Raw genomic sequence first — 61939 nt, forward strand, 5'->3', positions numbered from 1 at the left:
TTGCCGCTGCTGCAATTGGTTCAAATACTCGCGGCTCCAGCGACTCCAAAAATGCTGACGGAGTTGCTCGACTCTCTGCCAGCGTATCAATCTATCTTGCTTAATATCGGTAAGGTCGGGACAAGGAAAATCATTCAATGCGCCACCAATCAAAAAATGCCCTGGCGTAAGATAGGCTAAATCATTCGGATCAGAACTCAGCGGTGTCAACGGACGCGAATTGAGTACGGTCTCTATTTCGCACAATACTGTTTGCAACTCTTCGAAAGTCAGGTGCGACCCGCCTACAATGCGCTGCAAGTTATATTTTGCGGACTTCACCGCCGATTCCCACAGCCCGCCAAAATGCGGGGCGCCAGGTGGGATAAAATGCCACGCTATCCGCGAACTACAGCAAAACTGTTTTATTTTGTCTTGTTTCTCAGCCGACCTATAACTTTCACAAAATTCTGACAACTGCCGCGATGCACCCTTAAAATTGGTGCCGTTATCAGAAAATATGGCGACCGGACATCCCCGACGCGAAATAAAACGCTTAAGAGCGGCTAAAAAAGCTTCAGTTGTTAAATCGCTGATTACTTCAAGGTGAATTGCTTTACTAGCGAAACATACGAATACACCTACATAAGCCTTACTGTTTTGAGCATTTCGTCGCTTGCTTTCTCTTATAACAAGAGGTCCAGCGTAATCGACTCCGCAGTTAGAAAAAGGCCAAGAAGGTGTTACTCGAGGTGCCGGTAACACCCCCATTTTCGCCTCTGACATAACCGGTTTGCATTTAAAACAGACGAGGCATTGTCTAATGATCTTTCGCGTGGTTGATCGAAGCGAAAGCGGCCAAAAGTTTTGTCTCACCGCGGCCATAGTGCTTTGTACTCCCGCGTGCAGACTGCGCGCGTGTTCCCGTTCTATTATGAGCTGAATAAGCCGATGGTTTTTTGGGAGCAAAATAGGATGACGAGCATTATATGACAACTGCGAATTCTCGAGTCTCCCCCCGACGCGAATCAAACCTTGATCATCTAAATAAGGCGACAAAGATATTAAAGCGCTAGCGGATGTAAGAGGATTTCCCTTCCTCAGCTGCTCGATTTCACTCGAAAAAACATTCCCCTGTACCAATTTACAAAGATTATTTAGCGCGACTGAAATTTCCTCATGCGAAACGCGAATGCCCAACCTCTCACCCGATTATCGGCGCGATGTGAGGAATCGTCTGCAATAGGCAACGATTCGGCATAGCTTATCTAATTTCGAACATTTGATGATGAGTTCTGCGAAAGGGTTTGCCATTGCGAGTAACAGCCGCAACTGTCCGTTGCGTCTCAGGCATCTCTCGACTCCGGAATACCCACACCGCTGCTTGGCCACGAGTCTTCGCTGTTCCTCAGGAACGCGGGACCACGCCACCATAACGCGGATTCTCCGATGTCATGCGGGGAAATGCCCCGAGACAGCAAATCTGCGGGATTTTCGGTTGTCGGAACGTGCCGCCAATCCGAACCGGAAGTTAACCGCTGTATTTCGCCGACGCGATTCGCTACAAAAATCGACCACTTCCTGGAGCACGAGGAAATCCACTGTAACGTTATTATCGAATCGGACCATAAAAAATGTCGCACGCTACTTATCTCGATAGACGCCCGCACCTTATCCCATAATCGAGCCAATAATAGCGCGGCACAGAGTTCAAGTCGAGGGATTGAAATAGCCTGGAGAGGAGCGACTCTCGTTTTTGAACACAATAAATCGACATGAAATTCACTGTCGTCGATTTGTCTCCGAATATACAAACAAGCGCCGTATGCTCGCTGACTGGTGTCACAAAAGGCATGTATTTGAAAGGCATGCCTACTCCGACCCCCAATATATCGCGGGATACTCAACCTATTTAATTCGCTTAGCTGTTTTCTAACGCGGACCATTTTTCGTGCATATCTAACGGAATGGACTCGTCCCAATGCATTTTTAACTGCCAAATCTCTTGCAACAACATTTTCGGAATGACAATAACCGGTCCGATTAATCCCAAAGGATCGAATAATTTTGAAATTTCTGATGGCATTATGCGCTTTGTTATTTCATGTGAGTCAGCCGGTAATTCAATCGCAATTTGAAACGTGTCTACAGGGTGTCCCATTTTAAGTGTCCACCCCAAATATCTCCCTCATTTTTGATTTTAGAGAAAAATGGTTCAGACATGTTTTGTATGGTTTCGAGGGGGCCATAAGATGGTATCATTGATTTGACATTGAAGAATCATTTGAAGGTCACGTGAAGGTCACTTCAATTTTTTTAAATGGAACACCCTATATATTTTTATATATTTTTGTAGCTCATCTCGAGGGCTTTCCAAAACACTATAATTAAGTTAGTTTTCATTAAGTACTTTTCGAGTTATGAAGCTTGAAATCATTTCTTAATTTTACATAAACCGTAAAATATCTTGTAAAACATTCATTTTTCGATTATCTTACCTTAATACTTTTATGCACAAAATAATGAGAGGAATCAATTGGTGTAAAGAAAACACATAGTTGTTTCGAAGAAAAAAAATGTAATTTGCAATTAACAATTACATTTTTTTTCTTCGAAACAACTATGTGTTTTCTTTACACCAATTGATTCCTCTCATTATTTTGTGCATAAAAGTATTAAGGTAAGATAATCGAAAAATGAATGTTTTACAAGATATTTTACGGTTTATGTAAAATTAAGAAATGATTTCAAGCTTCATAACTCGAAAAGTACTTAATGAAAACTAACTTAATTATAGTGTTTTGGAAAGCCCTCGAAATGAGCTACAAAAATGTGTAAAAACATATAGGGTGTTCCATTTAAAAAAATTGAAGTGACCTTCACGTGACCTTCAAATGACTCTTCAAGGTCAAATCAATGGTACCATCTTATGGCCCCCTCGAAACCATACAAAACATGTCTGAACCATTTTTCTCTAAAATAAAAAATGAGAGAGATATTTGGGGTGGACACTTAAAATGGAACACCCTGTATAGCCGGATTCCAAAGTATTCCTAGAATACGTGATACCGGATCTCTGTCAATTGGAACTTCAACATTATGCTTATTTTGAACGTCGCTTATCAATGCCTTATTATTTGAAGACCATTTGCTAAGTTGAAAACCTCCGCGTCTCAAAATCTCAATGACCTCGCTCTTTCATACCAATGCTTCCTCGATCGTGTCAGCGCCGGTAAGCAGATCGTCAATATAAAAATCACGCGTTATATGCTGCGATCCTAATGGATATTCAGTTGCGTATATTTCCGCCAGATATCGAAGAGTTCTAGTAGCTAAATAGGGAGCGGCCGCCGTGCCGTATGTCAATGTTACTAGTTCAAAAGTTTGCACGTCCGCGACGGCCTCGTCCCGCCAAAGAACGCGCTGCAGTCGCGTTTGTTTGGGATCAATCAGTATCTGGCGATACATTTTTGTGATATCCGCGGAGAACACAAATTGAAAAGTCCGAAATCTTAAAATGATAGAGAATAAATCCTGCTGTACCGTCGGGCCGACCATAAGAGTGTCATTCAATGAAATTCCGTTTGAACCCTTGCACGAAGCATCAAAAACCACCCTTAATTTGGTCGTCTCATTTAAAGGCCTTAATACGCAATGATGCGGCAGATAACATATTGGTAAATTTTTATTGTCATTTGTTTCATCAATCAATTTCATGCGTCCAAGTGACAGGTACTCGCGCATAAATGCTACGTATTGCGACTTCAAATTCAAGTCTCGATTCAAACGCCTTTCCAGACTATGAAATCGTCGCATTGCTGTATCTCGAGTTTCACCGAGCTCCTTTAACTTGTGTTCTATAATCGGAAGCGTAACTACCCACACAGAAAATAATATCTATTAGATATCTATTAGATATTCTCAATGAGCATTAGGGATATCCACGAATATATAGGAAACATTTATTAGACGTGCTTTAGATATCCAGATGTCCGCCATTCGAGATCTCATAAATATCCATAGGATATCTACATAAATATCCGCTAGATATTCATACAATATTTAGTGGATATATCTGTAGATATCCATTGCATGTATACTGGATATTCATCAGATTTCTGCGTGGATATTTATTCAATGTTCCATAAATATCTACAGGATATGTAAATCAATATCCTGTAAATATCTATACAATATTCAGTGGATATTTATTATATATAGATACATTTATTACGTATATATTGATATTTATTTTTGAATGGATATTGATTTAATGTTCTGTATATAGATACCATATATAACGGAATTTAAAAAAAAATTAACCGTCTGCGGTTAATTATATGGAGCTCTGGAGCTCCTCGCAAAAGCTAGAGGACATGCGGCTATAATAGTCTGCGCTCTTTGACCGATAAGCCGTGGGACCTGTGCTGCGGCCTTATATACTGTCTTAGATAGATCCCACTTTCGGGTTAGACGTTTTCCTTTTCGCCACCTAGCGGCGAGGCGTGAAGCTCGTGGAAGTATATGAATATCCATTGGATATCTTTGGTAGATTTTCAGTAGATATGGATATGTGGATTTTATATGGATGTCCAATGGATATCCTTGATAGATTTTCAGTGGACATGGATATGTAGACATTATATGGATGTCTAATGGATATCCTTGGTAGATGTTCAGTGGACATGGATATGTGGACAATATATGGATGTTCAATGGACATCTTTGGTAGATTTTCAGTAGATATGGATATGTGGATTTTATATGGATGTCCAGTGGATATCTTTGATAGATTTTCAGTAGATATGGATATAGGGATTTTATATGGATATTCAATGGATATCATTATTGGTTATTCAGGAGGTATAAACATTTAGACGTCTTTTAGATATCTATTGGTTATCCATAGTGAATATGGACATTAAATGGATATGTAGATATCCAGTAGATATCCATTAGATATTTTCTTCTGTGTGGGTATTACTCGACCTTCAAAATCTCTTCTGGTATTATCAACGAAATGCCGCTCGCAAAAACGCTCTTCGCTCGAATATAAATCGGCAGGACGGAAATTTTCCTCGATACGCCAAAATCTTGACAATTGATTCTGCAATTCTGCATCTGTTATTGTGACATGAAACACACCCGCTTCTCGCTCGCAGGCCCAATACGCGTCGTTATCTATTCGACCGGTAACAATCCAGCCAAAAAGCGTCTTTTGCAACGTGGGATGTGCCTTCGAGGATTTCAGCCTACCTATGCAAAGCAATTGCCAAAATAGTTCGGCGCCTATTAGTATGTCGATATCGGAACATCGATAAAATTCTGGATCGGCTAACTGAATGCTCGATGGTATACTATATGTATTTCTTCCCGTTTGATCGGCGAGGTAGGAATACGCTCCGTGATGCGTTCCGTTAAAATACATTCCAAGTTTGCAAAGAAACCGTTTAATCGCGACTGTAATTTTATTTTAACGATCTCATTTGCTTCGCTAGTCATGCCATTTATTCCTGAGACCCTAACCTTACCCGGCATAGTCTTTAAATTTAATCGTTCGACGCAAGCTCGCGTTATAAAATTTGCTTGAGAACCGTTATCTAATAGAATTCGGCAAGGTTGTCTTATTCCGTTAGCATCTACTACGTATACAATCGCCGTCGAAAGCAATACATGGGCATTATATGCGGCAGACAATTGAGTCATGACTGTGGCTTCCTTTGTTGTTGCCTGAGATGACTCATTTCTAGTTTTTGCGTTTTCAGAAAGTTCGCTAGATTTCGACTGAAAATGAAGTAATGAATTGTGCTTGACTCCGCATATTTTACATGCGCCCGCTTTACATTTCCCGGAAACATGATTATTCCCGCGCAAACAATTAGTGCGCAGTTTACGTTTCCGAATTTCCGCGAGCCGTCGAGCAACAGGCAATTTAATAAAATCTCGACAGTAATAAATAAGATGCTCTCCATTGCAATATCCACATGAGGGAGAAGTAGTCGCAACGTGAGTCGTCATGCTCTTCCCGACGGGTTGAATCATTGAATTATTTCAATTCTAGCAAATGGCATCTGTGCTTCAAAAATTCCGCGAATTGTTTAAAAGTGGGTAATTCTGCTCCGGTAAGCGACGCCATTCTCTCCTAGTGATCGGGTCAAATTTAGAAGAAATTAAATATATCAATATGCTATCCCAATGCTCAGTTGGCAGCGCAAAGCATTCAGCGCTTGTATGTGTTTTGTAGTATTATCCTCCATCCTACGCAATTCAACGGCGTTTTCCTTCGCAACGCTCGGCAGCTCGAACAAAGCACGCAAATTCGTTTGCACTATGGCCCGCTTATTGTCATACCGCTGCCTCAATAAGTTCCAGGCTACTAAATAATTTTGATCTGTCAATTCTAATGATTCACATTAGCTGTCTCGCCCGTTACAGATGCTCTTAAATATTGAAATTTTTGAAATGTACTCAACGACATATTACTATTTATAAACGAATTAAACATCTCATAAAATGGAAACCATTCCTCATATTTTCCTGCAAATTTCGGCAAATTTAATTTTGGCAATCGTATGCTACATGCGGAGGCGGCCATTTCGGCCGGGGATGCAATTGGTGACATCGCGGCACTAGTAGACGGTGTTTGACTAAAGTCCGAAATCCTGCAGCGCAATGCAGCGGTTAATTCATAGAACATCTCCTCAAATGAAGGGCGATCTTCTTCCTCGTCTTCAGAAAGAGCTTCCAACTCGGATTGCAAACTATTATATTCCGTCCAATAAGTCGCTAATCTTTCTTTTCTTTCCTCTAAATTCGCGATTGATTCAGGCGTCACATGCGTTACAGAATCTACATATGTCTTAATACGGGTACATGAGGCCTTTATTGATGTGCGCTTTCTTTTAAGTGCCGAGATCTGAGCCGAATGATCCATAATTTACGCAATATACGACGCGCGCAAACTATGTGATACTCGCAAACTATCTTGCGCAAATACTGAGATAGCGAATAGACAATTTGATTGGTAAAAGAATGATATTCCTACCGTGACCGCCGATTAACTGCTCCACGGATGCTTCCTTGACCCTTTACGGCTGCCAGTCCGCCGCCTCTTCAAAATGTGGAACCGCCGATTGACCGCTGCTATTGACTCTCCAGTGCCTCGCGGTTCAGCTCTTCTCGTCCTTATTGCTTTCCCTCGCATCCAAAGGAAGCTCGCGACCGTAAAATGTTGCAGTGGATCCAAATTCTCCCAACTTCTCGTCCAGGATCCGGCTCGAAGGACCAAAATGTGTAGTTTCTTGCGTGTAAATCCCGGGAGGTTCCACGGTCGACGCAAGTCGAGGCATAGGCCTCAAAATTTGTGTGGGTGTAGCCACGGCTCCTTGGAGGGTATTTATTAAAGAACTCTCTTTCGTTGGTGTGAATACTTTCTTTATTTTAATACTTATTTCTTGACTTGCCCTAACGTAATGTACAAGGCGGCAGTAAGATTAGCAAAGGCTCCTAACACCGGCTCCGAGAAGCTTATATATCGCGCATCTCCCGAATCTCGAATGTTCCGAGAATTTACGAGATCTCACGATCATCTCGTCTCTGTAAAGCGACCACGTTTCACAACAACCATCGACTCGAAGCCGGAGATAACATTATAATAACCTTCGACAACAGATATAAGCATATAAAATCAATAAGAATCTTCAATAGCTCGTTCTAGAGGCTTATAAGGATGATAAATACATGATGAAATATATGAAAGCAAATTGAAAATAATACGAAACAGATGTCTTGTTGCGTGGAATGTACGATCTGTATATAGAGTATGAAATCTCAATTAATATCGTAAGGGAATCTTTCGGAATTCCGTACACAAATGAAGATGAAGAAATAGAGTAAGTAGAAGAATATATGAAATATCAAAAACAAATTGTACATTTGTGCATTCTACGCTTACAATTATCTAAAATTAATAATTACCTAAAATATGTCATTAAAATACGGCAGGTAGTTAATCGCAACAGGTATCCCAGCGAAAAAACAGCAAATACTTCCATATTGGGACAAGCCAGAATTAAGAAGTACTTTTGTTATTTCCATACTGCATCATACAAAATACAAAGCTTTGTCAAATATGCCGATACGAGATAATATATTTATTCCCGATATTATGATGTGGACACGTTTTCACGAGACTCCTTTGATCTCCATAGATAGTGTAGCATTTCTGGTATCCGATTTTCATCCGATCATCCTCTCGGATGATGAAACAATTCGTTCATCCATATGGTTCAGACCACAATCGGAACCGCATTTAGAATTTGCGAAAACTGTTATTTCTTCCATTGGTGTATACATACGTAAATGGAATATTTTGAGGAAAAGAGTTGCGCGGACCTCTGTTTCATTTGAGAGCAAAGTGGATCATGTCGTAATCCCGGATTTACAAAATGATATGGAACAGACTTTGGGTTTCATTTTTTATCGGTAATATATATAGTTAAAAATATAAGTATATTTTAAAAGCTATTTTAATTACATATTATATTGTAATCCATTTACATAAGAAATTATATTAATATCATAAATTTTTCATACACATTAGTATTTATAATTATTTTTAGGGAAGCAGATATCACTTATAATGAAGAATTAGATCCTGTCGCATATAAAATGATAATTGTGCGCTTAATTGCACGTGGGATGGTACAAAAATATATTAGAAAACTGTTCAGACCAACTTACTTCTGGCCTCATACACGTTTAAACGAAGGATTTAATATATTTTATCAAGCATACATTAACGGCCAGGTTATTTTATTACTAACGCTATTTGAATACGCAGTCAAATGATTAATAATATAGCAATATAAATAATTGTTAAATATTTGTGCAAATATTCTGTTTTATTTCTTAAATATAAGAAATTATAAGAATCCAAGTCTCTAAAATTTCTAGAAATCCGGTGAAAGAAATTTAATAAGAACTAAATATGTATATGTTTTTGTATGGAAATTATCGCAGAAAAATTTACACACACAAACTTTATTCTTAACAATAGCATATAATAAGCTAATTTTGATATGTACTGTATGAAAACTTTTTCTCTTTGATTATTTATGATAAGTTATGATTATATCGAATTGATTTTAGGTTCTGCCAAATTCTCGAGAGATGGATCTGTTTGTAGTTCAAGTTCAACATGAATTACTCTATCTAAATACTTATGATGTTATAAATTCTACTATAGAATATAATAGTTATCCTGAAAATTATTTACAGTCTTCTCTTTCTCAAATCAAAGTTATGCGTAAAACACTGCATAATTAAACAATTAAATAATTATAAATTTCTGAATGTTAATTTCATAGAAAGAGAGAAAAGTCATATATAAACAAAAGACCGTGTACGATTCTTATGGAAATTGAATTTTGAAGTTTGGCGAAATTTGTAGAAACTCTGGAAATAAATAGTTTGCGACAAATCAAAAGTCACATTAACCGCGATATCGTTTGATAAAGCCATTTCTTCGCTACAAGCGTTCAAATGTCGAAATAAAACGTTATTTCATTACTACTGAGAGAAAATAAATAATGTATTATTGAGTAGAATCACACACAGTTGATTACTTTTATTAATACATAGATATTATATTTATGTGGTAAATATGTACATAAATGTATATATAGGGTGTCCATAAAATTCCCATACACTATATTTCAGAAGCGGTTCAAAAATTACGAAAAATCATGAAACAGGTGTTTAATTATTTTGAGAGGCTAGTCTTTTAAAGCAATTAGGGAAGTTGTATCCCTCTTCCATTCGAAGGGGGAGACTTAGGGGAAATTTATATAATAACTATACTTTCAACTAATTATATTTTCTCAAATATCAAATGGCATGTTATGGCGACGACAGCGGCGATGCTGCTACACACACATTTTTTCCATGTAAATAAATTAGTAAAATGTATTAATATAAATGATCAACTGTGTATGACATTCTAATATATTATTTATTTTATTTAATATATTATTTACTTTTCCTTAATAGTATTGAAATAACACCTTATTTCGATATTTGAATACTTGTAGTGACGAAACCACTTCATCAACCTTATCACATTTATTTTGACATTTTTTAAATTTTTATTGTGTTTTCACGTAAACTATTTATTTCCAAAATTCAGGAAATTCAATCAAAATTCAAATTTCTTCGAAATTCAATTTCCGTAGAAAGAACCGTGCAAGGCCCTTCATTTGTAAAATTTAATATATTTTTTCATAATATTTGCAATAACGTAATAATATCTAGCTTTAAAATTAAATTTTTATATAATTTTTGGATAATTTTCTAATGTGTAATTTTTTTTAAATTATAACTATACATGTTTATCTAAGATTTCAAAAAATCATAATAAAATATAAAATTAACTGATTCCTTATAATTGTCTAATTTATTATTTTTAACAAATTTTTAATCATTCACTATTTATCTATTATTACAAATTTTTTCGTTGAAATGTATTTATCAATTTTTATAGCTGCTTACTTAGATTTAATTACACAAACTTTGGGTGTAATATATTTAAATTTATTAATTACATATAAATTCACAAACCTTTATTGCACATTGCAGTAAAGACATTTTAAATATACTAAATTCTTTTTCTTTCAAACGTTATAGGATTCATTATATGGCGCATGTTAGAACGAACATTACCACTTCATATATTTTCAAAGGGATTCGTGAAATATTTGTATAATCAGTTAGTATAATGTATTGTAATGTAATAATATATACATCATAGAGGAAAAGGAAAGAAAAATTAAAGTATAAAATAGATTTAATAATACATTACCAGTTTTTTAATGTTTAAAAGACATAGATATTTAAAAGCTTAAATTTATACTGCTATTTTATATTTATGAATTTTTGTTAAGATTGAATTTCAACTTTTTTCTTAATAAATATATAATAGATATTCATATTTTCTAAATATCAAATAATTTAAATTGAATTATTTGGAGAATGTAGTTTTACAAACATAGAATATAAACACTCTAAAATCTCTGTAATATAAAAATTAATTTATTATTCATTCAGTCACGACGAATGCTAACATAATTATTAATAAATATATATTAATATATATTAAATCAAAATATATACATAAAATATAAATAAAATAGTTTTATTAAAAATATATACTAAAAAATATATATTACATATATGTATATATGTTTTCATTATTTTTGTATATATTATAAAAATAATATATATATATTTTCTTTATTTTTATAACATATAAAATCCATGAATCTATCGTGTATATAATCAATAATTGTATATTTTGTATATTATGTATTATATACACGATAGATTCGTAGATTTTATATATATATATATATATATATATATATATATATATATATATACAATTATATTAAGTTCATAAATTTCTATCTCTGTAGGAGTTACATTATAGATTAAAATATAATAATAAATTTTATAAATTATGATTTTCTTTTTTGTTATTTATTTATTAATTTTAATATAGTATTAAAATTATCATAATGTTAAATCTTATAGACTAGATGATCCTGGAGCAACAACTTCTCGTGATTTATGGAATGCTATGAGATCTGTCATGATTGAATTCAATTCCACGTATGATTTTAACATAATTGACATGATAGATTCGTGGATTATGCAGAGGTGTACTATCGTGTTGAAGGTGACGCAAAATTATGCTACTGCTCTTCTAACCGTATCAGTAGAATTTTACAACAAATCAGATGAGAGACAATATTATATACCTGTTTCTTATACTACAGAGTCGAAACTCGATTTTAAAGTAACTTCGACGAATTTTTGGCTAACACCATGGCGTTCAAAAATCGAACTCTCTTTTGAGAAATATGAATGGATTATTTTCAACTTACAACAAGCTGGTAAATATTGAATAAATAATTTATATCTTTATTGTTTATTTATATATACAGGGTGTTCGGAAATTCAATCGCCAAATTTTCAGAGATTGTCGGGGGCACTATAAGAATCATTTTTTGCAAATGAACCTGGGGTCGGAAACGTGTCATTACATCGCTACGGCATACGGAGTGTTCGAAAGAGTCGGGACCTCGAACTATCACAAAAAATAGAAGTTTTACAAAATATTGTTACAAACAAAAGTTGTAGGGTGTAAAAAGGTCTAATTACTGGCGCCATGTGTTTGACCTTGGATGGCGTCGCCAAGGTCACGACAAGGCCACCTTGAATTTTTGAAATGGAACCCTCCACTTTTTATTGCATATTCTTGTAGCCCTTCTCGAGACCTTTTCAAAGCACTAATTTTACCAACTTTAAGTAAGCCGTTTCGAAGTTATCGAGCTTTTCATGGTAAGATGTCTCGCCCACGAAGGCAAGAGATCCAAACACAAATTCGATTCCCAGATTGGAAGATGATCTAGCCAACCATGGCAAGAACGGTGATGGATTCAGCCGATGAAGGCAAGAAAAAAAAAACAAACAATTTTTTCTAAAACTTCTATTTTTTGTGATATTTCGAAGTCCCGACTCTTTCGAACATTCCGTATGCCGTAGCGATGTAATGACACGTTTCCGACCCCAGATTCATTTGCAAAAAATGATTCTTATGGTGTCCTCGACAGTCTCTGAAAATTTGTCGATTGAATTTCCAAACACCCTGTATATAAACACAGGGTGTTAATGAATATCTGTTGCAAACTTGTAGGGTATGCAGAGGGTTTAAAGTAAATCAACTTTTAATAAGGAACTCATTTCCGAAAACACACCGTTTGCAAGCTGCAGACTGGAACTGTTGGTATGTTCAGTAATAAGAATAATTCTCATAATAACTTTATTTGGTTACATTACACTACAAAAATGTTTAGCAATGTCAAAACAGATGACTACAATAATTGCTCATAATGACGACCACCAACTTTGATGCAAGCATTGCACCTGCAAAGCATGTTCTCGTACACTCTTTCCAAAATGTTAGACGTTATTTGGATTTCTCGTTGTCATTATGAACAATTATTGTAGCCATCTGTTTTGACATTGCTAAACAATTTTATAGTGTAATGTAAATAAATAATGATATTATGAGAATTATTCCTAATACTAATCTTTCTAATACCAACAGTTCCAGTCTGTATTTCGCAAACGGTGCGTTTCCGGACATAAGTTCCTTATTAAAAGTTAGTTTACTTTGAACCCTCTACATACCCTAGAAGTTTGTAACAGGTATTCATATACATAAATATGCATATATATACAGGGTGTCCCATTTTAAAAGTTCCACCTTCATAACTTTCCAAGATCAACGTTTGAAGGAAAACGACTCGGATAAAAGTTGTAGGGAACAAAGGGGGCTATCTAATAGTGACCTTGGATTCGACATTAAAGGTCATTTTCATGGTTATTTGAAGGTCAACTTCCGTTTCTTAAATAGGATCCCCTATTTTTTATTACTTATTCTTGTAGCTTATCTCGAGAGCTTTCCAAAACACTATAATAAAGTATTTCTTCATTCAGTACTTTTCGAGTTATGAGGCTTGAAATAATTTCTTAATTTTATATAAACCATAAAATATCTAGTAAAATATTCATTTTTCGATTATCTTACCTTAATACTTTTATGTACAAAATAATGAGAGGAATCAATTGGTGTCAAGAAAATACATAGTTATTTTTAAGAAAAAATATGTAATTGTTAATTGCAAATTACCTATTTTTTCTTCGAAACAACTATGTTTTTTCTTTACACCAGTTGATTCCTCTCATTATTTTGTACATAAAAGTATTAAGGTAAGATAATCGAAAAATGAATATTTTACTAGATATTTTATGGTTTATGTAAAATTAAGAAATTATTTCAAGCCTCATAACTCGAAAAGTACTTAATAAAGAAATACTTTATTATAGTGTTTTGCAAAGCTCTCGCTATAAGAATACATAATAAAAAATAGGGGGGGTCCATTTAAAATATTAAAGATAACCTTCATGTGACATTTTTGCTTATTAATTAATAATTATTGCAAATTTTGCAAATTAGTAGAGGACTTTTCTTCTTAGTTTGACCCAATCTATCATCACTTTTCGTTTGGTCCTTCACGAATTGGACATCCTGTATATATATACAGGGTGAGCCATTTTAATTAACGCACGCAATTATTTCGGAAACAAAGCATTTTAGAGAAAAATGTTTCAGACAAAAGTTTTATGGTTTCGAGGGGGCCATAAGATGGTATCATTGGTTTGACCTTGAAGAGTTATTTGAAGGTCACCTTCAATTTCTTAAATGGAACCTACTATTTGTCATTGCATATTCTTGTAGCTTATCTCGGGAGCTTTCCAAAACACTATAATTAAGTACCTTTTCGTTAAGTACTTTTTGAGTTATGAGGCTTGAAATAATTTCTTAATTTTACATAAACCGTAAAATATCTTGTAAAATATTCATTTTTCGATTATCTTACCTTAATACTTTTACGTACAAAATAATGAGAGGAATCAACTGGTGTAAAGAAAACACATAGTTGTTTAGAAAGAAAAAATATGGAATTGTTAATTGCAAATTATATATTTTTTCTTCAAAACAACTATGTGTTTCCTTTACACCAGTTGATTCCTCTCATTATTTTGTACGTAAAAGTATTAAGGTAAGATAATCGAAAAATGAATATTTTACAAGATATTTTACGGTTTATGTAAAATTAAGAAATTATTTCAAGCCTCATAACTCAAAAAGTTCTTAACGAAAAGGTACTTAATTATAGTGTTTTGGAAAGCTCTCGAGATAAGCTACAAGAATATGCAATGACAAATAGTAGGTTCCATTTAAGAAATTGAAGGTGACCTTCATGTGACCTTCAAATAACTCTTCAAGGTTAAACCAATGATACCATCTTATGACCCCCTCGAAACCATAAAACTTTTGTCTGAAACATTTTTCTCTAAAATGCTTTGTTTCCGAAATAATTGCGTGCGTTAATTAAAATGGCTCACCCTGTATATAAAGTGTCTCGCAAAGCTTGATCGCGCGTGCCTGGACTCTTGTTTTTTCTTTGTTATGCGACATTGCTATTCGCCGCTGGCACACCTATCGCGCATATCCTACGTTACAGTCTCATGAAACGCGAGCTTATTTACATTTTTAATTAATATTTCAATAATGATTACGAAAATTGTAGAATGGTAAAGAATCTTTCTGTTCAGTTTATTGCGTTCAACCCACTCACGAACGTTAGCACAATCTTATGAAACACTTTATATATCGATATGTGTGTTAAAGATTCATTAAATGATATAAACTCCATACCTATTTAGATGGTAAAATATATACACAATTATTCACACACAAATAAGAAATTGGTAAATCAACTTATTATGATATTGATGCTACGAAGTCACATAAATATTAAAGAAATATGAAAGAAAATTATTTAGTAAAAACGTTTATTTGCGCGTATATTATATCTGTTCTTGTAAATAATGAATAAACTAAATATAATGATAGTTATTAAATTTTAGGGAGTGCTAAGGTTTGATTTTATGCAAAATTTTAGATCTAATTATTGGAATCTGTATGACGAAAGTCACATCAGCGATCATGCTAAATGCTTAAAACAAGAACTCGCAAGGTGGGATTGTATTATAAATGAAAATCCTTGCGAAGAAAAGTATAAGCGTCATTTGAAATGGCATCTAGCAAATCCTAAAGAAAACAAGTACTTCTTTTCATAATATTTTATTCTTTTTCTAGGATTATTTTTTTATATTCTGCATATGTTTGAGAAATTAGTTATCACTTATATCAAAAAATTATTTATAAAATACTAAAGAAACTATTAACACAATTTCGATTAGAAGATTTTCATTTCTCTTCTAGACTATCTTCTGTAGACTTTTGCCTGGATGGAAGAGGTGGACATATTGCAATGGTTTGAAAACGGCAGATCGTGATACATGGAATAAAGTTTTTAATGATTACATGAAAGGAAATGATAAAATATTAGAATGTTTGGCTTATAGTAAAAATTCTGAAATTATAATCAATTATTTAGAAACAAAAATATCAGATATTATATTTAAATCTTGGTATAATGTATCTGATATTCAATTTGAATCGATAAAGCGAGCTTATGCTTTAACTGCTAATATTTTCCTTTCTGTTCTTGAGAGGAATACTAAGTACATGCTTACAAGTTTATTAAGTAATTACGAAACAATAATACACAGGTGACGATATTATTTAATAAAGATATGCTACACATAGATGTGAAGATTTATTGTACGAATTAGTTATAATATTGTTTTATTCTTGATAGGAGAGTCAATAAGATTGCGACATTAATTGTTATAATTAACAGTGCGTATTCTAAGGAACAGTTGGATGAGGTAAATTTTAAATGAATCAGATTTCTATATTTTATATAACATTTTTCTATAGTTCTGTTCATAATGATACTCTGTGTGACAGTACTATTATTAAATACGAAATCATTTATTGATAATAATTATTAAAATAATCCATTTTAGATAAAGGAATTTGTAAAAAAGGAGATCAAAAGTTCAATCATTTCAGTTACCGATATTGAACAGAAGATGGAAACACGCTGGTCGGAGATCGAAAAACAGATAAATTATTTTCGATCCTTATTCAACAATTGAATAATTAGTTTCTAAGACATTAACTATTTAAAAATTAAAATTATAGAATAAATGATTGTGATAATATTTATAAATGTATATACTTAATTATTCACTAATGTCATATAAAAATTAATAATTGTTTAATTGTATTTTATCAATATAATATTAATTGTACAATATAATATTAAAAATATTGTACTGCATAATATTGTATAAAAATATTATATTGTATAATATTGTATAAAATTATTATATTACATTACAATATAAATCATATTATGAATATTATGTATATTTTTAATATTATATTATATTACATATTATATTTTATTACTTTTCTGTATTATTCTGTAATCTTAATACACAGATGTTGATTATATATTTACATGTGTTTATTTTACACAGATACATACCTATACAGGGTGTTTCCAGTATCTCGCAACAAAGTAAAACCATAAGTAAATATCGCTAAACTGAACTATAAAATCTCATATCATTTTGAAAACCACCACGTAATATTTCAAGACATTAATTAAAAAAGATCGGCCAATACATGCAAGTATAAGGGCGATTATAATTCTTCAATTAATTTTCTCTCGCGAATAGTTTCTTAGAAAAATTGTCTTTATAAATAAAAGCTTCATATGAAAATGGGATAAAAAACATAAACAAGTTTCTACATATTGACTTCCGTCAATATGTAAGATATCCTATGCTATTTATAATCAAGACGTTATTTATATAACACTACGTACATTCTATATACTGTCAGGTATACCGACAGAGCCATCAGTTCATGATAGTCTCTTGAAGCGATAAGTTCGCGATTGAATGCTTTTGGTGGTAAATCTGATGTTAAACCTAGCTATTTCAACTAGTAGGGTAAGGCATTAAATATAAAATAAAATATTTATCTTTCTTTCTTTAAATGTGCATACAAAATTGTGTGGAGTAACAGGTAACGCTTTTATTTTATAAAAGACTTTCTCTTTTATAAAAGATTTTCTTTAATTTTCAAATCGACTAACTCATTTTATTGTAAATATTATTTTTATCTTTTGCATACATTACAGTGTTAATAGAAATGAAGACATTTACGTTTGTACTGTAATAGCATGTTTCGACCATTTTGACATATAGAAAGTGTAAAATTTATAAGCTAAATTTCTTTTTGACATTATAAAATTATTGTGTAATTAATTTTATATTATTGCTAGAAAATTATCTAAGCTATATAAAATAATATCTCATTATGTAAGCTATAAAATTATTTATCTTAAAAACGTATAATATTACCTGTGTTTTGTTTTTAAAATATTTTTTATAATGAATATCTAAAGAGTCAGTAAGATGTTAATTTGAATGTGTAGCGAACGAATAAACAACAAATAATAAAAAATTAACATTTTATTCAAAAAGATGTGTTATAAAAATATTAACATAATTGTTTTTATAATTTTGTTCGAATGTTTGATACAATCCGCTACATTATCAAAATTTCAAATATTTGATGATATTTGATTTCCGTTCAGTGTTTGTATGTTTTTAATACATTTCTTACTTAAGGAACAGATTGATCTTGAAAATAACATGTTAGTAAACATATAGTCCATATCATGTATAAAATCGCGTTGTTCAGAATATACCTTCATTTCTCATACATTTTAATGCTTATATTATATATATATATATATATATATATATATATATATATATACATTGAAATATGTAATTGTACTAGGACAAATCTTAAAGATAGCTAAATTGAGATAAATAAGAGTTATGTTTATTGTGCTTGTCCTACTGGAATTATCAAAATACATCCTTCATGTCTCCTAATATTCAAGTCCGAAAAGAATATTTCATATGTCGTTTTAATAATTTTTATATTTATGTATCTTTTCTAATCATTCCTTTATTTATTAAACTGTATTATTTTAATTTCTTTCTAAATTAATCGTATTTTCTTATGAAGTGTTTTGTAAATTCTCTTGAACGTTTTTTCACACAAAAATCGATTTTATTGAAGATACTCTTTGTAAATACTTTTGTTTTTATTGAAGAAACGTTTTTTATAGATATCCGAGTGAAATTCAACATGACATTCTTAAAACTATTATTAAGTAATAGTATAATATACCTTGCCATAATGGCAATAGCAAGTTCTATGGATGATGAAGAATCGAAAATCGCAGTGCGCAGTGTATTAAACAATACATCAAGCAATATATCAGATTATATACTTCCGACACATTATAATATGAAGATAATGTTAGACAATGATTTTCTCCATAGCGAATGCATAATCACTTTAAATATTTCTCATGCAAAACGATACATAGGTTTTTATGTACCGGATACAACAATTATAATGTACTCAAAATTAAATCAAAATAATGGTAAGCTTTATAAAACAAAAATAACAAATTTTATTAAAAACAATATTGTCACGTTCGATTTCGGTGATGTCTTGTTGCCTGGAATGTACGATCTATATATACTGTATAAAATCTCAATTAATATCGTAAGGGAATCTTTCGGAACTCCGTACATAAACGAAGATGAAGAAATAGAGTAAGTAGAAGAATATATGAAATATCAAAAACAAATTGTACATTTGTGCATTCTACGCTTACAATTATCTAAAAAATTAGACATTATCTAAAATATATCATTAAAATACTGTAGGTGGTTAATCGCAACAGGTATACAGCGAGGAAATAGGTATCAAACGAAAAAACAGCAAATATTTCCATATTGGGACAAGCCAGAATTAAGAATTACTTTTATTATTTGCATAATACATCATTCAAAATACAAAGCTTTGTCAAATATGCCGATACGAGATAATGAATTGACGAACGATAATATGATATGGACATTTTTTCATGAGACACCTTTGATCTCCATAGATAGCGTAGCATTTCTGGTATCCGGTTTTCATCAGATCATCCTCTCCGATCATGAAACAATTCGTTCATCCATATGGTTCAGACCACAATCGGAATCGCATCTAGAATTTGCGAAAACTGTTATTTCTTCCACTAGTGTATACATTCGTAATTGGAATATTTTGAAAAGAGGACTTGCGCGGACCTCTGTTTCATTTGAGAGCAAAGTGGATCATGTCGTAATCCCGGATTTACAAAATGATATACAACAGAGTTTGAGTTTCATTTTTTATCGGTAATATATATAGTTAAAAATATAGATATATTTTAAGAACTATTTTAATTACATATTATATTGTAATCCATTTACATAAGAAATTATATTAATATCCAAAATTTTTCATACACATTAGTATTTATAATTATTTTTAGAGAAGCAGATATCACTTATAATGAAGAATTAGATCCTGTCGCATACAAAACGATAATTGCGCGCTTAATTGCACGTGGGATAGTACAAAAATATATTAGAAATCTGTTCAGACCAACTTACTTATGGCCTCAAACATGTTTAAACGAAGGATTTAATATATTTTATCAAGCATACATTATCGATAAGGTTATTTTATTACTAACGCTATTTGAATACGCAGTCAAATGATTAATAGTTTAGCAATATAAATAATTGTAAAATATTTGTGCAAATATTCTGTTTTATTTCTTAAATGTAAGAAATTATAAGATTCCAAGTATCTAAAGTTTCTAGAAATCCGGTGAAAGAAATTTAATAAGAACTAAATATGAATATGTTTTTGTATGAAAATTATCGCAGAAAAATTTGCACACACAAACACACATACAAACTTTATTCTTAACAATAGCATATAATAAGCTAATTTTGATATGTACCAAAAACTTTTTCTTTTTGATTATTTATGATAAGTTATGATTATATCGAATTGATTTTAGGCTCTGCCAAATTCCCGAATGATGGATTTGTTTGTAGTTCAAGTTCAACATGAATTACTCTATCTAAATACTTATGTTGTTATAAATTCTACTTTAGAATATAATATAAGCTATCCTGAAAATTATATACAGTCTTCTCTTTCTCATATCAAAAGTATGCGTATAACACTGCATAATTAAACAATTAAGTAATTATAAATTTCTAATGTTAATTTCATAGAAAATGAGAAAAGTCATTTATAAACAAAAGACCCTGTACGATTCTTATGGAAATTGAATTTTGAAGTTTGGTGAAATTTGCAGAAACTCTGGAAATAAATAGTTTGTGGCAAATCAAAAGTCACATTAACCGCGATATTGTTTGATAGAGCCATTTCGTCGCTACAAGCGTTCAAATGTCGAAATAAATAATGTTTTATTAAGTAGAATCACACACAGTTGATTACTTTTATTAATACATAGATATTATATTTACGTGGAAAATATGTATATAAATGTATATATAGGGTGTCCATAAACTTCCCATATACTATCAGGTTGTCGGAAAAGTCATGACGCATTTTGGCAAATAGATGGCGCTAGTTCATTTATAAGGTACTAGAGTCATTCGCATCTATGTTATTGCTATGTCATTTGACAGATGACAGTTCTAGCTTCATTCCAAAAAAGAAATTGAGCGATTTGTTTGAGTTTTAATAATTTTACAACAAGGATAAGATGGAAGACCAAACTGTGCATTTTCGCCATATTTTATTGTATTACTTCCGTAAAGGGAAGAACGCGCGTCAGGCGTGTGCAAAATTGCGTCAGGTTTACGGTGACAATGCTCTACAAGAACGTCAGTGCCAACGATGGTTCACAAAATTTCGTGCTGGTGATTTTGACCTCAACGACACTCCTCGGTCAGGGAGGCCCACCGAGGTTGATGACGACAAAATCAAGGCATTAATCGAGTCAAACCAACGTTACACGACACGAGAGATTGCAGAAATATTGAAAATCCATCATTCGACCGTTCACGACCACCTGAAGAAACTGGGATTCGTAAACAGGCTCGATGTTTGGGTTCCTCATGAACTCAAAGAAGTTCATCTGACGGCGCGTTTGGTTCCTACCAAGGAACCAAACAATCAATTCGGATGTGTACTGTCGGCAATTGAACAGTTTGAACGAATCCATCATCCAGAAACGTCCAGAGCTCGTTAATCGTAAGGGAGTGGTGTTTCATCACGACAACGCGAGACCACACACAAGTTTGATCACCCGTCAAAAATTGTTGGAGCTTGGATGGGATGTGTTGCCACATCCACCATACTCGCCTGACCTTGCGCCGTCAGACTTCCACTTGTTTCGTGCTCTTCAAAACTCCTTGCGTGGTATAACGTTCAATTCCGATGAGGCCGTAAATCAGCACCTTGTTCAGTTTTTCGCCGATAAAGACAGGTCCTTTTATAAACGAGGAATTATGAAACTTACTGAAAGATGGCAAAAGGTTATCGAACAAAACGGGCAATATATCATTGATTGATCTTTGTACTTTATATAAATAAATGACTTTGAAACACATAGAAAAAATGCGTCATGACTTTTCCGACAACCTGATATATTTCAGAAACGGTTCAAAAATTACGAAAAATCATGAAACAGGTGTTTAATTATTTTGAGAGGCTAGTCTTTTAAAGCAATTAGGGAAGTTGTATCCCTCTTCCATTCGAAGGGGGAGACTTAGGGGAAACTTATATAATAACTATACTTTCAACTAATTATATTTTATCAAATATCAAATGGCATGTTATGGCGACGACAGCGGCGATGCTGCTACACACAAATTTTTTCTATGTAAATAAATTAGTAAAATGTATTAATATAAATGATCAACTGTGTATGACATTCTAATATATTATTTATTTTATTTAGTATATTATTTACTTTTCCTTAATAGTATTGAAATAACATCTTATTTCGATATTTGAATACTTGTAGTGACGAAACCACATCATCAACCTTATCACATTTATTTTGACATTTTTTAAATTTTTTTTGTGTTTTCACGTAAACTATTTATTTTCAAAATTCAGCAAATTCAATCAAAATTCAAATTTCATCGAAATTCAATTTCCGTAGAAAGTACCGTGCAAGGCCCTTCATTTGTAAAATTTAATATATTTTTTCATAATATTTGCAATAACGTATAATAATATCTAACTTTAAAATTAAATTTTTATATAATTTTTGGATAATTTTATAATATGTAATTTTTTTTAAATTATAACTATACATATTTATCTAAGATTTCAAAAAATCATATTAAAATATAAAATTAACTGATTCCTTATAATTGTCTAATTTATTATTATTAACAAATTTTTAATCATTCACTATTTATCTGTTATTAGAAATTTTTTCGTTGAATTGTATTTATCAATCTTTTATAGCTGCTTACTTAGATTTAATTACACAAACTTTGGGTGTGATATATTTAATTTTAATAATTACATATATATTCACAAACCTTTATTGCGCATTGCAGTAAAGACATTTTAAATATACTAAATTCTTTCTCTTTCAAACATTATAGGATCCATTATATGGCGCATGTTAATACGAACATTACCACTTCATATATTTTCAAAGGGATTCATGAAATATTTGGGTAATCAGTAAGTATAATGTATTGTAATGTAATAATATACATCATAGAGGAAAAGGAAAGAAAATCAAAGTATAAAATAGATTTAATAATACATTTCCAGTTTTTTAATATTTAAAAGACATACATATTTAAAAGCTTAAATTTATACTGCTATTTTATATTTATGAATTTTTGTTAAGATTGAATTTCAACTTTTTTCTTAATAAATATATAGTAGATATTCCTATTTTCTAAATAACAAATAATTTAAATTGAATGTTTTGGAGAATGTAGTTTTACAAACATAGAATATAAACACTCTAAAATCTCTGTAATATAAAAATTAATTTATTATTTATTCAGTCACGACGAATGCTATCATAATTATTAATAAATATATATTAATATATATTAAATAAAAATATATACATGAAATATAAATAAAATATTTTTATTAAAAATATATACTAAAAAATATTCATTACATATATGTATATATGTTTTTATTATTTTTGTATATGATATAAAAATAATATATAAATATTTTTTTTATTATGGCGTTCAAAAATCGTACTCTATTTTGAGAAAGATGAATGGATTATTTTCAACTTACAACAAGCTGGTAAATATTGAATAAAAAATTTATATCTTTATTGTTTATTTATATATACAGGGTGTTCGGAAATTCAATCGCCAAATTTTCAGAGATTGTCGGGGGCACCATAAGAATCATTTTTTGCAAATGAACCTGGGGTCGCAAACGTGTCATTACATCGCTACGACATACGGAGTGTTCGAAAGAGTCGGGACCTCGAAATATCACAAAAAATAGAAGTTTTACAAAATATTGTTTCAAACAAAAGTTGGAGGGTGTAAAAAGGTCTATTTACTGGTGCCATGTGTTTGACCTTGGATGGCGTCGCCAAAGTCACGACAAGGCCACTTTGAATTTTTGAAATGGAATCCTCCACTTTTTATTGCATATTCTTGTAGCCCTTCTCGAGACCTTTTCAAAGCACTAATTTTACCAACTTTAAGTAAGCCGTTTCGAAGTTATCGAGCTTTTCATGGTAAGATGTCTCGCCAACGAAGGCAAGACATCCAAACACAAATTCGATTCCCAGATTGGAAGATGATCTAGCCAACCATGGCAAGAACGGTGATGGATCCAGCCGATGAAGGCAAGATCGGTGGCTGATCCAGCCGATGAAGACAAGAAAAAAAAAACAAAAAAAAACAAACAATTTTTTGTAAAACTTCTATTTTTTGTAATATTTCGAGGTCTCGACTCTTTCGAAAACTCCGTATGCCGTAGCGATGTAATGACACGTTTCCGACCCCAGGTTCATTTGCAAAAAATGATTCTTATGGTGTCCCCGACAATCTCTGAAAATTTGTCGATTGAATTTCCAAACACCCTGTATATAAACACAGGGTGTTAATGAATATCTGTTACAAACTTGTAGGGTATGCAGAGGGTTTAAACTAAATCAACTTTTAATAAGGAACTCATTTCCGAAAACACACCGTTTGCGAGCTGCAGACAGGAACTGTTGGTATGTTCAGTAATAAGAATAATTCTCATAATAACTTTATTTGGTTACATTACACTACAAAAATGTTTAGCAACGTCAAAACAGATGACTACAATAATAGCTCATAATGACGACCACCAACTTCGATGCAAGCATTGCACCTGCGAAGCATGGTACACTCTTTCCAAAATGTTGGACGTCATTTGGATTTCTCGTTGTCATTATGAGCAATTATTGTAGCCATTTGTTTTGACATTGCTAAACATTTTTGACGTGTAATGTAAATAAATAAAGATATTATGAGAATTATTCCTAATACTAATCTCCCTAATACCAACAGTTCCAGTCTGTATCTCGCAAACGGTGTGTTTCCAGACATAAGTCCGTTATTAAAAGTTAGTCTTTGAACCCTTTACATACCCTAGAAGTTTGTAACAGGTATTCATATACATATATTTACATATATATATATATATATATATATATATATAATATATTATATATATCATATATGATATCTATTTTAATTAAAATAATCATAAGATGTATTAAAACTCATATATATAATATAAGATATAACAAAAGATATTGCAACAATATTGAAATTTTAACAATATATTTGAAATTTTCATTTCTTGCTGTAATATGTAGAATTGCTGATACAGCCTTCATGTTACATAATAAGAACGGAAGATGCAAACATCTCTAATTATAATAATATATTTAATTTCGTAATATTTTTAACATCACGAAATATGTATATAATTAATATATATCATTTTAAAGTATTTAATAATCAACAAAAGTAACTTATTTTATAACAGGATACTATCGCGTCAATTATGATATTGCGAATTGGCGAAAAATTGCACAATACTTAAATTCTCAAAAATATAGTAACATACATGTTCTCAATCGAGCGCAAATCATCAATGATGCGTTTCATTTTGCGATAGAGAAGAAACTTGAATTCTCCGTATTTTGGGAACTCGCTTCTTATTTGGCACAGGAAAGAGATTATATAGCATGGTATCCTATGCTCAAAGCATTTGAATTTTTGTCGAACATCTTTCCATTTTTAAATTTTTATCCTGAACTTAAGGTATATATATATATATATAGATTGATACAAAAAAAAAATATATATATATATAGATTGAAACAAAAAAAATTAAATAATAAAGTATAATTAATTTTTTTGTTCAACTCACTACATATATCTATTTTTAAAAGAATTCATTATTATGATATGAAATCGTTGTATTATAAAATAGATAATTGATGTAATGGATAATTTCTTTATAAAAAAATGTTATTATATACATATATATATATATATATATATATATATAATAACATTTTTTTATAAAGAAATTATCCACTACATCAATTATCTATTTTATAATACTACGATTTCATATCATAATAATGAATTCTTTTAAAAATAGATATATGTAGTGAGTTAAACAAAAAAAATTAACTATACATTATTATATAATTTCTTTTGTGCCAAAATTCAGAAATTAAAATTCAAAAGGCGCTTATGTTACATATTTGTTATATATTTTTTTTTATATTTAATACAATCAAAAATTTTGAATATTTCATCAAGTTATTTTTCTATAATAATAATACATTAGTATTTACATGATAATTGTTGATCAATTGTGTAATTAATATTTAATTAGTTTTAGGAAATTATAGAACACAGTATATAACACAATTATCTTTCTTATATTAATTTTCTTTCGTAGTATTCGAATGTTTACGATGTTAGAAATACAAACATTTCGCAGAGAAATTGACTTATATAATTTTAAGATAATTTTTTTACATTATACAATACATAATAATTTAATAGATAATAATCCACTTGTAAATGCTTGTTTTATAAAAGAAATTGATATTTAAAGTTTAAAACACTTAAAATCTATATTTGATACAGCACAGATTTAAATTAAGAAAATAATAATTAAGATAATAAAAATCATATATCAAAATCGATACATCAATCGATACATCAATATGCACAGACTAAAATATATATATAAAGTGTCTCGCAAAGCTTGATCGCGCGTGCCTCGACTCTTGTTTTTTCTTTGCTATGCGACATTGCTATTCGCCGCTGGCACACCTATCGCGCATATCCTACGATACAGTCTCATGAAACGCGCGCTTATTTACACTTTTTAATTAATATTTCAATAATTATTACGAAAATTGTAGAATGGTAAAGAATCTTTCTGTTTAGTTAATTGCGTTCTACCCACTCACGAACGTTAGCACAATATTATGAAACACTTTATATATCGATATGTGTGTTAAAAATTCATTAATTGATATAAAATCCATACCTATTTAGATGATAAAATATATACACAATTATTCACACAAATAAGAAATTGATAAATCTACTTATTATGATATTGATGCTATGAAGTCACATAAATATTAAAGAAATATGAAAGAAAATTATTTAGTAAAAACGTTTATTTGCGCGTACATTATATCTGTTCTTGTAAATAATGAATAAACTAAATATAATGATAGTTATTAAATTTTAGGGAGTGCTAAAGTTTGATTTTAAGCAGAAACTTAGATTTAGTAACTGGAATCTGTTTAACAAAAGTCACATCGACGATCATACTAAATGTTTAAAACAAGAACTCGCAAAGTGAGAATGTATTATAAATGAAAATCGTTGCGAAGTAAAATCTAGGACTCATTTGAAATGGCACCTAGAAAATCCTGAAAAAAACAAGTAATTCTTTTCATAATATTAAAAATATTCGATCTTATTATAAGGATATTTTTTATATTCTACATATGTTTGAGAAATTAGCTATCACTTATATCAAAAAAAAATTATTTATAAAATACTAAAGAAACTATTAACACAATTTCGATTAGAAGATTTTTATTTCTCTTCTGGACTGTCTTCTGTAGACTTTTGCCTGGATGGAAGAGGTGGACATATTGCAATGGTTTGAAAACGGCAGATCGTGATACATGGAATAAAGTTTTTAATGATTACATGAAAGGAAATGATAAAATATTATATATAGAATGTTTGGCTTATAGTAAAAATTCTGAAATTATAATGAATTATTTAGAAACAAAAATATCATATATTATATTTAAATCTTGGTATAATGTATCTGATATTCAATTTGAATGGATAAAGCGAGCTTATGCCTTAACTACTAATATTTTCCTTTCTTTTCTTGAGAGGAATACTAAGTACATGCTTACAAGTTTATTAAGTAATTACGAAACAATAATACACAGGTGACGATATTATTTAATAAAGATATGCTACACATAGATGTGAAGATTTATTGTACGAATTAGTTATAATATTGTTTTATTCTTGATAAGTGAGTCAATGAGATTGTGACATTAATTGTTATAATTAACAATGCGTATTCTAAGGAACAGTTGGATGAGGTAAATTTTAAATGAATCAGATTTCTATATTTTATATAACATTTTTCTATAGTTCTGTTCATAATGATACTCTGTATGTGTGACAGTACAATTATTAAATACGAAATTATTTATTGATAATAATTATTAAAGTAATCCATTTTAGATAAAGGAATTTGTAAAAAAAAGGGCTCAAAAGTTCAATCATTTCAATTACCTATATTGAACAGAAGATGGGAACACGCTGGTCGGAAATAGAAAAACAGACAAAATATTTTCGATCCTTATTCAACAATTGAATAATTAGATTTCTAAGACATTAACAATTTAAAAATTAAAATTATAGAATAAATGATTGTGATAATATTTATAAATGTATATACATAATTATTCACTAATGTCATATAAAAATTAATAATTGTTTAATTGTATTTTATCAATATAATATTAATTGTACAATATAATATTAAAAATATTGTACTGCATAATATAGTATTAAAATATTATATTGTATAATATTGTATAAAATTATTATATTACATTACAATATAATTCATATTATGAATATTATGTATTAATATTTTTAATATTATATTATATTACATATTATATTTTCTGTATTATTCTGTAAATTTAATACACAGATGTTGATATATATTTACATGTGATTTATATATTTACATGTGTTTATTTTACACAGATACATACATATACAGGGTGTTTCCAGTATCTCGCAACAAAGTAAAATAAATATCGTTAAACTGAACTAAAAAATCCCATATCATTTTGAAAACCACCACGTAATATTTCGAGACATTAATTAAAAAAGATCGGCCAATACATGCAAGTATAAGCGCGATTATAATTCTTCAATTAATTTTCTCTCGCGAATATTTTCTTAGAAAAATTGTCTTTGTAAATAAAAGCTTCATACGAAAATGGAATAAAAAACATAAACAAGTTTATACTTATTGACTTCTGTCAATATGTAAGATATCCTATGCTATGTATAATCAAGACGTTATTTATATAACACTACGTACATTCTATATACTGTCAGGTATGCCGACAGAGCCATCAGTTCATGATAGTCTCTTGAAGCGATAAGTTCGCGATTGAATGCTTTTGGTGGTAAATCTGATATTAAACCTAGCTATTTCAACTAGTAGGGTAAGGCATTAAATGTATAATAAAATATTTATCTTTCTTTCTTTAAATGTGCATACAAAATTGTGTGCAATAACAGGTAACGCTTTTATTTTATAAAAGACTTTCTATTTTATAAAAGATTTTCTTTAATTTTCAAATCGACTAACTCATTTTATTGTAAATATTAATTTTATCTTTTTCATACATTACAGTTAATAGAAATGAAGACATTTACGATTGAAAAGCTGTAATACCATGTTTCGACCATTTTGACATATAGAAAGTGTAAAATTTATAAGCTTAATTTCATTTTGACATTATAAAATTATTGTGTAATTAATTTTATATTATTGCTAGAAAATTATCTAAGCTATATAAAATAATATCTCATTATCTAAGCTATAAAATTATCTATCTTAAAAACGTATAATATTACCTGTGTTATGTTTTTAAAATATTTTTTATAATGAATATGTAGGGCCAGTAGGATATGTTAATTTGAATGTGTAACGAACGAATAAACAACAAATAATAAAAAATTAACATTTTATTCAAAAAGATGTGTTATAAAAATATTAACATAATTGTTTTTAGAATTTTGTTCGAATGTTTGATACAATCCGCTACATTATCAAAATTTCAAATATTTGATGATATTTGTTTTCCGTTCAGTGTTTGTATGTCTTTAATACATTTCTTACTTAAGGAACAGATTGATCTTGAAAATAACATGTTAGTAAACATATAGTCCATATCATAATCGTATAAAATCGCGTTGTTCAGAATATACCTTCATTTCTCATACATTTTAATGCTTATATTATATATATATTTATATATATATATATATATATATATATATATATATACATTGAAATATGTAATTGCACTAGGAGAAATCTTAAAGATAGCTAAATTGAGATAAATAAAAGTTATGTTTATTGTGCTTGTCTTACTGGAATTATCTAAATATATCCTTCATGTCTCCTAATATTCAAGTCCGAAAAAAATATTTCATATGTCGTTTTAATAATTTGTATATTTATCTTTTCTAATCATTCCTTTATTTATTAAACTGTATTATTTTAATTTCTTTTAAAATTAATCGTATTTTCTTATGAAGTGTTTGGTAAATTCTCTTGAACGTTTTTTCACAAAAAAATCGATTTTATTGCATACTCGTTGCAAATACTTTTTTTCTTAATGAAGAAAAGTTTTTTTAAAGATATCCGAGTGAAATTCAACATGACATTCTTAAAACTGTTATTAACTATTAGTATAATATATCTTGCCATGATGGCAATAGCGAGTCATGTGGATGATGAAGAATCAAATATCAAAGGAATCGATGAAGAATCGAAAATCGCAGTGCGCAGTGTATTAAACAATACATCAAGCAATATATCAGATTATATACTTCCGACACATTATAATATGAAGATAATGTTAGACAATGATTTTCTCCATAACGTATGCATAATCACTTGAAATATTTCTTATGCAAAACAATACATAAGTTTTTATTTACCGGATTCAGCGAGTATAATAGTATCGACATTAACGAAAATTAATGATACGGTTTATGAAACAATCTCAAGAAATTTTATTAAAAACAATATTGTCGTGCTCGATTTCGGTGATATCTTGTTGCGTGGAATGTACTATCTGTATATAGAGTATGAAATCTCAATTAATATCGTAAGAGAATATTTCGGAATTCCGTACATAAACAAAGATGAAGAAATAGAGTAAGTAAAAGAATATATGAAATATCAAAAACAAATTGTACATTTGTGCATTCTACGCTTACAATTATCTAATATTATTCATTATTTAATGTTTATCATTAAAATACGGCAGGTGGTTAATCGCAACAGGTATCAAAGCGAAAAAACAGCAAATATTTCCATATTGGGACAAGCCAGAATTAAGAAGTACTTTTAATATTTTCATACTGCATCATTCAAAATACAAAGCTTTGTCAAATATGCCGACAGAAACTACTATATTTATGTCCGATATTATGATGTGGACATATTTTCACAAGACTCCTTTAGATCTCCATAGATAGTGTAACATTTCTAGTATCGGGTTTTCATCAGATCATCCTCTCGGATAATGAAACAATTCGTTCATCCATATGGTTCAGACCACAATCGGAACCGCATCTAGAATTTGCGAAAACTGTTATTTCTTCTGCTAGTGTATACATTCGTAATTGGAATATTTGGAGGAGAGAACTTGCGTGGACCTCTGTTTCATTTGAGAGCAAAGTGGATCATGTCGTAATCCCGGATTTACAAAATGATATGGAACAGACTTTGGGTTTCATTTTTTATCGGTAATATATATAGTTGAAAATATAGGTATATTTTAAATACTATTTTAATTACATATTATATTGTAATCCATTTACATAAGAAATTATATTAATATCCAAAATTTTTCATACACATTAGTATGTATAATTATTTTTAGAGAAGCAGATATCACTTATAATGAAGAATTAGATCCTGTCGCATACAAGACGATAATTGCGCGCTTAATTTCACGTGGAATGGTACAAAAATATATTAGAAATCTATTCAGACCAACTTACTTATGGCCTCATACATGTTTAAACGAAGGATTTAATATATTTTATCAAGCATACATTATCGGCAAGGTTATTTTATTACTAACGCTATTTGAATACGCAGTCAAATGATTAATAGTTATCAATATAAATAATTGTTAAATATTTGTGCAAATATTCTGTTTTATTTCTTAAATGTAAGAAATTATTAGATTCCAAGTCTCTAAAGTTTCTAGAAATCCGGTGAAAGAAATTTAATAAGAACTAAATATGTATATGTCTTTGTATGAAAATTATCGCAGAAAAATTTACACACACAAGCACTCATACAAACTTTATTCTTAACAATAGCATATAATAAGCTAATTTTGATATGTACCAAAAACATTTTCTTTTTGATTATATATGATAAGTTATGATTATATCGAATTGATTTTAGGCTCTGCCAAATTCCCGGATGATGGATTTGTTTGTAGTTCAAGTTCAACATGAATTACTCTATCTAAATACTTATGTTGTTATAAATTCTACTATAGAATATAATATAAGCTATCCTGAAAATTATATACAGTCTTCTCTTTCTCATATCAAAGGTATGCGTATAACACTGCATAATTAAACAATTAAATAATTATAAATTTCTAATGTTAATTTCATAGAAAATGAGAAAAGTCATTTATAAACAAAAGATCTTGTACGATTCTTACGGAAATTGAATTTTGAAGTTTGGTGAAATTTGCAGAAACTCTGGAAATAAATAGTTTGTTGCAAATCAAAAGTCACATTAACCGCGATATCGTTTGATAGAGCCATTTCGTCGCTACAAGCGTTCAAATGTCGAAATAAATAATGTATTATTGAGTAGAATCACACACAGTTGATTACTTTTATTAATACATAGATATTATATTTACGTGGAAAATATGTGCATAAATGTATATATAGGGTGTCCATAAACTTCCCATATCCTATATTTCAGAAACGGTTCAAAAATTACGAAAAATCATGAAACAGGTGTTTAATTATTTTGAGAGGCTAGTCTTTTAAGGCAATTATGGAAGTTGTATCCCTCTTCCATTCGAATGGGGAGACTTAGGGGAAACTTATATAATAACTATAGTTTCAATTAATTATATTTTATCAAATATCAAATGGCATGTTATGGCGACGACAGCGGCGATGCTGCTACACACACATTTTTTCCGTGTAAATAAATTAGTAAAATGTATTAATATAAATGATCAACTGTATATGACATTCTAATATATTATTTATTTTATTTAATATATTATTTACTTTTCCTTAATAGTATTGAAATAACGCCTTATTTCGTTATTTGAATACTTGTAGTGACGAAACCACTTCATCAACCTTATCACATTTATTTTGACATTTAAAACATTTTTTTTTTTTTTCACGTAAACTATTTATTTTCAAATTCAGCAAATTCAATCAAAATTCAAATTTTTTCGAAATTCAATTTCCGTAGAAAGTACCGTGCAAGACCCTTCATTTGTAAAATTTAATATTTTTCATAATATTTGCAATAACGTAATAATATCTAACTTTAAAGTTAAATTTTTATATAATTTTTGGATAATTTAAAATGTGTAATTTTTTTTAAATTATTACTATACATGTTTATCTAAGATTTCAAAAAATCATAATAAAATATAAAATTAACTGATTTCTTATAATTGTCTAATTTATTATTTTTAACAAATTTTTAATCATTCACTATTTATCTGTTATTACAAATTTTTTCGTTGAATTGTATTTATCAATCTTTTATAGCTGCTTACTTAGATTTAATTACACAAACTTTGGGTGTGATATATTTAATTTTATTAATTACATATACAGGGTGTCAGGAAATTATTTGCAGTCCCCAAGTGTGAAGGTAGATTGGCTCAAATTAAAAAGGAAAGTTGTTGAGACGGCAGTCAGGTCAAAAGAAATTATCTAGGTAGTTAGACTATATGAATATATTTATTCAATTAATGAGATGCAGACGGATTTAGCTTATTACAAGACCAATGTGATTTATCACGTGCGCACTTGATAACGAACGATATAAGAGAGAGAGCGGAAAAAGGAAATAACGGGGGCGCTGGGATATACACCGAGCCGTCATGTGACGCACACGAAAGGCGCACACACAAGGCGGGCATATTGCAGCGCGATAATTTAAATTTAATTCTTAACACGCCCCCTCAAGATGCACATCCTAAACCCTCGATGCAGTTCCAGTGACTCGTTCTTGGCAGTGGCTTTGTAAGAACGTCGGCTATCATTTGATCGGTAGGCACATGCTCCAACGCTACAAGACCTTTTGCGACTGCTTCTCTGATGAAGTGATATCTAATGTCGATATGCTTCGTACGTTGGTGGTACATGTGATTGCTTGCTAAGCACTCCGCTCCACGATTATCGACAAACAATGTGATATCAGCTATATGAGGCAGATGCAACTCCTCAAGAACACTGCGAAGATATACTCCTTCCTTGACGGCTTCAGTCATACTCACGTACTCCGCCTCAGTTGATGACAATGCAACTACGCGTTGCTTTTGCGACTTCCACGACACTGCAGCACCTCCAAGCAAGTAGACATATCCCGTGTACGAACGTCTGTCAATTTTGTTTCCGCCCCAATCGACATCCGAGAATCCATGTAGAGGCTCATTTGTTTTGGTGTACATTAGTCCAAGGTTTGTGGTTCCTGCTAGATAGCGGAGAACGCGTTTTGCTGCTAGCCAGTGTTGTCTCTTCAGTTCACTATTAAGTTGGGCTAATCTTGATACCGTATTGGCTATATCGGGTCTTACTGCTACCGCTAGATACATAAGTGCACCGATAAGCTCCCGATACGGAAATGACTCAGTCTTTGAATTTGTTAATTCTTCCTGTTTGGCATTTACTTCAGATGGTGTGGCGACTGTATTGCACTGCTCCATCCCGAACCTAGCTAGAATATCCAGCGTATATCCCTTTTGAGTGAGCTTTATTCCATGATTCTCTTGGATAATTTCAAGCCCAAGACAGCGCTCAGCAGGTCCGAGATCCTTTATCTCAAACTCTTCCGCTAGTTGCTGTTTTACCTCTGATATCCACTCGACGTTCTGTGAAGCTACTAATATGTCGTCAACATATATCAGCAATAAAAGAACATCACACTCGCAATGTGCTTGATATAAGCATGGTTCACCATGCGTTGGCGTGAGCCCCATTTTCTTTAACTTTGCGTCTAGTCGAATATTCCATTGCCGACCAGCCTGACGCAGACCGTACAGAGCCTTGTTTAGTCGGCAGGCATTTCCTCCCGCGCGCAATTCCTTCAGCATATTCTGTGCTCTACTCTTCACCTCTAGTATGGGGTTTTTCTCGAGGATTAATTTCTCTAGCAAGCTCATTAGCATGTCTGGTACTTGCATGATAACCTCCTCTTCTAGATATCCATTCAAGAATGCTGTGACCACGTCAAACTGCCAGATAGTCAATCCGAGCTCTGCCGCGAGAGCCAACATAAGCCTTATAGACTCAAGTCGAGCGACAGGAGCGAATGTGCGATGATAATCGACACCGTAGCGCTGACCATATCCTTTCGCTACTATTCTTGCCTTTCTCTTCGCAATTGAACCATCTGAACAATATTTGTTGGTCAATACTATTCGACAGCCAATGGCCTTCTGATTGTCAGGTTTTCTAACAATCTCCCAGGTGTCATTCTTGATCAGACTTTCCACTTCTAACAGGATGGCTTCTTCCCATTCATCCTTCTCTTTACTCGACAGTGCTTCTCGAATAGACACTTCGGCGACCCCGGCAAATATATCCTCAGGGTCGACAGTTTCCTCACGAAAAACGTCATCCTCCAATTCATCTGTAATTACTTCATTTGGTATATTACCTTCATCTGCAGCACTCTCACGAACCGATTGGTACAGCTTGCGAGGACGCCCCCTGCTTCCAGTGCGTAACAGTTTGGGTCTACCCGGCCCGCGTCTGTTTAGAGCCTCCGGTTGTACTGACGCCACTGGTGTTCCTGGTGTTGGTTGATGCAGCGGACTCGTTCGCTTTCTCAGCACAGGATCAAACAGATTTGGTGGAGTTCCTGGCTCAGCAACCTCATCGTCTGAAAATTCAGGTACCTGAAATAATTCACGAGCATCGCACTCATCGGTTACTGCTTCACGTTTTGTCTCCAGAAATTTTACGTCTCTAGCTACTATGACTCTTCTCATTTCCGGCATCCAAATTCTGTAGCCTTTCGTTTCCCGTGGGTAGCCGATGAAGGTTCCTTTAGTCGACCTTGCTGCAAATTTATCCTTAGCAGGATCCTTGTCCAGGACGAACACGTTGGACCCAAACGATCGGAGATGATTCAGATTAGGCAATTCGCCAGTCCATTTCTCGTAGGGAGTAACTCCACTCAGGCTACTGGACGGACAGCGATTGCGTATGTGGCATGCAGTTGCCACTGCTTCAGCCCAAAAAGTCGATGGTAGCCCTGACTGTAACATAAGACAGCGAGCCATGTCGAGGAGAGTTCGGTTTATCCGTTCCGCGACTCCATTTTGTTGAGGAGTTCGTGCGACGGTCCACCTACGCTCGATCCCACAGTTCGTCAACAACGAATCCATTTCGGTGTTACGGTACTTCCTACTGTTGTCTGATTGCAAGGCCTTGATGCTCATACCCGTCTGTCGTTCCACAAAGGCTTTATATTGTTTGAAGGCTTCGATTACGTCACTCTTGTGCTTTAGAAAATATACCTCGCACCATCTCGAGCTGTCATCGATGAACGTGACAAAATATGTAGCGCCACTCATCGACTGGACACGTAAAGGACCTACAACATCTGTGTGTACAATTTTTAATACCTCAGTACACGGCGGACGTCCTTTGGGAAAGGGGAGAGCTGTCATCTTTCCTCTCAGGCATACTTCACACTTCTTCAAATCTTCAGCTTCCTTTGTTGTAGGTGGCGGCAACCTTAAGTCACATATGACCTTGACCAGATCCTTGGAGTTCAGATGACCAAGGCGCTCATGCCACGACCACAGATCGGAGCATGGAAGAGAAGCTTGTGCAGCACCAGCACACTCATTTTCGTCTCGGATATAATACAGATCACCTCGTCGATCTGCTACCATCTTCGCTACTCCATTTCTGTCAGTAACAAACGCTGAGTCACTCTGAAAAATGACTGTATTTCTTCTGTCTGTAATTTTTGCTACAGAGGCTAGATTGATTCTTAAATCTGGAACAAAAAGAGTATTTTGAAACTCGACTAGTCTGCGACCTTGATCACTGGAAACCGGCATCTTCACTGTCCCTCTGCCATCGATTCTCGTCGAGGCTAGACTGGCAAGATTGAGTTTGCCTCCACTTGACGGAGTGATCCAGTCAAAGGAATTTCTGTCTCCACACAAGTGAGCGGTACAGCCACTGTCGAGTATCCAAGCACGAACACTCGCTTGATAGCCTGATACCTGTTCTCTTTCTTCGAAGGTTGTGTAACAAGCCAGATATGCGTCATCGACAGCATGTGCGCTTGGCTTAACTTGTGATTTCACAGCTGCTGGTTTAGATTTCCCTGGGGGTTCGCTCTGCTCTCTGGAAGGACAATCAGGAGATTTATGTCCGGGAACGCCACACTTGTAGCATTTTATTCCTCGTGTATCATCCAGTGCAGGAGCCTTGCCATCGGTTTTACTCTTCTTGCGTCTCGGTCGTCGTCGTCCAGACTGTGCAGCTGCGAGAGCACCGGTTGTTTCAACTACTGTGGTTTGCTTTCTCACATCGTATTCCTCAAGAATCTTTACTTTCAGAGCATCCACGGTAGGAAGCTCATCCCTAGACTCAATCGCAACTCTAAAGTTATCGAAGTTGGATGAGAGACTATAAAGAAGCATTATCGATAGCAACTCACCATTGATTTAAACCTCCATAGCTGCTAGTTTATCTACGGCATCAAAAAATTTTGCCATATGCTCTCTTACGTCCTCACCATCCACCATGCGTTGCAAAATTAGCTGCTTGAGTACGTCGCCTTCCTCGCCGGTCCTTTGGATGCGTAAATTGATTCAAGCTTAAGCCATACTTCTCGTGACGTGTCCAGATTTCGAACTTGAGGTAGCTGCGACGGATGAATAGATAAAATCATATCTGATCTGGCTTTTCTATCGTTTTTTCTTCACTGACTTTGCAAAGCTGACATGGTTACTGCGTCGGCGCTTGTTCCCACAACAGGAAGAGTAATTTCACCGTTCACGTATTCCCATAAATCACTTTTGATCATTAAAGCCTCTATCTGCATTTTCTACGTGTCGTAATTGTCCTTAGACAGTGGCTCAATTCGAGTTCCGTTTATCGCTGTTCCCGACATATTTCACTAAAGTCTAGTCTTATCACGTCCACGAACACGCGGTAACGCTAACCTGAAAACTCGAATGAATATTTTTGATCTTATTTATTACATTAACCTGGGCCCATAACCTGTTGAGACGGCAGTCAGGTCAAAAGAAATTATCTAGGTAATTAGACTATATGAATATATTTATTCAATTAATGAGATGCAGACGGATTTAGCTTATTACAAGACCAATGTGATTTATCACGTGCGCACTTGATAACGAACGATATAAGAGAGAGAGCGGAAAAAGGAAATAACGGGGGCGCTCGGATATACACCGAGCCGTCATGTGACCGAAAGGCGCACACACAAGGCGGGCATATTGCAGCGCGATAATTTAAATTTAATTCTTAACAAAAGTCTTGTAGGGGATGGGAGATAAGGAGGAATTGGGGGGTGGGGGTAGACGAGGATTTGACGTTGGAGGAGAGGAGGGTAAGGTGGAAGCTGGTGGAGAGGGCAAGGACAGAAAGGACGAGGGGGAGGGTGGTGGTAGTCACAAATAGAAGGATATGGATAGATGGGAAGGCTTGGGGATGGGATGTGGAGAAAGATAGGTGGCATGAGGAGATGGAGGAAACAGAGGATGAAAGCGATGAGTAGTAAGAAGGGGGGGAAGGGAAAGAGGGTGAGGAAGGTAGGAAATGAAGAAAGGGAAGGGTAGGAGGAGGAAGGGGGGAGGAGTAGGGATAGGGAGAAGGGTATAGGGGTGGAAGAAGAAGGGTAGGGAGGGATAGGAGGGAAGGCTGAAGGGAAAGGGTGGAAAGGGAGAGTGGGGAGGGGAGGAGTTGATAGCCTCTGTTATTTGTTTTTTGTTTTTAATTTTGGTTTGGTCTAGTCTGTGCAGTCATTTCTGATGCTGGAAGGAAAAGGAAGGAGAGGATAAGAGCGAAAAGAAAGTACGAGGGAGGAAGAGAGGCTGGACGGAGGAAACAAGGGACAGGAGAAAAGAGAGAAGAGGGAGAGGTGCAGAGGAAGCAGTCAACCACAAGAAGGAAACAAAGGCGGCAGAAGGAGGGTCTGAAGCCAGGCGGGTGATAGGGGGGTCGAGGGAGGGAGGGCAAGGAGGGAGAGGATGCGTAGGGTGGGTGAGGGTATTGTAGTCTGTAATGGTCGCAAAATGGCCAGGTCGGGGGGGAGAAATGGTATAGTTTTGTTAAAGGTTCGGGAAAGCTCCTTGTAAAAGCGCCTTGTAATCCCCAAGAGGCGACAATAAACTATCAATCAACAAAAGTCTTGTACTGTTTTGCGATATTTGCAATAATTAATGAAAAATTAATTAAAGAAGATCGGCCAATGCGCATGGCTAGAAGTGTGTGGCGGTGAAGGCGGTCTCACTGTAACATAATGGCGGCTCGCGGCGAAGCAGTGATTGGGGAGGTGTGGAGCCTTCGCCACGCCCCTACACACTCATCGCTCCTCCCCTACCCAATCGCCCGCTTCGCTGCGAGCCGCCATTATGTTACAGTGAGACCGCCTTCACCGCCACGCACTTCTAGCCACGCGCATTGGCCGATCTTCTTTAATTAATTTTTCGTTAATTATTGCAAATATCGCAAAACAGTACAAGACTTTCCTTTTTAATTTGAGCCAATCTACCTTCAAACTTGGAAACTGCGAAAAATTTCCTGACACCTTGTATATTCACAAACTTTTATTGCGCATTGCAGTAAAGACATTTTAAATATACTAAATTCCTTTTCTTTCAAACATTATAGGATCCATTATATGGCGCATGTTAGAACGAACATTACCACTTCATATATTTTCAAAGGGATTCATCAAATATTTGGATAATCAGTAAGTATAATGTATTGTAATGTAATAATATACATCATAGAGGAAAAGGAAGAAAAACAAAGTATAAAATAGATTTAACAATAAATTTCCAGTTTTTTAATGTTTAAAAGACATAGATATTTAAAAGCTTAAATTTATACTGCTACTTTATGTTTATGAATTTTTGTTAAGATTGAATTTCAACATTTTTCTTAATAAATATATAATAGATATTCATATTTTCTAAATAACAAATAATTTAAATTGAATGATTTGGAGAATGTAGTTTTACAAACATAGAATATAAACACTCTAAAATCTTTGTAATATAAAAATTAATTTATTATTTATTCAGTCACGACGAGTGCTAACATAATTATTAATAAATATATATTAATATATATTAAATAAAAATATATACATAAAATATAAATGAAATATTTTTATTAAAAATATATACTAAAAAATATATATTACATATATGTATATATAAATTTATTATTTTTGTATATGTTATAAAAATAATATATATATATTTTTTTTATTTTTATAACATATAAAATCCATGAATCTATCGTGTATATAATCAATAATTGTATATATTGTATATTATGTATTATATACACGATAGATTCGTAGATTATATATATATATATATATATATATATATATATATATATATATATATATATGTATGTATATATATGTATATATATATACAATTATATTAAGTTCATAAATTTCTATCTCTGTAGGAGTTATATTATAGATTAAAATATGATAATAAATTTTATAAATTATGATTTTCTTCATTGTTATTTATTTATCAATTTTAATATAGTATTAAAATTATCATAATGTTAAATCTTATAGATTAGATGATCCTGGAGCAACAACTTCTCGTGATTTCTGGAATGCTATTAGATCTGTCATGATTGAATTCAATTCCACGTATGATTTTAATATAAATGACATGATAGATTCGTGGATTATGTAGAGGTGTACTATCGTGTTGAAGGTGACGCAAAATTATGCTACTGCTCTTCCAAGCGTATCAGTAGAATTTTACAACAAATCAGATGAGAAACAATATTATATACCTGTTACTTATACTACAGAGTCGAAACTCGATTTTAAAGTAAGTTGGACGAATTTTTGGTGAACACCATGGCATTCAAAAATCGTACTCTATTTTGAGAAAGATGAATGGATTATTTTCAACTTACAACAAGCTGGTAAATATTGAATAAAAAATTTATATCCTTATTGTTTATTTATAAATACAGGGTGTTCGGAAATTCAATCGCCAAATTTTCAGAGATTGTCGGGGGCACCATAAGAATCATTTTTTGCAAATGAACCTGGGGTCGGAAACGTGTCATTACATCGCTACGGCATACGGAGTGTTCGAAAGATTCGGGACCTCGAAATATCACAAAAAATAGAAGTTTTACAAAATATTGTTTCAAACAAAAGTTGGAGGGTGTAAAAAGGTCTATTTACTGGCGCCATGTGTTTGACCTTGGATGGCGTCGCCAAGGTCACGACAAGGCCAACTTGAATTTTTGAAATGGAACCCTCCACTTTTTATTGCATATTCTTGTGGCCCTTCTCGAGACTTTTTCAAAGCACTAATTTTACCAACTTTAAGTAAGCCGTTTCGAAGTTATCGAGCTTTTCATGGTAAGATGTCTCGCCCACGAAGGCAAGACATCCAAACACAAATTCGATTCCCAGATTGGAAGATGATCTAACCAACCATGGCAAGAACGGTGATGGATCCAGCCGATGAAGGCACGATCGGTGGCTGATCCAGCCGATGAAGGCAAGAAAAAAAAAACAAAAAAAAACAAACAATTTTTTGTAAAACTTCTATTTTTTGTGATATTTCGAGGTCCCGACTCTTTCGAACACTCCGTATGCCGTAAGCGATGTAATGACACGTTTCCGACCCCAGATTCATTTGCAAAAAATGATTCTTATGGTGCCCCCGACAATCCCTGAAAATTTGTCGATTGAATTTCCAAACACCCTGTATATAAACACAGGGTGTTAATGAATATCTGTTACAAACTTGTAGGGTATGCAGAGGGTTTAAAGTAAATCAACTTTTAATAAGAAACTCATTTCCGAAAGCATACCGTTTGCGAGCTGCAGACTGGAACTGTTGGTATGTTCAGTAATAAGAATAATTCTCATAATAACTTTATTTGGTTACATTACACTACAAAAATGTTTAGCAATGTCAAAACAGATGACTACAATAATTGCTCATAATGACGACCACCAACTTCGATGCAAGCATTGCACCTGCGAAGCATGGTACACTCTTTCCAAAATGTTGGACGTCATTTGGATTTCTCGTTGTCATTATGAGCAATTATTGTAGCCATTTGTTTTGACATTGCTAAACATTTTTGTCGTGTAATGTAAATAAATAAAGATATTATGAGAATTATTCCTAATACTAATCTTACTAATACCAACAGTTCGTCTGTATTTCGCAAACGGTGCGTTTCCGAACATAAGTTCCTTATTAAAAGTTAGTCTACTTTGAACCCTCTACATACCCTAGAAGTTTGTAACAGGTATTCATATACATATATTTACATATATATATATTTACATATATATATATATATATATATATACATATATATATATATATATATATATATATATATATATATGATATATATGATATATATATGATATATATATGATATATATATGATATATATGATATATATGATATATTACATATATATACGTATATATATATATATATATATATATATATATATATATATATATATATATATATATACGTATATATATGTAATATATCATATATATCATATATGATATCAATTTTAATTAAAAATAATCATAAGATGTATTAAATTTCATATACATAATATAAGATATAACAAGAGATATTGCAAGAATATTGAAATTTTAACAATATATTTGAAATTTTCTTTCTTGCTGTAATATGTAGAATTGCTGATACAGCCTTCATGTTACATAATAAAAACGGAAGATGCAAACATCTCTAATTATAATAATATATTTAATTTCGTAATAACATTACGAAATATGTTTATAATTAATATATATAATTTTAAAGTATTTAATAATCAACAAAAGTAATTTATTTTATAACAGGATACTATCGCGTCAATTATGATATTGCGAATTGGCGAAAAATTGCACAATACTTAAATTCTGAAAAATATAGTAATATACATGTTATCAATCGAGCGCAAATCATCAATGATGCGTTTCATTTTGCGATAGAGAAGAAACTTGAATTCTCCGTATTTTGGGAACTCGCTTCTTATTTGGCACAGGAAAGAGATTATATAGCATGGTATCCTATGCTCAAAGCATTTGAATTTTTGTCGAACATCTTTCCATTTTTAAATTTTTATCCTGAATTTAAGGTATATATATAGATATAATTACATTTTTTTATATAAAAATTATCCATTACATCAATTATCTATTTTATAATACAACGATTTAAATCATAATAATGAATTCTTTAAAAATAAATATATGTAGTGAGTTGTACAAAAAAAAATTAATTATACATTGTTATTTAATTTTTTTTTTTACCAAAATTCAGAAATTTAAATTCAAAAGGCGCTTATGTTACATATTTGATATATATTTTTTATATTTAATACAATCACATAAATTTTGAATATTTCATCGTTATTTTTCTATAATAATAATACATTAGTATTTACATGATAATTGTTGATCAATTGTGTAATTAATATTTAATTAGTTTTAGGAAATTATAGAACACAGTATATAACACAATTATCATTCTTATATTAATTTTCTTTCGTAGTATTCGAATGTTTACGATGTTAAAAATATACAAACATTTTGCTGAGAAACTGATTTATATAATATTAAGATAATCTTTATACATTATACAACACATAATAATTTAATATATAATAATCCACTTGTAAATGCTTGTCTTATAAAGGAAATTGATATTTAAAGTTTAAAATCTATATTTACTTAAAATCTATATTTGATACGCCACAGATTTAAATTACGAAAATAATAATTAAGAAAATAAAAATCATATATCAAAATCGATACATCAATCGATACAACAATATGCACAGACTAAAATATATGTACAAAGTGTCTCGTAAAGCTTGCCTCGACTCTTGTTTTTTCATTGCTATGCGACATTCGCCGCTGGCACACTTATCGTGCATATCCTACGATATAGTCTCGCGAAACGCACGCTTATTCACATTTTTAATTAATATTTTAATAATTATTACGAAAATTGTAGAATGGTAAAGAATCTTTCTGTTCAGTTTATTGCGTTCTACCCACTCACGAACGTTAGCACAATTTTATGAAACACTTTATATATCGATATGTGTGTTGAAGATTCATTAAATGATATAAAATCCATACCTATTTAGATGATAAAATATATACACAATTATTCACACACAAATAAGAAATTGATAAATCTATTTATTATGATATTGATGCTACGAAGTCACATAAATATTAAAGAAATATGAAAGATAATTATTTATTAAAAACGTTTATTTGCGCGTACATTATACCTGTTCTTGTAAATAATAAATAAACTAAATATAATGATAGTTATTAAATTTTAGGGAGTGCTAAGGTTTGATTTTATGCAGAATTTTAGATCTAATTATTGGAATCTGTATGATGAAAGTCACATCAGCGATCATGCTAAATGCTTAAAACAAGAACTCGCAAAGTGGGAGTGTATTATAAATGAAAATCCTTGGGAAGGAAAGTCTAAGCGTCATTTGAAATGGCATCTAGCAAATCCTAAAGAAAACAAGTAATTCTTTTCATAATATTTTATTCTTTTTCTAGGATTATTTTTTTATATTCTACATATGTTTGAGAAATTAGTTATCACTTATATCAAAAAATTATTCATAAAATACTAAAAAAACTATTAACACAATTTCGATTAGAAGATTTTTATTTCTTTTCTGGGCTGTCTTCTGTAGAATTTTGCCTGGATGGAACAGGTGGACATATTGCAATGGTTTGAAAACGGCAGATCGTGATACATGGATCAAAGTTTTTAATGATTACATGAAAGGAAATGATAAAATATTAGAATGTTTGGCTTATAGTAAAAATTCTGAAATTATAATCCATTATTTAGACACAAAAATATCAGAAATTATATATAAATCTTGGTATAATGTATCTTATATTGAATTTAAATCGATAGAGCGAGCTTATCCCTTAACTGCTAATATTTTCCTTTCTATTCTTGAGAGGAATACTAAGTACATGCTTACAAGTTTATTAAGTAATTACGAAACAATAAGACACAGGTGACGATATTATTTAATAAAGATATATTGCACATAGATGTGAAGATTTATTGTACGAATTAGTTATAATATTGTTTTATTCTTGATAGGAGAGTCAATAAGATTGCGACATTAATTGTTATAATTAACAGTGCGTATTCTAAGGAACAGTTGGATGAGGTAAATTTTAAATAAATCAGATTTCTATATTTTATATAATATTTTTCTATAGTTCTGTTCATAATGATACTCTGTATTTGTGACAGTGCAATTATTAAGTAGAAAATCATTTATTGATAATAATTATTAAAATAATCCATTTTAGATAAAGGAATTTGTAAAAAAGGAGATCAAAAGTTCAATCATTTCAGTTACCGATATTGCACAGAAGATGGGAACACGCTGGTCGGAAATTGAAAAACAGACAAAATATTTTCGATTTTTATTCAACAATTGAATAATTAGATTTCTAAGACATTAACTATTTAAAAATTAAAATTATAGAATAAATGATTGTGATAATATTTATAAATGTATATACTTAATTATTCACTAATGTCATATAAAAATTAATAATAGTTTAATTGTATTTTATCAATATAATATTAATTGTACAATATAATATTAAGAATATTGTATTGCATAATATTGTATAAAAATATTATATTTTATAATATTGTATAAAATTATTATATTACATTATAATATAATTCATATTATGAATATTATGTATATTTCTGATATTATATTATATTAAATATTATATTGTGTTTCTTTTCTGTATTATTCTGTAAATTTAATAAATAGATATTGATTATATATTTACATGTGTTTATTTTACACAGATACATACATATACAGGGTGTTTCCAGTATCTCGCAACAAAGTAAAACCATAAGTAAATATGGCTAAACTGAACTAAGAAATCCTATATCATTTTGAAAATTACCACGTAAAATTTCGAGATATTAATTAAAAAATATCGGCCAAAACATGCAAGTATAAGCGCGATTATAATTATTCAATTAATTTTCTCTCGCGAAAAGTTTCCTAGAAAAATTGTTTTTATAATTAAAAGCTTCATATACGGAAAATGGAATAAAAAAACGTAAACAAGTTTATTGACTTCTGTCAATATGTAAGATATCCTATGCTACATATAATCAAGACGTTATTTATATAACACTACGTACCTTCTATACATGGTGTCCCAAAACAAACGCTTGATATTTTAAAGGCAGATTCCCAGGCCAATTTGAAAACGATTTTTTCTCAGCGAAAATGTCGCGGCACTAATAGTTTTCGAGATATACACGATTGAAAATAATGGGTTTTTCGCAAACTAAGGCTTATGGGAATAAAATGTTAATAAAGTCACATTATTTAGTTAATTTTAGGTAGAGTTTACTTTAATAGAATTTTAATTTAAGGCTTAGTTAGAAAGATACATGATGACAAAAATTAGGAATATGCAAAAAATAATGATCACCCTCGACATTTTCGATGAAGAAAAATCGTTTTTAAATTGGCCAGAGAATCTGCCTTTAAAATATCAAGCTTTAGTTTCGAAACACCCTGTATACTGTCAGGTATGCCGACAGAGCCATCAATTCATGATAGCCTCTTGAAGCGATAAGTTCGCGATTGAATGCTTTGGTGTTAAATCTGATATTAAACCTGGCTAATTCAACTAGTAGGATAAGGCATTAAATATATAGTAAAATATTTATCTTTCTTTCTTTGAAATGTGCATACAAAATTGTGTGGAGTAACAGGTAACGCTTTTATTTTATAAAAGACATTTTCTTTAATTTTCAAATCGACTAACTCATTTTATTGTAAATATTATTTTTATCTTTTGCATACATTACAGATAATAGAAATGAAGACATTTAGGTTTGTACTGTAATAGCATGTTTCGACCGTTTTGACATATAGAACGTGTAAAATTTATAAGCTAAACTTCCTTTTGACATTATAAAATTATTGTGTAATTAATTTTATATTATTGCTATAAAATTATCTAAGCTATATAAAATATTATCTCATTAGCTAAGCTATGAAATTATCTATCTTAAAAACGTATAATATTACCTGTTTTGTTTTTAAAATATTTTTTATAATGAATGTCTATGACCAATAGGATATGTTAATTTGAATGTGTAATGAACGAATAAACAACATATAATAAAAAATTAACATTTTGTTCAAAAAGATGTGTTATAAAAATATTAACATAATTGTTTTTAGAACTTTGTTCGAATGTTTGATACAATCCGCTACATTATCAAAATTTCAAATATTTGATGATATTTGATTTCCGTTCAGTGTTTGTATGTTTTTAATACATTTCTTACTTAAGGAACAGATTGATCTTGAAAATAACATGTTAGTAAACATATAGTCCATATCATGTATAAAATCGCGTTGTTCAGAATATACCTTCATTTCTCATACATTTTAATGCTTATATTATATTATATATATATATATATATATATATATATATATATATATATATATACATTGAAATATGTAATTGCACTAGGAGAAATCTTAAAAATAGCTAAATTGAGATAAATAAAAGTTATGTTTATTGTGCTTGTCTTACTGGAATTATCTAAATACATACTCCATGTCTCCTAATATTCAAGTCCGAAAAAATATTTCATATGTCGTTTTAATAATTTTTATATTTATCTTTTCTAATCATTCCTTTATTTATTAAACTCTATTATTTTAATTTCTTTTTAAATTAATCGTATTTTCTTATGAAACGTTAGTAAATTCTTTTAAACGTTTCTTTCACACAAAAGTCGATTGAATTGCATACTCTTTGTAAACACCTTGTTTTTAACGCAGGAACGTTTTTTATAGATATCCGAACGAACAATTTAACATGACATTCTTAAAACTATTATTAAGTAGTAGTATAATATACATAACCATAATGGCAGTAGCGAGTTCTATCGATGATGAAGAATCAAAAATCAAAGGGGTAGAAATCGATGAAGAATCGGAAATCATGTGCAGTGTGTTGAACAACAAATCAAGCAATATATCAGATTATATATTTCCGTTACATTATCATATGAAGTTGATGTTACACAATGATTATCTCTATAGCGAATGCAAAATCACTTTAAATATTTCTTATGCAAAACAATACATAAGTATTTATGCACCGGATTCAATGCGTATAATAGAATCGACATTAAGGAAAATTAATAGTAGGATTTATGAAACAAAAAACATAAGTCGTGGTGAAAACAATACTGTTTTGCTCGATTTCGGTGATGTCTTGTTGTGTGGACTGTACGATCTGTATATAGACTTTATAATCCCAATTAATATCGCAAGAGAGTCTTTCGGAACTTCGTACATAAATAGAGATGGAGAAATAGAGTAAGTAGAAGAATATATGAAATATCAAATTGTACATTTGTGCATTCTACGCTTACAATTTATCTAAAATTAGTCATTATCTAAAATATATCATTAAAATACGGTAGGTGGTTAATCGCAACAGTTAGCCAGCGAAGAAACAGCTATCAAAGGAAAAAACAGCAAATATTTCCATATTGGGACAAGCCAGAATTAAGAATTACTTTTATTATTTCCATAATGCATCATCCAAAATACAAAGCTTTGTCAAATATGCCGATACGAGATACTGAATTGACGAACGATAATATGATATGGACATAGTTTCACGAGACTCCTTTGATCTCCATAGATAGTGTAGCATTTCTGGTATCCGATTTTCATCCGCTCAACCTCTCGGATGATGAAACAATTCGTTCATCCATATGGTTCAGACCACAATCGGAACCGCATTTAAAATTTGCGAAAACTGTTATTTCTTCCATTAGTATATACATACGTAATTGGAATATTTTGAGGAAAAGACTTGCGCGGACCTCTGTTTCATTTGAGAGCAAAGTGGATCATGTCGTAATCCCGGATTTACAAAATGATATGGAACAGACTTTGGGTTTCATTTTTTATCGGTAATATATAAAGTTAAAAATATAGGTATATTTTAAAAATTATTTTAATTACATATTATATTGTAATCCATTTACATAAAATATATTAAGAGAAAATATATTAATATCCAAAATTTTTCATACACATTAGTATTTATAATTATTTTTAGAGAAGCAGATATCACTTATAATGAAGAATTAGATCCTGTCGCATATAAAACGATAATTGCGCGCTTAATTGCACGTGGGATAGTACAAAAATATATTAGAAATCTGTTCAGACCAACTAACTTCTGGCCTCATACACGTTTAAACGAAGGATTTAATATATTTTATCAAACATACATTAACGGCCAGGTTATTTTATTACTAACGTTATTTAAATACGCAGTCAAATGATTAATAGTTTAGCAATATAAATAATTGTTAAATATTTGTGCAAATATTCTGTTTTATTTCTTAAATATCAGAAATTATAAGAATCCAAGTCTCTAAAATTTCTAGAAATCCGGTGAAAGAAATTTAATAAGAACTAAATATGTATATGTTTTTGTATGAAAATTATCGCAGAAAAATTTACACACACAAACACACATACAAACTTTATTCTTAACAATAGCATATAATAAGCTAATTTTGATATGTACCAAAAACATTTTCTTTTTGATTATTTATGATAAGTTATGATTATATCGAATTGATTTTAGGTTCTGCAAAATTCTCGAGAGATGGATTTCTTTGTAGTTCAAGTTCAACATGAATTACTCTATCTAAATACTTATGTTGTTATAAATTCTGCTATAGAATATAATAGTTATCCTGAAAATTATTTACAGTCTTCTCTCTCTCAAATCAAAGGTATGCGTAAGACACTGCATAATTAAACAATTAAATAATTATAAATTTCTGAATTTTAATTTTATAGAAAATGAGAAAAGTCATTTATAAACAAAAGACCCTGTACGATTCTTATGGAAATTGAATTTTGAAGTTTTGTGAAATTTGCAGAAACTCTGGAAATAAATAGTTTGTGGCAAATTAAAAGTCACATTAACCGAGATATCGTTTGATAGAGCCATTTCGTCGCTACAAGCGTTCAAATGTCGAAATAAAACGTTATTTCATTACTACTGAGAGAAAATAAATAATGTATTATTGAGTAGAATCACACACAGTTGATTACTTTTATTAATACATAGATATTATATTTACGTGGAAAATATGTACATAAATGTATATATAGAGTGTCCATAAACATCCCATATATTATATTTCAGAAGCGGTTCAAAAATTACGAAAAATCATAAAACAGGTGTTTAATTATTTTGAGAGGCTAGTCTTTTAAAGCAATTAGGGAAGTTGTATCCCTCTTCCATTCGAAGGGGGAGACTTAGGGGAAACTTATATAATAACTATACTTTCAACTAATTATATTTTATCTAATATCAAATATCATGTTATAGCGACGACAGCAACGATGCTGCTACATACACATTCTTTCCATGTAAATAAATTAGTAAAATGTATTAATAAAAATGATCAACTGTGTATGACATTCTAATATATTATTTACTTTATTTAATATATTATTTCTACTTTTCCTTAATAGTATCAAGAGACACGGTAGTGTCTTTGCTAAGTCCCAGCGTAAGCAAAAAAATGCACTCCGTGTATTATTACGCGAGTCGGATTGAGAGTATAACTCGATATTTTTATTTCTCATATAACCGCTCAACGGATCGAATTCTTAGTAGAATTAATCGATAGCTTGGGTTTAAATTAAATAATAAAAGTGTTTTTATTTTTGCGCTACGTGCTCTGTAAACGGAGATATCATGATGCAAAGTCTGAAATGTGAAAATTTCGATTAAGAAACGTCGTCATAGTCATCGTCAACTCCTCTTAACGTAACAAAGAATATACAGAAATACGTTTCCAACGTCTGCCACAAGAATGCGCTAGCAGTGATTCACGCGACGCAGCGTTAGTAGCGCTCTGTGGCGTTAACGATGCATATAAATATGTTCTAAAAGGTTAAGTGTCACTTCAGGTAATTATATAAAATAATAATATACATATAACATTTATATATTTAGATTAGATTGTATCTATATTATTATTTCAGATTATATATATATATATATATATATATATATATATATATATATATATCAAGAGACACGGTAGTATCTACTTCACTACAGCTATAACATGGACGTGGACACAGCGAGTGACAATACATCTATCGACGACAAGATAGATGACTTTTGCGAAAATCCGACGCGGGATGCATTAACGGAAGGTCTTATGAGTCTCTTGAAACCTACGGTGGATCAACTGGACGAGAGAATTCGCGCCACAAGGTGACGTCAAGTTTTCTGTTCAGCGCGCATGCAATAATAGTAACATTTATTTTTCGCGTTTCTTCTTGCAAATTTACGTATATTTATTATTCTTATATTTCTTTCACAGTACGTACTATTTATTGCAAAATATATGTTTATTCATCGAATTGTAACGATAAAAAATTGCGATTTACTTACACAAGCAACATATATATCTTATTGTTACCTATTTTACAAGAATTCTTGAGCATTTTGAAAATCATTTTCAATTTTCATATATAATTATTGGAATGTTATAAAAAATTGTGCTTCTATCATGTACTACAAGTTGCGTACAAAAGTTGCGAAGAGTATTATTTTTTATGCATAACTATTCTCTTTGTTATAGGATATGTCAAATAGAGCTGAAGCAGCGGATTGTTATTACTTAACATTGATTACTTTGCAAGTTTTATAAAAGAAATTTCTTACAATTTTCACCATAAATTATGGAAACTCCAGTAGTTAATTTATCAGATGAAGAACTCAAGACAGTTTATGATCCTTCTGAGGATTCGTATCTTTTAATAGATACTTTGGAAGAAGATTTAGACATTCTGCATGCGATGAAACCTGTGATTTGTTTAGAAATAGGTAGTGGTTCTGGTATAGTCATCACAGCTCTAGCAATGGCATTGAAAAAATATAATGCTCATTTTATTGCAATTGATATAATCATTATAACATAGAATATTGAAATTCAAAATTTCAAAATTAAAAATAATTTATGCTTTGCGAAAGAAAATTAAAAATGAAAAGTAGTTTATGCAAAAGCATAGAAAGAAAAAATAAATACTCTATGCTATGATGATATTACATACACACACGCACACGCATGTACACATATACAAACATATTTTTATATCATCATAACGTAGAATATTTAAATTTTCAAAATTAAAAATAGCTTATGCTTTGCAAAAGGAAATGAAAAATAAAAAGTAGTTTATGCAAAGCATAGAAAGAAAAAACAAAAAGACACATTTATAAAAAATATTCTATGTATGATGATGTACACACACACACACACACACACACATATTTTTATATCATCATAACATAGAGTATTGAAATTCAAAATTTCAAAATTAAAAATAACTTATGCTTTGCGAAAGAAAATTAAAAATGAAAAAAATGAAAAGTAGTTTATGCAAAAGCATAGAAAGAAAAAATAAATACTCTATGCTATGATGATATTACATACACACACGCACACGCATGTACACATATACAAACATATTTTTATATCATCATAACGTAGAATATTTAAATTTTCAAAATTAAAAATAGCTTATGCTTTGCAAAAGGAAATGAAAAATAAAAAGTAGTTTGTGCAAAGCATAGAAAGAAAAAACAAAAAGACACATTTATAAAAAATATTCTATGTTATGATGACACACACACACACACGCACATACACACACACACATCATTATAACATAGAATTTTTAAATTTCAAAATTAAAAGTAGCTTATGCTTTGCAAAAGAAAATTAAAAATAAAAAGTAGTTTATGCAAAGCATAGAAAGAAAAAACGAAAAAACACATTTATAAAAAAAAATATTCTATGTATGATGATGTATACACACACACACACACACACACACATATACACACACACACACACACACACAAACATATTTTTATATCATCATAACATAGAGTATTGAAATTCAAAATTTCAAAATTAAAAATAACTTATGCTTTGCGAAAGAAAATTAAAAATGAAAAAAATGAAAAGTAGTTTATGCAAAAGCATAGAAAGAAAAAATACTCTATGCTATGATGATATACATACACACACGCACACGCATGCACACACATACAAACATCTTTTTATATCATCATAACATAGAATATTTAAATTTTCAAAATTAAAAATAGCTTATGCTTTGCAAAAGGAAATGAAAAATAAAAAGTAGTTTATGCAAAGCATAGAAAGAAAAAACAAAAAGACACATTTATAAAAAATATTCTATGTATGATGATACACACACACACGCACAAACGCACACGCACAAACTAATCATGGAAGAAGTAATGGAGTCAGTAATTGAATTATCGTCATCGTTACATGTTGAGGCTGAAGCGATTTTAAAAGAAATCATCATAACATAGAATTTTTAAATTTCAAAATTAAAAGTAGCTTATGCTTTGCAAAAGAAAATTAAAAATAAAAAGTAGTTTATGCAAAGCATAGAAAGAAAAAACGAAAAAACACATTTATAAAAAAAAATATTCTATGTATGATGATGTACACACACACACACACATATACACACGCACACACACACACAAACATATTTTTATATCATCATAACATAGAGTATTGAAATTCAAAATTTCAAAATTAAAAATAACTTATGCTTTGCGAAAGAAAATTAAAAATGAAAAGTAGTTTATGCAAAAGCATAGAAAGAAAAAATAAATACTCTATGCTATGATGATATTACATACACACACGCACACGCATGTACACATATACAAACATATTTTTATATCATCATAACGTAGAATATTTAAATTTTTAAAATTAAAAATAGCTTATGCTTTGCAAAAGGAAATGAAAAATAAAAAGTAGTTTGTGCAAAGCATAGAAAGAAAAAACAAAAAGACACATTTATAAAAAATATTCTATGTTATGATGATACACACACACACACACACGCACACGCATACACATTTAAATATTAATAAAAATTAAAAATATTATTTCTATAACGGGCTGAGGTTCTTGGATTGGAACTTCGGCCTCGGGCTCGTCCTCTCGACCGTCCCGCTCTAGCCCATCGTGCACGCGGTTGCTCTACAATAAAAGAAATATTTTAATGTTATTTTATTTGAATATAATATTTAAAGAAGAACTGCACGGATTAACTATATTGAAAGTTAATAAATCTAATTTTAATATATGTACATTCAGATTCATGAATTTAACATTACGCAAAATACTTTTAGCCTTTTAAAATATAAAAATAATTATTTGTGAATTAAAAATTTCTTTTGTAAAATATAATTTATACGACACAAAAATTCATGAAAATACAAATTTTAATTCTATAGAAGGCTAAAAATACTTTGGGCAATGTTAAATTCATAAATCTGAAAATGTAATAGATTTATTAACTTTTAACATAGCTGATTCATTTAGCTGATTCCTTTATAATTAACGTGCCAATTATATAATTCAAAATTATTTACCTCTTACTTGCCCCGCTGTCGTTATCGGTGACGACGGCGGCGGTGGCAGCGGTGACGACGCTGACGGCGATGGCAGCGGTGACGACGTTGACGGCGGCAGTGGCGGTGGTAGTGATGCCATCGTTGGTGGCGGCGATTCTTTTTGTGTTTCCATTAATTTTTGTGTTTCCATTAATTTTTGTATTTTTTTTTTAAGTATTATATTTTCTTTTAAAGCCGCTTCAGCCTCAACACGTAAAAAGGACGACAATTCAATTTCTGGCTCCATTTCTTCCATATTGTAGGTTCTGAAAGAATGGAAACATATAAAATATATATTATAAAATATGTTTAGAAATGATAGTAGAAATGATAGATAATAAATGATTAATCTTCATTTTAATCTTTTATTGTAATGCATATATGTATTGTGTGTGCAACACAAATATGAATTACAATAAAAAATAAGTAATTACAATAAGTGAATTACAATAAAAATAGTAAAATAAATTTTTATTCCCTTGTTATCTATCATTTCTTACGCATATGTATTAATAATATAATGTGTTACACTTACTTTTTAGGATTTTCTTCATTTTCCTTTTCGTTAGATCTGAAAATAGAAATGTATAAAATATATTGTACAATATAAAATATTTTTATATTATGTATTACAATAAAAGATTAAAATAAAAATTAATTCTTTGTCATCTATTTTTATTATATATTTCTATATTTTTATTATATATATGTATTACAATATGTATTACAATAAAGTGTTAAAATAAAAGTTAACCAAGTATTGGGTATGCAATACATATGCATTATAATAAAAGATTAAGATAATAAAATATTAAAATAGATTATAAAACATTTTTATAATGAAATAATAGATTGTTATCTATCATTTCTATAAAAAATTTTATAATATTTTATTATTTTATATATTTTATTATTTTAATCCTTATTGTAATGCATATGAGTTGCACACACAGTACTTGGTTAACCTTTATTTTAATCTTTTATTGTAATACATATATATGTGTTATACGCAGAAGTACATATAGTTACGTATCGCAACAACTAATGGTTAGTTTTAATTTTAATGGTCTATTTTAATTTTTTATTATAATGCATTTGTATTGCGCATGCAACATATAGTAATATATATGTATTATAACAATCATTAGTTATTGCGATGAGTAATTATATGTATTTGTATGTATAATACATATATGAATTATAATAAGACATTTAAATAAAAGTTAAACAGTATCATGCGTGAAACATATATAATAGAAGATTATAATAAAAGATTGAAATAAAATATATAAAATAATAAATTATATTATAAAATATCTTTATAGATATTATTAATAATCATTGCTTACCTTTTGTGAGTTTCATTATCATTAATTGTTGCTGGTTCTTTTTCGTTTCTGGAACTGTAAATGTATAATATAAGTTATAAAATATTTGTATAAAAATGATAGAAAACCCTTTCGATCAGTCCCATATAAAAGAATGTTGTAATGTATCAACAATAATTTCGAGAAGACTGCTTCATATTCTGCATTATTTGATGAACTGTGAAAAAATATTTAGGTAAGTTGCCAACACTACCGTGTCTCTTGATAATTTGTCTTTATTTTCCTTACTATTAAAAATAGAATTAAATAAATCACTTTTTCTCCGTTCCATTTATATATTCAATGATGAATTAGATAAGCAAAGCAACGATTATTCATTAATGGATTTATAAGTATTAATTGTGAATAATAAATGTAGATTTCTAATGACATATTGATTTGTAATTATCCGTTATTTTTGCAATAAGAATAGCAAAGAAGTTTGAAGGATTTGAATATCTATATAGTAAGCAAAGAGGACCGTCGAATTTTAATGAAATATGACGGGGGTGGTGGCGGGTTCTTTGCTCATTTATTTAAAGATGTTTAACATATAGTACAAAAAAGAGTGATATCCCTAAAAAAATTACCCTTTTAAAAAAAAGGTAAAAAAAGGTGCTAAGTCCGCGTAAAAAACAGTATATGTATTTGCAAAATAGTGTATTATTAACTGTAAAAAACTATTGTAAAAAACCTGTCTCCAAAATAGTGTTATTTTAAAACTGTAAAAAACTACTGTAAAAAACCTATCTTCAAAATAGGATTATTTTAATCTACAAAATAGTTATTTTAATCTGCACAAAATAGTGTTATTTTAAACCGTAAAAAATTGTTCTACAAATTATTTTAATTTTGTGTAAAATTGTATCCCTAAAAAAATTACCCTTTTAAAAAAAAGGTAAAAAAAGGTGCTAAGTCCGCGTAAAAAACAGTATATGTATTTGCAAAATAGTGTATTATTAACTGTAAAAAACTATTGTAAGAAACCTGTCTCCAAAATAGTGTTATTTTAAAACTGTAAAAAACTACTGTAAAAAACCTATCTTCAAAATAGGATTATTTTAATCTACAAAATAGTTATTTTAATCTGCACAAAATAGTGTTATTTTAAACCGTAAAAAATTGTTCTACAAATTATTTTAATTTTGTGTAAAATTGTATATCCTACAAAAATAATGATATCAAAAAAATTGCGCTAAGTGAAAATAAAAACTTATAAAAATATTTTAACCAAAAAAAGTTATACAAAATAGTTGTTTTAATTTTCTACATTATATCCTAGAAAAATGATGATATCCAAAAATTACGCTAATTGAAAATAAAAACTTAAAATATTTTAACTAAAAAAAATTGTACAAAATAATTGTTTTAATTTCCTACAAATAATATTAAAAAGTTGCGCCAACTGAATAAAAATTTTACCAATATAAAATATACATTTCTTTTTTATTTCCAATATTAAAAGAAAAATGATATTAAATGAATTGTAATATATCTATTATAAAAAATCGTTGAAAATATGAACAATCATACACATTGCAATAATCATATGCATATATCCTGAAAAGTTTAATTAAAAAAAAAAAAAGGAAATGATAATACAAAATACAAAATTAAAAATTATTAAAAAAATTAAAAATTAGAAATTAATAAAAAAAAAATAAAAATTTATATAAAAATTAAAAATTAATACATATAAAAAAATTTTAGTTAAAAAACTTAGCGCTGCTAATTTCATTAGCACATTATTCAACGTAGCAGCGCTAAGTTTTTTAACTAAAATTTTTTTATATGTATTAATTTTTAATTTTTAAATAAATTTTTATTTTTTTTTTATTAATTTCTAATTTTTAATTTTTTTAATAATTTTTAATTTTGTATTTTGTATTATCATTTCCTTTTTTTTTTTTTTTAATTAAACTTTTCAGGATATATGCATATGATTGTTGCAATGTGTATGATTGTTCATATTTTCAACGATTTTTTATAATAGATATATTACAATTCATTTAATATCATTTTTCTTTTAATATTGGAAATAAAAAAGAAATGTATATTTTATATTGGTAAAATTTTTATTCAGTTGGCGCAACTTTTTAATATTATTTGTAGGAAATTAAAACAATTATTTTGTACAATTTTTTTTAGTTAAAATATTTTAAGTTTTTATTTTCAATTAGCGTAATTTTTGGATATCATCATTTTTCTAGGATATAATGTAGAAAATTAAAACAACTATTTTGTATAACTTTTTTTGGTTAAAATATTTTTATAAGTTTTTATTTTCACTTAGCGCAATTTTTTTGATATCATTATTTTTGTAGGATATACAATTTTACACAAAATTAAAATAATTTGTAGAACAATTTTTTACGGTTTAAAATAACACTATTTTGTGCAGATTAAAATAACTATTTTGTAGATTAAAATAATCCTATTTTGAAGATAGGTTTTTTACAGTAGTTTTTTACAGTTTTAAAATAACACTATTTTGGAGACAGGTTTTTTACAATAGTTTTTTACAGTTAATAATACACTATTTTGCAAATACATATACTGTTTTTTACGCGGACTTAGCACCTTTGTTTACCTTTTTTTTAAAAGGGTAATTTTTTTAGGGATTGTTTAATACACTGCGCACTGCGATTTTCGATTCTTCATCGATTCCTTTGATTTTTGATTCTTCATCATCCACATGACTCGCTGTTGCTATCATGTCAAGGTATATTATACTATTACTTAATAATAGTTTTAAGAATGTCATGTTGAATTTCACTCGGATATCTATAAAAAACGTTTCTTCAATAAAAACAAAAGTATTTACAAAGAGTATGCAATAAAATCGATTTTTGTGTGAAAAAACGTTCAAGAGAATTTACAAAACACTTCATAAGAAAATACGATTAATTTAAAAAGAAATTAAAATAATACAGTTTAATAAATAAAGGAATGATTAGAAAAGATAAATATAAAAATTATTAAAATGACATATGAAATATTTTTTTCGGACTTGAATATTAGGAGACATGAAGGATGTATTTAGATAATTCCAGTAGGACAAGCACAATAAACATAACTCTTATTTATCTCAATTTAGCTATCTTTAAGATTTGTCCTAGTACAATTACATATTTCAATGTACATATTTATATATATATATATATATATATATATATATATATATATAATATAAGCATTAAAATGTATGAGAAATGAAGGTATATTCTGAACAACGCGATTTTATACATGATATGGACTATATGTTTACTAACATGTTATTTTCAAGATCAATCTGTTCCTTAAGTAAGAAACGTATTAAAAACATACAAACACTGAACGGAAATCAAATATCATCAAATATTTGAAATTTTGATAATGTAGCGAATCGTATGAAACATTCCAACAAAATTCTAAAAACAATTATGTTAATTAGAAAAAACAATAGGCAATAGAGAGCATGGGAATTAAATTTGACTTAAAGTAAAGTAAATAATCAGGCAATTATGTTAATATTTTTATAACACATGTTTTTGAATAAAATGTTAATTTTTTATTATTTGTTGTTTATTCGTTCATTACACATTCAAATTAATATATCCTACTGGTCCTAGACATTCATTATAAAAAATATTTTAAAAACAAAACACGGGTAATATTATACGTTTTTAAGATAGATAATTTCATAGCTTAGCTAATGAGATAATATTTTATATAGCTTAGATAATTTTATAGCAATAATATAAAATTAATTACACAATAATTTTATAATGTCAAAAAGAAATTTAGCTTATAAATTTTACACTTTCTATATGTCAAAATGGTCGAAACATGCTATTACAGTATAAACGTCAATGTCTTCATTTTCTTCATTAACTATAATGTATGCAAAAGATAAAAATAATATTTACAATAAAATAAGTTAGTCGATTTGAAAATTAAAGAAAATCTTTTATAAAATAGAAAGTCTTTTATAAAATAAAAGCGTTACCTGTTACTCCACACAATTTTGTATGCACATTTAAAGAAAGAAAGATAAATATTTTATTATATATTTAATGCCTTATCCTACTAGTTGAATTAGCTAGGTTTAATATCAGATTTACCACCAAAAGCATTCAATCGCGTACTTATCGCTTCAAGAGACTATCATGATCTGATGGCTCTGTCGGCATACCTGACAGTATATAGAATGTACGTAGTGTTATATAAATATCGTCTTGATTATACGTAGCATAGGATATCTTACATATTGACAGAAGTCAATAAGTATAAACTTGTTTATGTTTTTTATTCCATTTTCGTATGAAGCATTTATTTATAAAGACAATTTTTCTAAGAAACTATTCGCGAGAGAAAATTAATTGAAGAATTATAATCGCGCTTATACTTGCATGTATTGGCCGATCTTTTTTCATTAATATCTCGAAATTTTACGCTGTGGTTTTCAAAATGATATGGGATTTTTTAGTTCAGTTTAGCGATATTTACTTATGGTTTTACTTTGTTGAGAGATACTGGGAACACCCTGTATATACAGGGTTTGCCAAAAGTGTGGAAACCCCTTAATATTTCGAAAAATACGCATTTTAAAAAAATGTTTCATACAAAAGTTATAGGGTTTTATGTGGCGCATTACACAGCAACATTATTATGACCTCGAATAGCGTTGTCAAGGTTATGTGAAGGTCACCTCCAACTTTTTAAATGGGACACCCTATATGCTTTTGCATATTCTTATAGCTTATCTCGAGAGCTTTCCAAAACACTATAATTAAGTTAGTTTTCATTAAGTACTTTCCGCGTATGAGGCTTGAAATCATTTCTTAATTTTACATAAACCATAAAATATCTAGTAAAATATTCATTTTTCGATTATCTTACCTTAATACTTTTATGTACAAAATAATGAGAGGAATCAATTGGTGTAAAGAAAAAACATAGTTGTTTCTAAGAAAAAATATGTAATTTGCAATTAACAATTCCATATTTATTCTTAAAAACAACTATGTGTTTTCTTTACACCAATTGATTCCTCTCATTATTTTGTACATAAAAGTATTAAGGTAAGATAATCGAAAAATGAATATTTTACTAGATATTTTATGGTTTATGTAAAATTAAGAAATTATTTCAAGCCTTATAACTGGAAAAGTACTTGATGAAAAAATACTTTATTATAGTGTTTTGGAAAGCTCTCGACATAAGCTATAAAAATATGCAATAAAAAATAGGTAGTTCCATTTAAGAAATTAAAGGTGTCCTTGACCTCACCTTAACGATGCCATCCAAGGTCAAACCAATAACACCATCTTATGTTCCCCTCAAAACCATACAATTTTTGTCGAAAACGTTTTTCTCTAAAATGCTTAGTTTTTGAAAGAAAAGGGGTGTACGGGTGGTCTAGGACACTCTGTATATTTTAAACGGATTTGATCACTTATAATATAGTATATTACTCTTTACACTAAAAGAAAAGGGGACCGTTATATATAAAGTTAATTCTCTGCTTAGATAACGTAATACAACTTTTGGCACCAATGTATAAATAGCAAATGTGATCAAATAAGTTACTATTATATATTATGTATTA

General features: G+C 30.2%; 3 protein-coding genes, 1 long non-coding RNA gene and 2 pseudogenes across 6 annotated transcripts; 5 read left to right on the top strand and 1 right to left on the bottom strand.

Annotated features, from left to right (window-relative positions):
• Nucleotides 1-12487, top strand: part of LOC145975046 (glutamyl aminopeptidase-like) — a 14651-nt pseudogene extending 2164 nt beyond the window's left edge.
• A 6321-nt stretch (nt 12488-18808) lies between these two features.
• Nucleotides 18809-20211, top strand: LOC145975047 (aminopeptidase N-like). Its single transcript, XM_083105183.1, has 3 exons — nt 18809-18930; nt 19348-19845; nt 19983-20211. The coding sequence occupies exons 1-3, from the start codon at nt 18809-18811 to the stop codon at nt 20209-20211; spliced, it is 849 nt and encodes a 282-aa protein (XP_082961309.1).
• Nucleotides 20212-21236: 1025 nt separating this feature from the next.
• On the top strand, nt 21237-21725 carry LOC145975048 (histone-lysine N-methyltransferase SETMAR-like). The gene has a single exon (XM_083105184.1). It carries the CDS (start codon nt 21237-21239, stop codon nt 21723-21725), a length of 489 nt encoding a protein of 162 aa, XP_082961310.1.
• An 8775-nt stretch (nt 21726-30500) lies between these two features.
• On the top strand, nt 30501-45844 carry LOC145974939 (aminopeptidase N-like; annotated as a pseudogene).
• Nucleotides 45845-51520: 5676 nt separating this feature from the next.
• LOC145974579 (SNAPIN protein homolog) lies at nt 51521-55640 on the top strand. Its single transcript, XM_083104494.1, has 2 exons — nt 51521-51739; nt 52110-55640. The coding sequence occupies exons 1-2, from the start codon at nt 51588-51590 to the stop codon at nt 52150-52152; spliced, it is 195 nt and encodes a 64-aa protein (XP_082960620.1). The 5' UTR covers nt 51521-51587; the 3' UTR covers nt 52153-55640.
• On the bottom strand, nt 54917-60493 carry LOC145974578 (uncharacterized). 3 transcript variants are annotated; one of them, XR_014439740.1, is made up of 4 exons: nt 60453-60493; nt 56332-56385; nt 55518-55553; nt 54917-55248 (listed from the first exon to the last, which is right to left on the bottom strand). It is a non-coding gene; the product is annotated as an uncharacterized LOC145974578 (long non-coding RNA). The 3 variants fall into 3 exon arrangements; XR_014439741.1 differs by lacking the exon at nt 60453-60493 and adding an exon at nt 60338-60434; XR_014439739.1 differs by lacking the exon at nt 60453-60493 and adding an exon at nt 56626-57030 and having other exon boundaries at nt 56332-56527.
• Between the last annotated feature and the right edge of the window lie 1446 nt (nt 60494-61939).

Source organism: Camponotus vicinus, unplaced genomic scaffold, assembly GCF_025532165.1.
Source record: "Camponotus vicinus isolate PSW18456_S1 unplaced genomic scaffold, iyCamVici1.0 SCAF_7, whole genome shotgun sequence".
In the NCBI taxonomy this organism is placed as follows: domain Eukaryota; kingdom Metazoa; phylum Arthropoda; class Insecta; order Hymenoptera; family Formicidae; genus Camponotus; species Camponotus vicinus.

What these genes read in the sequence shown, in the direction of transcription:
- LOC145975048 (XM_083105184.1), top strand. Translation starts at nt 21,237, where the DNA reads ATGGAAGACCAAACTGTGCATTTTCGCCATATTTTATTGTATTACTTC.
- LOC145974579 (XM_083104494.1), top strand. Translation starts at nt 51,588, where the DNA reads ATGGACGTGGACACAGCGAGTGACAATACATCTATCGACGACAAGATA. An exon ending in GAGAGAATTCGCGCCACAAG is followed by an intron (nt 51,740 to 52,109) that starts GTGACGTCAAGT and finishes TCTTTGTTATAG; the next exon opens with GATATGTCAAATAGAGCTGA.
- LOC145975047 (XM_083105183.1), top strand. Translation starts at nt 18,809, where the DNA reads ATGGCAATAGCAAGTTCTATGGATGATGAAGAATCGAAAATCGCAGTG. An exon ending in CATTATAATATGAAGATAAT is followed by an intron (nt 18,931 to 19,347) that starts GTTAGACAATGA and finishes AAAATACTGTAG; the next exon opens with GTGGTTAATCGCAACAGGTA. An exon ending in TTGAGTTTCATTTTTTATCG is followed by an intron (nt 19,846 to 19,982) that starts GTAATATATATA and finishes AATTATTTTTAG; the next exon opens with AGAAGCAGATATCACTTATA.